Source organism: Lathyrus oleraceus, chromosome 3 (assembly GCF_024323335.1).
Source record: "Lathyrus oleraceus cultivar Zhongwan6 chromosome 3, CAAS_Psat_ZW6_1.0, whole genome shotgun sequence".
Classification (NCBI taxonomy): domain Eukaryota; kingdom Viridiplantae; phylum Streptophyta; class Magnoliopsida; order Fabales; family Fabaceae; genus Lathyrus; species Lathyrus oleraceus.
The window spans coordinates 229,466,017-229,538,105 of NC_066581.1; the positions used below are offsets into that span (position 1 = coordinate 229,466,017).

General features: G+C 37.9%; 2 protein-coding genes across 2 annotated transcripts; one reads left to right on the forward strand and one right to left on the reverse strand.

Annotated features, from left to right (window-relative positions):
- Window positions 1-14,487: 14,487 nt before the first annotated feature.
- Window positions 14,488-16,900, forward strand: LOC127126484 (cytochrome P450 98A2). The gene is made up of 3 exons (XM_051055416.1): window positions 14,488-15,092; window positions 15,369-15,766; window positions 16,096-16,900. Exons 1-3 carry the CDS (start codon window positions 14,606-14,608, stop codon window positions 16,738-16,740), a joined length of 1,530 nt encoding a protein of 509 aa, XP_050911373.1. The 5' UTR covers window positions 14,488-14,605; the 3' UTR covers window positions 16,741-16,900.
- A 56-nt stretch (window positions 16,901-16,956) lies between these two features.
- LOC127126485 (cysteine proteinase inhibitor 12) lies at window positions 16,957-19,808 on the reverse strand. Its single transcript, XM_051055417.1, has 4 exons — window positions 19,420-19,808; window positions 18,854-19,073; window positions 17,461-17,606; window positions 16,957-17,275 (listed from the first exon to the last, which is right to left on the reverse strand). The coding sequence occupies exons 1-4, from the start codon at window positions 19,618-19,620 to the stop codon at window positions 17,138-17,140; spliced, it is 705 nt and encodes a 234-aa protein (XP_050911374.1). The 5' UTR covers window positions 19,621-19,808; the 3' UTR covers window positions 16,957-17,137.
- Between the last annotated feature and the right edge of the window lie 52,281 nt (window positions 19,809-72,089).

Genomic DNA, 72,089 nt, shown 5'->3' on the forward strand with positions numbered 1-72,089 from the left:
TTAAAATACAAATAGGTTCCGATTCTAACAAAACCTAAACTTATGTAATAAATCACTACCAACATGAATTAATGATAAACTACACTAAGAAACGATTACCTAAATATACAATAACCTATGACAATTAAAATTAGAGAGAGAGAATACACCGGGATGTATAGTGGATCGACTATATCGTCCTCACAGGAGCCTACTCCACTCTCCAATGCTTTCTCATTGAAAATAGTTTTGCCACTATGTTTTGAAAAAAAATTCACGAGTTCATACTATCACATTATCCACAATAATGCTAAGAAAATAAATCTCCTATTGACTTGTATACAACCTTAATGTCAAACTCTCTGCGAAATCTTTAATTGATTCTCACTTCTTGAATCTTCCAGCTTCACCAATCTTGTAGGTGTTTAATTGGCTGCATTATATGGTAAAACACTAGCTGGTTACAAATGTCTTGCCTGATGTCATGACATAGTATGTATGCGTGACTACATTGTAGGTTACAATATCTAACTGTACTCTGATGTCTTGACTGATGTCATGACACACTTGAGTAGTTACTGCAGGATTAGCTAACACAGGATTTATTGAATGTCAAACTGGATGCTGTGACATTCATACCTGTCAATAGATACTAAGAAATAGAACAGCTGGTGTTCTGTTAGAACTTAGTATTTATTTCCAGTCTGGTTATCAAGGAAAGACCAGACCTGGCATAAGGCCTACTGACTGAATGTCAAATTGGATGTTATGACATTCATCACTGACAGCAGCTACTGAACATTAGACAGAGTGGTGTTCTGCTATACTTCAGCATGTAACTTAGTTTGTTCTTCAAGAGAATAACAGAACTAACTTAAGGCCAAATGTGTAAATGTTAAGTTGGATACTTTAACATTTATTAATGTAAGCTGTTACTGTAGTATGGTCATTTTGATCATGTACAGGTCAACAAAATTGTACAGTCTGTTTTCTAGAAAAACAGACTCAGCATATGGACCTTGATGTCAAGCTGAATGTCGTGACATTCATTCCTGACAGCATATGCTATATTGTAGGTTGTTCAGTTTTCTGTTTCAGCTTTTCTTGGGCTATTCTTCAGGAAGTCAACAGCTTAGAGAAAAACCAGGAAACCAACAACCAAGTTACATTTAATGAACCTAACAAATAGCCTATTTGTTAGTAACCTAAATGTTGAATTTATGGGAACTCGTGTGACCTTAAATTCAGGAGAATACAGGTGCAAAAGCCCAGGTACTGCAATATAAAAAGGAAGGCGTTCCTTCATTCAGTTTCGGGGATTTTGAGGCGTGAAGATTTTGTGTGTCCATCATACTTCACTGCTGTATTTTTGTGAGTCTTGTATTAGACGTATCTTGTAAGCCAAGCCATTATCAAGTAGATGATTGTTGTGGCATAGGGTGTTCATTGAGTTGTAAGTGTTGTGTCGCTCAAAGCTTTTAAGCGTGAGTGCTGTGTATCTTGATTAAAGTTGTGAAGCACAATCAAGAGTTGTTTGAAGTGTGACTTCAACTTGTCTTTAGTATTGTTTAAAGATAGTAATCACTGAGGTGATTGAGGGGGAGTGAGTAGGAACTCTGATCTTAGTGTAAGATTGAAATTGCATTGGGTAGGGATTAAGTGATAAGTTGTAAACGGGTGAGTTTAGCTTTGAATTGATACTACTAATAGTGGATTTCCTCCCTGGCTTGGTAGCCCCCAGATGTAGGTCATGTTGGACTGAACTGGGTAAACAATTACTTGTGTTATTTACTGCACTTACTTTTAAGTTCTGCATAATTCCTGTCTGTGCAGAATTGGATGTCATAACAACCCGTGTGACATCCAAAGTCTGATAACTAGAATTTCAATTGGCATCAGAGCAGGCACCCTGCCTGTGAATTTCTGGGTGAGATCTAGGGAAGTTACTTTCTAGTACCATGGACAAGGATTTAGGACACTCAAACAGACCACCCATGTTGGATGGCTCTAATAATGATGACTGGAAGCCTCGTATGATAGCCTTCTTAAGGTCTCTAGACAGCAAAGTCTGGAGAGCTGCCAACAAAGGATGGGAACATCCAATGAGGACAGGTGAAGATGGAGTCAGTGTGCAGATTCCTGAAGAAGAGTGGGACAAGGAGCAAGAGGCATTAGCTCTTGGAAATTCCAAGGCCTTGAATGCATTGTTCAATGGAATCAGTAAGAACATCTTCAGGCTGGTACACCACTGTGAACTAGCTCAGGAAGTTTGGGATACCCTCAAGGTAACTCATGAAGGTACTTCCAAGGTGAAGATGTCCAAACTTCAGATGCTGACCACCAAGTTTGAAAATATGAGGATGAAAGAGGATGAGACTATTCATGACTTTCACATGAATATTCTTGAAATTGCAAACACCTCTGGTGGACTAGGTGAGAAAATGGCTGAAGAGAAACTTGTAAGAAAGATTCTCAGGTCCTTGCCTAAGAGATTTGCTATGAAGGTCACAGCCATAGAGGAGGCACAGGACATCTGCAATATGAAGGTGGATGAGCTCATTGGTTCTCTCCAAACCTTTGAAATGGGCTTGTGTGAGAATGCTGAAAAAAAGAACAAAAGCATAGCCTTTGTATCTAATGCTGAAGAGGAGTCAGAAGCAGGACATACTAAAGGTGATGAAAGTATATCAGAAGCCTTAGCCATGCTTGGGAGACAGTTCAACAAGCTCATAAAGAAAGTTGATCAACAGGGTAGACCTAATGTCAAGAACATCCCGTCTGACATAAAGAAAAGACCTACTTTTGAAGATAAGGTCAACCAAGGCAAGGGAATCCAGTGCCATGGATGTGAAGGATATGGTCATATTAAGACTGACTGCCCTACCTTCCTCATGAGGCAAAGGAAAGGGCGATCTGTCACCTGGTCAGAAGAAGACACTGAGAGTGAATCTGAAGGAGAATCTGCAAAACATGTCACTGCTATGACCAGTATCTGTACCTCAAAAGATAACTCAAGTGGAGATGAGCTCACCTTGGATGAACTTGCTGCCTCATATAAAGAACTATGTGTTAAAAGTGCAGAAGTGTGTATCCAAGGAGAAAAACATAAGAAACTCATCAAAGAGCTAGAAGCTGAGAAACTAGAGCAGCTGAAAGTCATAGAGGGTCTGAAGGGTGAGATTTCTCTCTTGACCTCTAAGCTAGACCAAATGACCAAATCCATCAAAATGGTGAATAAGGGATCTGACACCTTGGAAGAGATCCTGAAGATAGGACAGAAGTCTGGAATCACTTCTGGTTTAGGCTTTGGGAAAAGATCCTCGGCTGAACGCAAACGCCCAAAGGGTAAAGTTCAGAAATCCAAAGGGGAGTCACATCCAATGTCTCAACATCGAGGAACCAGAATGAGCCATCATCAGAAAAAGAAGTTTAAAAGATGGAGATGTCATTACTGTGGTAGATTCGGTCACATAAAACCCTTCTGCTATAGGCTGCATGGTTACCCAAACCAGACCCCACAAGGTAGGCCTAAGAAGAAGGTGTCTATGCATAATGTCCCCATTAAGAAACAAACATGGGCGGCTAAGCAGACACCTCAGGCCAATCCTAAGCAGCAGGCATCTAAGCTTCACTTCTCTCCTGAGAATCAGCAGTGTGTTGCTAACCTTGCTCACACATATTCAAGGGCACATATCAGACAGGACTGGTACCTTGATAGTGGCTGCTCAAGGCATATGACTGGGATGAGCAACCTAGTGGTGAACCTACATCCTCCTACCACCAAGTTTGTAACATTTGGTGATGGAACTAAAAGAGAAATCATTGGTGTTGGTAAGTTGGACTGTCCTGAAGCTCCAAAATTGAGTGGTGTACTGTTAGTAAAAGGACTAACTGTGAACCTCATAAGCATAAGCCAGCTATGTGACCAAGGCTGCAAGGTGGAATTTACCAAGGGAGGATGTGTGGTGCTGAATGGATGTGATCAAGAAGTGATGAGAGGAGACAGATCCAAAGATAATTGCTATCTATGGGAATCTAAAGACTCTCCCAACCTTCCCAAGTGTCCTTTAGCCAAGGAAGATCAAGAAGGGAAGCTGGGACATGGAAGACTTGATCTCCTTCAGGTAAAAGGAATGAAGAAGAGCATCTCAAAGGGAGCTATGAGAAGAGTCTCATATCTGTCTTTAGATAAAAGGACAGACCGTGGAAAATGTCTGACAGAAAGTAATGAGCCATTGGCACCTACTGGTCATCATACAGATGATAGACAGAGGTATGTATTATTGACACCTGCTGAAACTCAATACCTAGCTTGTGGTAGCAGGTGGTCATCCCTGGTATGGGGGAACCTGATGCAGACAGAGTACAATGTCACCCGGAATGTCATGACATTGTACGCTGCTAAGTGTGACAATAGTAAGGGCAAAGAAGGAATGCGTACGTCTGAAAATTTATAGCAACTAATGAAATTAGTTAGCTTCTGTTTAGTAAAGAAAATTATTAAACAACAAATAGTGAGCTCTGAGTGGTCAAAATCTAATAGACCTCACTCTTGCGTCAAGCGTTTCACATTCCGTCGCTTCTACTCCCATCTGTGCAAACCTTCTTCCAAAGAAACGATTCAACTCTCCTCCGAGACGTTAAGCATGTCGCACAATTCCGACTCAACCATCTAAACCACCATGTCTAATTCTCTCAGCACTGAGTCTTACCACCCTACCCGGGAGGATCCGGTTGTTGACGCAGCAACTTCGTCCCATGCAAGAAGACCTAAGGAAACGGTCTCCGGATTTTCATCAGAAATCGCTCTTGATGAACAAACAAGGGAAGGCTCGAGGTATGTGCATAACTCCATTGCAACTATCGTCACTCAGATACTATCTGGTAATCGAAATGTTCCTGGGGTTTCTGTTCCCTTGAACACAATCATTCCTGATATTGCTGCATGTCAAGATAAAGTTGTAGTGTTGAGAAAGAATGTCACTGACAATGTTGAGCAACCAGATGCTCATGAGGGGTTAAAGATTGACAAACCCTCAGGCAAAGTGAGAGGTGAGAAGGCCAATGTTACTCAAGGTGTTGAGGACAACCCTAGAGCTGAAACGGTTAACGTGGAAGAGCTCTCTGACAATGAACTTTTGGCTTCAGTTGTCCCTAGGATAGCCAAGAGGGTTAGGTCTAGGAGGGAGAAAAAGACTGTGGAGCAGAAGTCCCCCTCCAAGGAAGTTGGTGAGACAAATCCTCACAAGCAACCAGAGACAGAGAGTGCACACAAGAGGAAAGGTTATGGACCTACAAAATCTTGGAGCAAAGAGGTGCCCAAGAAGTTGAAGACCAAGGCTGTGGTGGTGGAGTCTGAATTTGATGTCCCATGTGATGTCACAACATCCATGTCCAGGAAGAAGCCTTCTTCCAGCAGGCTGGCAACCAGTGTCCCAGAAGTTCCTATTGACAATGTGTCCTTCCACTTTGCCTCCAGTGTTAACAGGTGGAAGTATGTATACCACAAGAGGCTGGCATTGGAGAGAGAACTGGCTCAGAATGCATTGGAGTGTAAGGAAATTGTGGATCTCATCAAAGAGGCAGGACTGATGAGAACTGTGACTAAACTCCCTAAATGCTATGAGACCTTAGTGAAGGAGTTCATTGTTAATCTGTCTGAGGAGTGTGCTGATGGGAAATCCAGAGAATTTAGAAAGGTCTATGTGCGTGGCAAGTGCGTGACCTTTTCCCCCTCAGTGATAAATCTGTATTTGGGAAGAGCAGATGAAGTGCAACCAGAACTTGAAGTGACTGACAACACTATCTGTCAAGTCATCACAGCAAAGCAAGTCCAGAAATGGCCTCTCAAAGGGAAGCTGGTGGCCAGTCAACTAAGTGTAAAGTATGCAATGTTACACAAAGTTGGAGCAGCCAACTGGGTACCCACAAATCACAAGTCAACTGTGTCTGTGATGTTAGGAAAGTTCATCTATGCAGTGGGAACCAAGGCAAAGGTGGACTATGGGACTTACATCTTTGAGCAGACCATGAAGCATGCCGGGAGTTTTAGTGTGAAGGGACCTATTGCCTTTCCGTCTCTCATATGTGGAATAGTGCTGAATCAATTTCCACACATCCTGACAGATAATGACTTTGTGAGAAGAAGAGAAAGTCCATTGGCGTTCAGCTACAAACTGTTTCTGGGCAAGCATGTCCCTGATATTGTCTTGACATCGGAAGAAACATCCAAAACTGGCAACCAACCAGACAAAGCTGTTGTTATTGCAGTTCTCAGAGAAACCTGCAAAGAGCTGGAGGCTAGAAAGCATGCTTTGGAAAAGCTCATCTTGCAATTGGAGACTTCTGCTGAGGACACAGATGGAGCTGATAGGCAAAGTTTTGAGGATGAGGAGGTGGCCAGCTCTGAAGAGGAGGCTGATGATGAGGCTGAGGCTTAAATATTTGTCTTTGTGTTTTTTTTTCTGTCATTTGTGTAATTCTAATTACTATTTGTGGATCTGTAATTGAAAGTGTTGCTTTGGCAACATTTTTGACAAAAAGGGGGAGTGACAAGTGATACCCCAGGACAACAGAAGTTTACTGTGTTAAACTTTGTTAAAACAGGTTCTCATTCATGACAGATTGAAGTTTTCCTCTACTGCAGCTGTGTGATGAAGTGTGTATTTAGCTACTGCTTATATGCTGTTGTGTGTGAAGTTTTTATTTAACTTCCTCCCCTGCAGCTGCTGTGTGTTGAAGTTTAGATTCAACTTCTGTGTGTGCTGCTGTGTGAAGTTTTTTTTAACTTCCATGTGTGTGAGTGTGCTGCCACTCTGAGTGTATTAGCTAGTATTATTTCTTGCTAGGTGTGTGATTCCGCTGCTATGAACTCTGTTATGGGGATCAAAGTGTTTTAGCCAAAAATTTGCCAAAGGGGGAGTTTGTAGGTGTTTAATTGGCTGCATTATATGGTAAAACACTAGCTGGTTACAAATGTCTTGCCTGATGTCATGACATAGTATGTATGCGTGACTACATTGTAGGTTACAATATCTAACTGTACTCTGATGTCTTGACTGATGTCATGACACACTTGAGTAGTTACTGCAGGATTAGCTAACACAGGATTTATTGAATGTCAAACTGGATGCTGTGACATTCATACCTGTCAACAGATACTAAGAAATAGAACAGCTGGTGTTCTGTTAGAACTTAGTATTTATTTCCAGTCTGGTTATCAAGGAAAGACCAGACCTGGCATAAGGCCTACTGACTGAATGTCAAATTGGATGTTATGACATTCATCACTGACAGCAGCTACTGAACATTAGACAGAGTGGTGTTCTGCTATACTTCAGCATGTAACTTAGTTTGTTCTTCAAGAGAATAACAGAACTAACTTAAGGCCAAATGTGTAAATGTTAAGTTGGACACTTTAACATTTATTAATGTAAGCTGTTACTGTAGTATGGTCATTTTGATCATGTACAGGTCAGCAAAATTGTACAGTCTGTTTTCTGGAAAAACAGACTCAGCATATGGACCTTGATGTCAAGCTGAATGTCGTGACATTCATTCCTGACAGCATATGCTATATTGTAGGTTGTTCAGTTTTCTGTTTCAGCTTTTCTTGGGCTATTCTTCAGGAAGTCAACAGCTTAGAGAAAAACCAGGAAACCAACAACCAAGTTACATTTAATGAACCTAACAAATAACCTATTTGTTAGTAACCTAAATGTTGAATTTATGGGAACTCGTGTGACCTTAAATTCAGGAGAATACAGGTGCAAAAGCCCAGGTACTGCAATATAAAAAGGAAGGCGTTCCTTCATTCAGTTTCGGGGATTTTGAGGCGTGAAGATTTTGTGTGTCCATCATACTTCACTGCTGTATTTTTGTGAGTCTTGTATTAGACGTATCTTGTAAGCCAAGCCATTATCAAGTAGATGATTGCTGTGGCATAGGGTGTTCATTGAGTTGTAAGTGTTGTGTCGCTCAAAGCTTTTAAGCGTGAGTGCTGTGTATCTTGATTAAAGCTGTGAAGCACAATCAAGAGTTGTTTGAAGTGTGACTTCAACTTGTCTTTAATATTGTTTAAAGATAGTAATCACTGAGGTGATTGAGGGGGAGTGAGTAGGAACTCTGATCTTAGTGTAAGATTGAAATTGCATTGGGTAGGGATTAAGTGATAAGTTGTAAACGGGTGAGTTTAGCTTTGAATTGATACTACTAATAGTGGATTTCCTCCCTGGCTTGGTAGCCCCCAGATGTAGGTCATGTTGGACTGAACTGGGTAAACAATTACTTGTGTTATTTACTGCACTTACTTTTAAGTTCTGCATAATTCCTGTCTGTGCAGAATTGGATGTCATAACAACCCGTGTGACATCCAAAGTCTGATAACTAGAATTTTAAATCTGCTCCAAGTCTTCGTGTATAGAAATCACTCTCTATTCCACCAATTTCTTGAGCGATGAACTTTCCATATATTTGATAAAAACTCCTACCTTGCATGTAGGCTCCACACAACACTGCCAAGGTCATCATGGAGAGAAAAACCTCCTTCTTTTCACTGGAATTTTTCACAACCAGTCACACTACCCCAATCTTGCAAGTGTCTTAAAAATCTTTACACATCCTTCAAAAAATGTTAGTTTCAAGACATGTCTCCCTCAAGAATTACGAATATCTCAATCAAGATATGAATCCAAACTAGAGGTTCAAGGTGAAAGAAATTTGTTTTAAAGTATTCAAAGAACTTTAGAACAAGTGGTTTTAAAAATAAAAAAGAATTGAAGTGGTCACAATTCTTACTTCTGAATAACTTAAAATTTTCTATTGAAATCTATGGGATATGTGTTAAGTGTTTTTTATTTAAAGTAACAAAAGTGATTTATAGATGCTGGAGATAAAGCCCAAAATCAATATGAAAAAATATTGTTTGATTTGAGTCAAGAGCACTTGGTGATTTGAGTCAAGTGAGCAAGTAGAATGAAACACGATCAACATAAGGAAGTGACACATTTTTCATGTGATTCGAGTTAGGTTATAATTGTGATTCGAGCCATGAAGGTTCATGATTCAAGTCATGTAAAAATTTTGAATCGAATCGAATTGGACAATGGCCAATAGGAAAATGTGAGAAATCGTGTGATCTGAGTCATGTGTAAGTAGTGATTCAAATCAAACCGGGCAAAGGCTAACATGAATTGTGTGATTCGAATGAGGTACAACTTGTGATTCAGGTTACAGTTTTGCATGATTCAAATCAAGTGAAAACTGTTTCGAGTTACATATGCAAAAATCTTCATGTTTTCCTCTGTTTGAATTGATTTAAATCATGGTTTATGAGTGATTCAAGTCACACACTTGAAACCTTAATTTTTCAAGTTTTTCAAAATTGTTTGAGATTCCACTTGACACATAACTTGAACCAACACAAAATATGGTTCTTGTTCCATTGACTCAACCGTTTTACTTAAAACATAATGATCATACTAAAAATAAAACACTTGAATTAAGCATGCTAAACCGTGTGGATTCAAAAATTAATCCAAAGATGTACAATTGAAGATGAGACTCAATAAACAGTAGTAACGAAACGAAAGCTTAAGAGACAAGCAAGAAAATTGTATTGAGGGTCTCTCCCTTAATGTATTAGAGACATGCAACTTCATAAGCTGGTCCAAAGCTCACAAACTAAGTCATCAACGACCTAGATGATAAAGCATAAAGACCATGAAGAAAATTGAATAAATATATCATACATGAAGAAAACATCAAATGAAAAGGTAGTTATATAAATAACACTATTCATGAAGATATCAAGGAAATATAAGGGCATAACGCCCCGTTGACATTACAATAAAAAAAGAGAAAGAAAGTCAAGAGTTTCAACCCTAATACGCTACAACGAGGTCTTCCACCAAGGCCATATCTTGATCAACCTTGAAAAGGGCTGAGTTCAGGCGAGGAATAAAGATATCTCGACAAATTGTTTCCACCTGGTCAGCTACGTGATCAATGGAACTATACACCCTCTTGAGAGTCTGTTGGAGGGACTCGTTGACCTTCTTCCTCAGCCCAACCACCTGATCATCATAAGCATCATGATCCTTAGCTCAAGATTCCTTCTCATGTTGAAGGGCACTCAAAGCCTCATTAGTAGGAGACTTCATCTCCACCGCAACAACAATTGTATCCATTAGAGACTCTTCTCTTTATCTAGAGAGGACTCGAGCTCAGCAATCCTGGAAACTAAAGAAGAAGGGATTCGTATTTTTCCTCCTCCTCTTGAAGAGACTCATCACAACTAGCTTTCTCCTGAAGGGTTGAAATTTCTTGCTGAAGCCCATACCATTTTTTCCCATAGCTTCACACTTCTTCTTCCAGGTATCCATCTCTTTGGAAGTATTTCCCATGGAAAAGATGTCCCCTCGACCAACAATAACTAAGGAGCATAGATAAGTGGTCTGGTAAGTGTAAAAATTGGCTTTTGAAAAAAGCTCCATCTTTTTCTCTTCAGGAAGATTCTGAAGGTAGCCTAGATCCTCTTCAAACATTGCAACAACGACCTTCTGAGCAGTGCACAAAATCTAGGTAGGAAAAATAACCTACACCTTGAGAAGGCACGTGTCGAACTTTAAGTGACACCTCTGGACAATCGAGTCTATTTAGCTGAATCTTCCTGCAAGAAAAGACTTTGATCTTGGTCCTGATTCCTTTTTATATTAGCAGGAGGAGACCGAGTCTGATCCTCAACAATAACAACAACATCCTTTGAAGAAGGTTGTCCAGGGTCTGGAGTAACCGGGGAAAGAGTCTCCTGATCTCTCTTCATCATAACCTGCTCATAGCCAAGACTCCGGTAAAGAGTCTCCTGATCTCTCTTCATCATAACCTCGCCAGGGGTGAGAAAATGCAGTTGAACAATATACGAATGAGGTTTACGATGGAAATGGACCCCAAGCCTAATACTTTTGTAACCTATTTGATCAAGAATGAGAGGACCCGATAGGAACACAATAGAGCGTGGAATTTCTTCCAGAGTACAAGGATTCACCAACACGAAGCGCCCATGGAAATATCCCCACCTCTAAAAAAAGGACTAAACACGAGAACTTTTTGGCGTAGAACAATAAGTCCTTGATCCCAGAAATTATACCTATATGTGTGTATTACGTAAAAGATATGGAAGAACAGTCGACATAAAGGTTTCCAAGACCGATACCCATCCCAGAATTGGAACACCTTTATAAAAGCCCAAGCACTTGGATGAAGATGCGAGGGGGAAACCTTTAGAAAATTCGACGCCTCTACACCTCAAACTCAGATAAGGGTAATTGTAGGTTATCTGAGTGAACAAACACTTATAAAAAGGAAATGATCTCTCTTTGAAATCGCTACATATCCTCTTACTTGATTCTACAGGGAGAATCAACTAGACAGAGGGGGGGGGGGGGGGGGGGCGACTACGATGTTAGTCACGCTCACGATTGCCGGATCACTTAAGACCTAAGGGGTTCCCCATATCATGGAGTCCACACAACTATATTTGCTCACATCATCTGGTTCCACTGACATGACTCATTTCAGGGGTATCTCATCAGTCCGAAAGATCTCCAAGGATTTAAGCCATATGACACCCTCTGACTAGGATCTACGCCCCAGATGATCCTTAACCTAAGCATCACTCGAACTCCGACTGTAAGAAGCCTTGTAAGTCTTGATGAAATTTTGGGCTTCTTCCATATTCAAAGCAGCAACTTCCATCTCTTGGGTAATCAAAGTAGGGGAAGCTAAAGCCATCACAACTTTGGATGATGCAAGCATAAAGTTGATTCCACGATCATCTCCTAGATTCTCATCAGAAAAAAGAGTGTCGAAGGAAGACTCATTGAAAGAATCTCTCGTACTCAGAGAACCACTAGAAAGCCTCTCCGACTCTGAATCATCAGACACGTATATGATAATTGGAATCAATTGATCATTAACGAGGCGATGAGAATGTGAACTAGAGGACGTTTTTGCCCTAACTATAGGAGAAGAATCATTACTCCCATAATCGCTAAACAAACTTATGAGATGTTTATTCATTATGGCCATGGTAAACTAAATACTAAAAGTTATTAAACAAGCTTAAGGTAAGAAGAGTACTTGGAAGGAGTGGAGTCTGATGAAGAAGGTGAAGGTTAAATGCATAATGAAAAGCTTTATTTTGGGAAAGCCAAACACTTAAAGAAAAAGCTCATAAGAAGAGAAGGAATTACTCTTGCAAATAGAAACTAACTCTTAAGAATGGTGAAAGTTCTCTGAAAAGTCAAGAGTCTGTTATATAGAGGAGAGCGAGCAACTGGCCTGATCAATGGGAAACAGGAAGTTACATATCAAGGACCTGATTTCACCTAGGAAACAGAAATGAAATCAACTGCACTCAAATGCACTAGGAGAAACGTTATACCCTAACCTGCAAACCTAAAGCCATGCGTCTAAAAAGCTAATAATATATTTTAGTGAGGAGAGAACATTTAATGTGCTTGTTTGCCATTACTTTTCTAACTGTTCCATGATCCTTCTTGCCTCTCGCTATGGTCGGACATGATCGCCAGGGGCCGACCACGACTTTGAAAGACTTCCTGGCTAGTATATATCTGGCCAGCCTTAGGGGAAACTGTTATGGGAGGGTCAAAGTCCCTATATGAAGGCCCAATTACACATAGCCCAATATAGATGATCCAACATCTATAATCAACACATTGAAAGTCAAGTTACACTTTTCTGATCTTTATTTTTTCATATACTTATCTTGAACTCTATAACTGACTTGGGTCTAACCTTCCATGTTCACTCACCGTCACCATCTCATCATCATCGATTATAAAATTCTACATCATCAATTAATACCAATTCTGATTCTATAACGGAGCAATATCAAATATGATTTTGTTTTTTCTAGTGCATATTTAAATATGTATTAGATATAAAAATTAGAAGGAAAAAATAGATATAAAGATGTTGATAAATTTTGTAAAAAGGAAATGCAATGTATGTTTTAGTGTATAGTACTAGTATTAAATTGAATTCTTTAATTATATATAATTTTAATTATTTTTAATTTAAAAATAGTTTAACACCGGTTTGTATTTATAAATTATAAATTAATTTTATATTTTAAACTTTTAAAATTAATTTTTTTAATTTCATAATTTTTTTTAAAATTTAAGAAAAAACAGTTTCTGGGTAATTTTTTCAAAAAGAAAAATATATTTTTTAAATTTTTTTTCAAAAAAACATATTTTTTTAATTTTAAAGAATAAATAATAAAAAATAAAATTTGTTCATAAATTTTTTTTATTTTTCAGAATAAAAAACAATTTTTTCCCTACAATTTATTATTTTTATTTTTGAAAAAAAGTATATTTTATTTTCAGAAAGAAAAAAACATTTAGACAATTTTTTTTCAAAATAAGTTTTTCATTTCTTTTTTAATTTTCGGGATAATTTGTGTTTCTCTTAGTGTATAACATTATGGTGGATTCAAATTGAATTCTTTAATTATATATTATCTTAATTATTTTCAATTTTAAAAAAATCAACGATATATAGAAAAATAACATTACGGTTGGTTGATATTGCAAACCTATTTATAATTTAATTTTTTTTTTTAAAAAAGAAAAAGGAATGAGTATAGTAGTAGTTGATAAAAGCAAAAGCAAGGTTATTAGTTCCGAAATAATAATAACAAAAAAGCAGAAACTTCATTGTGTCGTTCACACTCACCAACTTTTGTAACAATCCACTAGGTAGCAAGTGTCTCTATGGGCTGTACAATGTGGAGTGGAGGGGATGGGTCTACATCCTCACCAACCTTTGATTCTTCAACAATTTAGTTATTAATTTATAAATATTAATAAATTATTTATATTAAAACATAAATAAAAACAAATATTACTGAAAAAATTAAACTTTAAATTAATTGTTTATATAGTTGAGTTACCCAATTCATCCTATTAAATAAATTTAAAAAAATATTTTTTTTTTTTAAATTAGAGAGTATTATATAACCTACTTTGCTTAAGCAATATATTTTCAACACTAAGTCAAAACTATTACAACCACTATCCTACCTCACTATTATAGGACAAAATTTCAATTTCCTCTATTCTTCATCATAGTCAAATTTAGGAGAATTATGTATATTTTACTAAATTTTAAATTTTGTTTTAATATGATTAAACCTCAATTTAGGCCACGCTTTCTCCAACTTAGTTTCTAAGTAATATTTATTGTCCTATTAAATTTTTCACTTTAATCATTATTATTTTATTTGACATAATATAATGAATTCGAAAAAAATAAAATATTAGAGACAATTATTATTTTAATATATTTTTTAGACTAATAAGAAAAATAAATAAAGTGATACCTTAATTAACTATTTACTTTTAAAATCTTTCCTAAAATATAATTTATATAAAAAAAGTGATATATAATCCTTTTATTTTATGTAGAAAAAGATATACGTTTGGTTACACATAATAAATCCAATTCTCACCAACTCCCATTTTTTTTTCCTTCAACATATATCCAACATAAACCTGTCTCCAACCTTCTCTGTTCAAACACACAATTCATTACGATCACAATGACTCTGTTTCTCACCATACCTCTTTCACTGATCACCCTTTTCATCTTCTATACACTCTTCCAAAAACTCAGATTCAAGCTTCCACCCGGTCCACGTCCCTGGCCGGTCGTCGGAAACCTCTACGACATTAAGCCGGTCCGGTTCCGGTGTTTTGCGGAATGGGCCCAATTCTACGGGCCAATTATATCGGTTTGGTTCGGTTCGACTCTAAACGTGGTTGTTTCGAATACGGAATTGGCGAAAGAGGTTTTGAAAGAGAATGATCAGCAGTTGGCGGACCGGCATAGGAGTCGGTCTGCCGCGAAGTTTAGTAGAGATGGGAAGGATTTGATTTGGGCTGATTATGGTCCTCATTATGTGAAGGTGAGGAAGGTTTGTACTTTGGAGCTTTTTTCACCTAAGAGAATTGAAGCTTTGAGGCCTATTAGAGAAGATGAAGTTACTGCTATGGTTGAATCTATTTTCAATGATTCTACCAATCCTGGTATTTTTCTCTTTTCATTTTGGTTTTCTTTCATGAATGTTACTAGTACCACTAGATTATTAATGAGTTTATACGTGGATCAGATGATAAGGCATCTCTTTCAGTTTAATAAGAGGTCTCGGTTTCGTACTGAGACCTGAGTAGACTAGTGTTTAATTTTCTTGAGGGAGAGCTTTGGTGCCCATTGTAATTAACATGCAACAATTTTGTAGATAAAAAGTTTGGATAGTGTTGATGACCAAATGTAAATTTGTATAATTTTTGTTTTTTCTGCAGAAAATTTGGGAAAAGCTATATTGATGAGGAAGTATATAGGGGCAGTTGCATTCAACAACATCACAAGGCTGGCATTTGGGAAAAGATTTGTGAACGCAGAAGGTGTAATGGATGAGCAAGGTGTAGAATTCAAGGCTATTGTGGCAAATGGGTTAAAGCTAGGAGCATCTCTAGCTATGGCAGAGCACATCCCTTGGTTGCGCTGGATGTTCCCACTAGAAGAGGAGGCTTTTGCCAAGCACGGTGCTCGCCGAGACCGACTTACTCGAGCCATCATGGATGAGCATACACAGGCACGCCAGAAATCCGGCGGTGCTAAGCAACATTTTGTAGACGCCCTTCTCACTTTGCAAGACAAATATGATCTTAGTGAAGACACCATCATTGGTCTCCTTTGGGTATGTTATTTAAAGTTGTTAGCTTCTTTACGGTGTTAAACAACTCTTTTAGTTTATTTTTCACATTGTCGTGGATAAAATATTATGACAAAAGTTGATCTAGGTAGTTGAACCCACAATTGATAAATTAGTATAGTTAGATCAAAATAGAATGACTCAATGCAAATTGTTGTAAGTTTAGTTTAGAAATATGAGTGGTATAAATCTTGATCTAATAGCATTGATTTGTGTAGGGCAACAACTGCATCTTTTTTCAACAGTAGATAATCTAGATCTCTCTGTTTCACCAACTTAAAGCATAGCTCATGTTTTTTTTCATTATTTGATAGGACATGATTACAGCTGGGATGGACACAACTGCAATATCAGTTGAGTGGGCCATGGCTGAGTTAATAAAGAATCCAAGAGTGCAACAGAAGGCACAAGAGGAGCTAGACAAGGTCATTGGTTTTGAAAGGGTCATGACAGAAACTGACTTCTCAAGCCTCCCTTATCTACAAAGTGTAGCCAAGGAGGCTCTAAGGCTTCACCCCCCAACACCATTAATGCTCCCACATCGGGCCAATGCGAATGTTAAAATTGGTGGCTATGATATTCCCAAGGGGTCCAATGTCCATGTCAATGTATGGGCTGTAGCTCGTGACCCGGCTGTATGGAAAAACCCATTGGAGTTTAGGCCCGAGAGGTTTCTTGAAGAGGATGTAGACATGAAGGGCCATGACTTTAGGCTACTTCCATTTGGAGCAGGTCGTCGAGTATGCCCGGGTGCACAACTTGGAATCAATATGGTGACATCCATGTTGGGTCATCTATTGCACCATTTCTGTTGGGCGCCACCCGAGGGAGTGAACCCTGAGGAGATTGATATGGCAGAGAACCCTGGAATGGTGACATATATGAGGACTCCATTACAGGTTGTGGCGTCTCCTAGGCTTCCCTCAGACTTATACAAACATGTGCCAGCTGATATCTAATTTTTTTTTCATACTGCATTGTTGCTGTTTTTCGAACTGTTGAGTAAATTTTCTTGTGGGATTTATTTCTACCATTGTGTCATATGTAACTATGATTGAAATACAATGTAAGAAACTATGGAAGACTCATGACAAATTTGACATTGTCCCCTTCAGATTTTGGATTGATGTTTTCTGTAGTGTATGCATAATTTTATCAGATTCTGCTATATGATATTGACTATAGATTAATATCTAATTATTGATAACATATGAAAGGCAAGTTACATTATTACATATGCATCTCAATTTGTCCGTATACGTATTATATTGTAATCATTTACATCTATACAATTATGCACAGAACACATGAACATCACTCCACTTACATCAATTAATCTAAAGATGACCAATTCATTCAAGAGTGATCTTGTTCCATCCAGTTCATATAAAACCTTCCTCCTTGTTTTTTATCTACCTCAACCCTTAACCTTTCTTCTTTGACTCCCCTGCTTACCTTCAGAAGCAAGTCGAACTTGACATGGTCTTCAATGACCTGCAATTTTAGCAGAAAAATGTCGACCGAGTAAGGTCAATACATCAAAAAGAATATAAACAGGTCTGTTGAAGGAAGAGAAGTAACGAAAGAAAGGGACAGGGGTGTGCAACCACAAGAGATTCAACCAAATCTTCAGTACAGAGGCCAGCAATTCATAAAAGTTAACAAATATAACTGCTCACCTTGGTTTTGGCTTGAACAATGTCCTGGAGTTTATACGGAGACAGAGAGTTGGACCTCCGTGTAATGGATTTCACAGCATAATTAGCAGCATCTTTGACATTGGGATCGTGATTTGGAACTTCATACCATCCTAATTTGTGTCCCTCTGAAATAAAATTGGTACAATTTCTCATAAACAACCATTGAAATTTAAAAGAAAATAAAGAGAATACCCTTTTGGAGTAACAACTAGGGTAGCAAAATCAGTATAAGCAAGTAAAAACCCAGTGTGGTTCAACTTGGATATTACACAGACATCAGAGAGCCCTTTTTGTTAAATAACCTGTGCGGTTCAGCTTGAAAATTTTGGAAGGGGGAGGGAGTATCGGCTCCTAAGAATATTACAGTTTCATCACCAAGTATTGCAAAATAATGGTTATTAAGATGAAGAATGAAAACAAACAAATATCACTAGATAGATAACCATCTATGAACACCCATATCAACATAAGGTACAAACCAACAACCTTTGGCTTGTTATATAGCCAAACAGCCACATATATCTTGATCCATACTGCATCGAAAGTGCAAGAAAGATAACAGGGAGAAATTATGGTACTCCATAGTTTCTTATCTACAATCAATAAGAGCTATGGTTACTTTGATGAGTTAAGGGAATAACAAGAGTCATAACATGCTTGAACATTTTCCAAGTCATTTGATAATGACGTCAGAAACGTTGGAGTTGAAAAATTAGCAAAACTAATCAATTTAATAATATGCACCTCTAGACTTATAAATTATGACCAAATTCATATCCACTGCCATTTGCTAATTAAAAGCTATGTTATCAATCTCGGATAGCGGCACGGCGCGGCCATCTCTAAAAATGGAACAGAACGGGAGCGGGAAGCAGAACGGCCGATATTTAAGTGTGGCGGATACTAATATCACTAATGTTAATAAACACATAATTGTCAAAAACTAAAATAAATTCATCAAAATTCATGAAGTATTCATATTTAGAAATAAAAGTCAGAAGTGTTGAGCAAAACATATTTGCAAATGCCAATAAAATAACCTTGCTATCTTTAAAAATTTAAGGGTAATATCATTTACGACTGACGCGGCCGGAGCAGCCACTTTGACACGGCATCGTTCTGAATTGAATCCCATTATTACGCTCGTTCCAGCCGAATCACCCATATGTGACGGAACGGCACGACCTGACGTGGTTTTTTTGATTTTTCTGTTCCGTACCGATATAACAGCCGGAAGGCCGAGTTTATAACAGAGATTAAAAGGACTTATAAATTCAACTCTGAATTGAGGAGACAGGGCGCAACAAAGGGATGAGGAAATAAATTCTAAAAATGGAAATTCACGGGTAGGTAGATATAAGCAGAAAATCACCTTGCTTAACACCGAGATCAGAACTCATAAAGGGAGAGATGACACGAGCAAGTTTGAATTCTTGCAACTGCTTGAAATTCATCCATGGCTTCACCCAAATTTTGGCTTCATATATCCTCCTCTTTCCTGCATCAACTGCTTCCAGGGTAAGAGAATATACTTTACCTGCTACAACCTGTTCTTTGGCTTTCAACACCGTAACATATTCAAGAAACGCATTCTGCATAGAAAAAATACAATATATAAATAAACTTTGTTAACCCTCAGAGATTGGTCTTGTGGTGAAGGATTGGGTCCTGAGAAGTGCATGCCCGGATACCAAGATTTCAAATAAATAAATAAACTTTGATTAATAATTTCTTGCATTTCAATCTCTTCTGAACCGAAAAGGGAATTTAATCTATTTTCGAATGCTCTATTAAATTAACAAAACCTAATTTACAAAATCCAAATCAACGAATCATTATCAAACCCAAAAGTCGCATATTTCAACAATCTAATATAGTAATAAATTGAAATCAAGGATTAAAACCAGTCAAAAAGGGAAAAAAAGAAAGAAAAAAAACCTCTTTGTTGTTATGTTGTTGTACAGCGAAACGAGCGAGGCTTTCGATTTCTGCAAAATCATTGGGAGATTTCTCGCCTGCTCCCATTTTGTTGATCCTGATGTTGTTGATATCATGTTGCGTGCACAAAACTAAGTCATAAAGACAAAAAAGTGTAAGAAAAATGGCAACGAAGATCACGTGGAACTTCATCGTCTTCATTCACTATTCTCACTCTGAAACAAGGAATCGCTTGTTATTTTGGCTTTGTGATTTGAATGTTAGTTTTTATTTGTTGTGTTTTCTAGTTCTTTTTTGTTTGGGATGTTGGTTTGGTTTCTTAATTGGAAGTAACTGTAAATTTGTTAACCTGTTGTTAAAGAAGGAAATCCAGCCCACAAACAAATCTACAATCAATATAACAAAACTAACTACCACCAAAAATTACTACATAATCCTAATTAGAACTAATTAAACAGGTTTTTTTTCATGTTCTTAATTGTCATTTTGATGTGATAATTACTGTATTAATATTTATAATTATTATTTTTAATACCTAATTATTAAGTTAAGTGTATATTTCAAAATAAAACCATATATTTTTCTTTCTCTTACCCTCTAATCATTATTATAAATAAATTTGTTTTTTTTTACAAATGATAGTTAATGTATCTGGATCATATATAGATTGGATACACTAATTATATAAAAAGAATCATATTTATTTATAATAATAATAATCGGAGAGTGTAATCTCCAAATTAAAGAAGTCTATGTTTCAAATTCAATCATCTCTTTCTCTCAAAATCATTACATAACTCATTCATATAAGATCTTTCCGCTCTCCTTCTTAGTCATTTTCGCTTTTTCATCCAACAAATTTGAGCGCTCAAGGTTGTTTTCTCTTCCCTTTCTCCTAATTTTTACATTGCTCAACTCAACTTGCAATGTCGTTTTAATTTCCAATTTCAATCTCCCCAATTTCATCATTTACGTTTTGCTTTTATCCATTAGTGAAGATGTGTGACATTATCAAAGTTTCAATTTCAAAACTAAAAATGTATGATATTTAATTTATTCATCTATGTATAACTTTTATTTTTTCAAAATTGGAAATGGATTTTGATTTTATGTATTAAAAAATACACAAATTTGTTTTCGGTAATGTGACTTTCTGAATCTGTGTTGCTTTCGGTTTCAGTTTCGATTTGCAAATCAATAAGTAAATTTATAGTTTTATGTTATTACTAATCATTTTGTATTTTTAAAATCAACGTTTCGTTTATGTAACTTTCTGAATCTGTATTGCTTTTGGTTTTCTGATTTGCGAATCAATAGGTAAATTTATTGTTTTATATTATTATGAATTATTTCATATCAATTTGAAAATCAACCGTATACGGATCTACTTTCGAAGGATGCGTTGCAAACTTAGAAAGAGTTCTAGAAAGGTGCGTAAAGGTCACCCTAGGACTAAATTGGGAAAAAAACCACTTCATGGTGAAGGAAGACATAGTCTTAGGACATATAGTGTCCGAAAGAGGAATTAAGGTTAATAGAGCTAAGATACAAATCATAGAGAACCTACATCCACCTAAAACGGTTAGAGAGGTCAGTAGTTTTATTGGACACGCCGGTTTCTACCTACTAGGAGCCAAAATAATCATCTAGACATACCACATTGTTATAAGATATTTACTAAACAAAAAAGATGCAAAACCAAGATTACTTCGGTGGATCCTATTGTTACCGGAATTCCATTTGGAAACCCGAGACAAGAAAGGAACCAAAAACATGGTAGATGACAACCTATAAAGGCTAGAGGATCTAAAACAAGACCATGTACCTATAAATGATGATTTTACTTATGACAGACTAGTTGCGTCAATTGACATCGAAGGAATGAGTTATGATCACTACCATGAATATATTAAAGCACAATACACAAATGTTGAGAACATGATAGAAGAGGAAGCTTCCTTAGTGCACAAGACTGTACTTTGGTATGCTGACTATGTAAACTACCTTGTAGACAAAGTTCTACCTCCTGATATGACCTACCAACATAAGAAGAGATTCTTCCATGACCTAATTTTTTTTATTGGGACAAACCACTCCTTTTCAAAAGAGGGTCAGTGGCCTTTTTCGTCGTTGCGTTTTTGAGGAGGAAATCGAAAGCATTATAAACCACTATCATTCCTCTCATTATGGAGGACATGCAAGCACGTCGAAGACATGCACTAAGATTCTTCAAGTTGGGCTTTATTAGCCCATCATATGGCACGAAGTTCATAAATGGTCGTGAACTGTGACGGTTGCCAATGCACCGGAAACATTTCCAGACGTGACGAAATACCCTTAAATAACATATTAGAAGTTGAGATTTTTTATGTGTGGGGTATAGATTTCATGGGTCCGTTCCCATCTTCAATGGGAAATAAATATATACTTGTAGTGGTTGATTATGTATCCAAGTGGATAAAGGCCATCGCCTCTCTAGCAAGCGATGCACGGGTAGTTATCAAAATGTTTAAAAACAACATTTCCCCCTAGATTTGAAGTGCTTAGGTTGGTAATAATGATAGAGGATCACATTTTATCTCTAAGATATTCGAGAAGCTCCTACACAAGTATGTGGTAAGACATCGAGTAGCCACACCTTACCACCCACATACAAGTGGACAAGTAGAGGTTTCCAACAGAGAGATCAAACAAACTCTAGAAAAGACTGTTACAACCTATAGAAAGGATTGATCGGCTAAACTAAATGAAGCATTATATGCATATCAGACAACCTATAAGATGCCCATAGGGACTACACCTTTTAAGATTTTGTATGGAAAGTCATGTCACCTACCGATCGAGCTGGAACATAAAGCATATTGAGTCGTAAAGACCCTAAACATGAATTACAAAGTCGCTAGTGGAAAAAGGATAGTAGATATCCATGAACTAGAAAAACTTAGGTTAAACGCCTATGAAAGTGCATATATACATATAAAGAGAGAACTAAAAGGTGGCACGATAAGCACATCACTAGACGAGATTTCTCAATAGGAGAGTTAGTACTCCTTTTCAACTCCAGATTAAGGTTATTTCCAGGAAAATTACGTTCCTGGTGGTTGGAACCGTTTGAGGTAGTAAAAGTTATGCAATCTGAAGTAGTCGAAATGTAGAGTAAGTCAATATGACTGTTTAGAGTAAATGGGCAGAGGCTAAAGCGTTATAGCAGTGATGAAGAAATAGATCACTATACAAGTTAGAAATTGAATGAGCCTCCTACTAGTTCACCTGAAGGGAGATCTTATAAGAATGTCGAGCTAACGACGTAAAACAAGAGCGTCGTGTGGGAAGCAATCCACTGATTTCTTTTAATTTTTCCGTATCCAAAATAAATAAACGACAAAAATAAAACCTTGTTGATTATTCACTAACTTTGTTTATGTTTCTTATTTTTCAGGTCACCTACATTGTCCTTAAAAACAATATTTCCTCTAACACTTTATTTGAGAATGCACCACGTGGACAACATGAGGATCATTTTCAAGAACGATGCCCAGAGAAGGCACTATGAAGTCTTAGCCAAAAGAATCATCTCACCAACCTGATACCCAGACTTCATGTGCCTAATAACCTTAAGACTCAGAGATAGTGTAAGGTGCATGTTTAATCAGATCAGTTGGGATCGATTCTCAGTTCCATAGCATCCAACTTACCAGAACCTTACATTTGAGTTCCTAAGTTCTTTTTGTTACCAGGACCAGGACAAAACAGAGGTTTGGCTACCTTTAGGATTTTTGGACATGACTATCGACTCACGAGTGTTCAGACAAATCATTTACATAAATTGCTTTGGAGATTTTTCGAGTTAATATTACAAACTTTCAAACTCGTGATTGTTTACCAAAAACATAGGTAAACAATGGGTAGGGTTTAGTAAAGGGGTATATTTTTCTGAAAATTATTTGGCTAAGGAAAAGGATTAAGAGAGAGAGAGAGAGAGAGAGAGAGAGAGAGAGAGAGGTATTTTGGACTATGACATCATGACATATATCAAGCTTAAGCCAATAATGAAATAATTTAATATTTCTTCAGGAGAGAGGCCTTTGTTGCAATTAGCAAGGGTAGTGAATATGAAGTAGTATTCATTGATTGTTGAGGTCCGAGTTAAATTGAAAAGGGTATGTTATGGAGATTCATATGGGGAAGGAGCATATTCCATTTCCAGAGCTAGCGTGAAAGCAACCCAATATCAAAAAAGGTTGTTACGTGTAATTATTTGATACAATGGTGCAATGCCTTTATCGAGATTCACCAAAATTATGGTAAGGCAATGATTTTTCGATGTAGAGTAATAGTAAAAAAATTGCCTTACCTTAAAAATCCAGTTCAATACCTCAGTACTGTCGAGTCGAGGAAAATCAAGCTTCAAGTTGCACACCTGAAATGGCTGCCTTGAGGGTCCTTCTGAGTTCACTGTACCATTTAAGGCAAAAGAGAGTTATAAAAATCTCAATTGTACTTCAACCCTGTACGTGACACACCATATTAGTGTGCCGGTGTTGCACGTAGTCGTTATGGCATGCGCCACCGCCTTCCATCATCTTTTGCATTATTATGTTGATGCCATTGATGACAGTTTCCGAACCTTTCATATTTTCCATAGTGGTAATTGTAGCAGGGTATTCGTTACCTTTAGATTTATTGACTAAATCAAAATCAAATCATACAATTCGAGTCGCCACCGCACTTATATTTTTCTAAATGAAAGGTTAGAAAGCGAACAAAAACCGAGAAGTTTTATCAAATCAAAAACTAATAAAAATGTCAGAGATATGGGTAAGCGGGTTGGTTATGCAGTGGGAAGGTTTTAAGCATCCAAAACATCCTTAGTACTCTAAGGGAGCCCTTTTTGCAAAGTTGTATGGTAGGTTGGTATTTGTGAAAATATTTGTGCAAACATGATTGGGGAGATGAGAGAAGAATATACATTATTTACAAATTTGTTGTTTGAATGGATGAACCCATTGCCTACGTACCATCACAAAGGTAGGATCAAAACCTCGTAGTTCGGGGTAAAAATCTAAAAATAAGTTGGTGAATTGATTTGATCAAAAGCCTTAAGGTCTTTTGTTATCAAAGTGAGAAAACTCAACCTAAACCAACAATCCACCATGTGAGGAGGGCTTCAACATACTAGTGAGGGGTTAACCCTATAATAAGTATGGAAGACTTATAGTCCAACCACTAAGGATAAGGCGAGGTTTACATCAACCACTATGATAACTCAAACCTATAACTAATGTTTCTGAAAAGTTTTAACAAAGGTGGCCATTGGAACCACAAAAAACAACTTGAAGTGAGTTGTACTTACAAGTTAGATTATTTACAAAATAAAGTCAAAGTTGGATTAAGATTCATTCACAATGAGTATTTGTAGCGGTGTATTCGTCGCTATATGATTTATTGATTAAACCATAAGCAAAGTATACAAAGAATCGAGTCGCCACCGCACTTTTATTTATCCTAAGGAATGGCTAAAAAGCGAACAAAGGCCTAAGAAGTTTTACACGTAGAAAACCAATAAAAGATCAGAGAGTCTAGGTAAGGGGTAAATTACGCAATGGGAAGGTGTTAGGCACCCACCACGTCCTAGGTACTCCTAGGGAGCCCTTTTCACACTTGTTGTATAAAAATGTTTATTTGTTTATGACATATTGTGCAAACATGAATGGGATGATGAGAAAAGAATGTGCAAGTTAGTTATTTTTGTGTTTGAACGGATGAACCCGTTGCCTACGTACCTTCCATCAAAGGTAAGGATCAAAACGCCGTAGTTCGGCTAAAAGATTTCCAAAAATTTGTGAGTTCATTTTAAACACAAGCATTAAGGCTTTTCATTACCAATGGGAGAAAACTCAACCTGAATCGACAATCCACCATGCGAGGACGGCTTCGACGTACTAGAGGGGTTAACCCTGTTTTCAGTACGGAAGTCTTACAATCGACTCACTAAGGATAAGGTAAGATTTACATCAACCGCTATGGTAATTGAAACCTATGGCTAATGTGTGAAAACATGTTAACAATGGACAAAGCCACAAAACAATTGAGTGTGTGAAGTTAATTGATTATGAGTATTCACAAAAACATGGTCAAGGTATGATTAAGATTGATTCAAAGAAGTGTTATGAAATGGAGTTTGAAAAGTCAAGGACTTATGGTCCAAGTTTCTAATTTGGAAAGACATGAAGATGTTTGCACAACAAGTCAAAGTTTTTGAAAGCAAAGTGTGAAAAGGTTTAGGACAAAGAGGGTATGGAGAATGGAATGTAAAACTTCTCAGAAAGGTTCACCTCTTGAGATCATATAGAAGATGATTCAAGCGTGTCCTTAGGAATGAGGCAACAAAACAAGCAAGCAAGCAAATGAAAGCAAGGTGATACCGGATGCCATCAATGGACTTATACCAATCTCACAAGCAAAAGCGGATACCGGATACCAATAAATGGGTTTACACCAATCTCCTAAAACAAGACAATGATACCGGATGCCAATAAATGGTCTTACTCCAATCTCACAAAGCAAAAGCGGATATCGGACACCAATAAATGGGTTTACACCAATCTCCTAAGGTAAACAAAACTTGGATGTCGGATGCCAATCTATCTGGACTTATACCAACCTCCAAAGGATGATCATGGGAGTAAAATGCCAACAACATGGTCTTACAATTGCATCCTCACATACAACAAACAAACAATGCACTAAGCAATGGACATGAGTGACCAAGTGAGATGGTCTTACACTCTATCCCTTCCAAATCATAGGAACAATGGCCAAAGAACATGGTCTTACAATTGTCTTCAATGGGTAAACCAAACATGGATCACAAGAGTATGAAATGATGATCATGCACTAATGAACAATTTATGATGATAAATGCACCAAGGCATGCAAGCAAACATGTACATATGCAACAAACAATCAATCAAACAAAGTCATTTAGCACCCACTATAACCAAACAATTAGGCTCAATCAAAGGGTTAGACTTAAAAGTCAACTGGAATAGGGTGAATGGTGCTCTTAACCTTGACATTGAGAGCCAAGGTGAAGCAGATGAAAGGATATGAGGGGTGTGCCTCATCACTCTTATCCCTGGTCAAGGAGAGCATTGAATATCAGAAGGTGTGGGAGTTCAGAAAGATGGAACTCTCTCCACAAGTTAAAGACTCGATAGATCTTGGGTTTTTACTCACTATGCATCAACACATGTGGTGCGAGCAAGGTGAGTGACTCACAGAATAGTAGGAGATAGGCTACATATCTCTTTTGTCTACCAATTGCCTCACATGAGGTCTTTACCTGCTTGGGGACAAAGTTAAACAATCACAAACATCGCCTCTTAAGGAGGACTTCAGACAGGTGTCTGGCTAAATAACAAGCCAGGTCTTCCAGACTACATGGAGACAAGAGAGTCTACCTTAATGCTCAAGCAAAGCAAAGCAATAGCAAGTTCTCAAAGGAACTAAAGCGACTATGGTACCTGAAATCAATCAAATATAATCAGTATACCAATCACAAAGTCAAAACAGACAAGTTATGAACCAATAGTCAACACAATCAAACACATGTGCAAAGCATAAGCTCAAAGAAAGTGAGCTAAACATCCTACAAAATAAACCAAGTTAGTCCATAACAATCAACTAAACCAAACTCAATCAATCTTGAATTAATCTCCTTAAAGCAATTGCTTCTTTAACCTGAAAACAAATTCAAATGTGAGAAGTAAACCCTTAGGCCAAAGCCTAGGGTCAAAAGAGGAGAAAAAATTTAAAACAGCAAGTGAAAATTGATCAAAATCAAGATTTATCAAACAAGAGTAGAATCCAATTGGTCTCACATCAAAAGCATTCATCAATTGCATTTCATAAGCAAATCATGTCAAACTATGCATTTTGGAATTACATTGGAGCAAACAGAATGATCACAATCAAACCAATACCAAAATAGCTCAATAAATTCCCAGAAAATTCAAGCTTAAACAGAACACATTCAATGAGCAACATATCAAATTTCATGCTATTTGGATCAGAGGAAGTATGGAAATTAAATTCATGAAGTCATGGTATGCAAGAACAAACTCAAACCAGGCCACAAATGATGTATCAACTTTAGGCAAGTGTAAAACAGAAATGGCATAAGATAAATGAACCACACCAAAGCCAAAATAAATTTAAACATGTTAAGAATAAATCCACAAAATTTCAGCTTCATATGATAAGGCATGAGAATTTCACAAGTCAATAAAGTTGAACACTCCACAAAAGTTCAAAAATGACTAAACAGCAAATAAAATCCCAATCAAATAGGAAATGAATCTAAAAAATCTACAAAAAATCATGCTCAAACTAGACCTACAGAAGTAATCACATGCAAAAATTCAGAGCAATTGGCATAGCATAAGCATCGAAACAAAATTCAAGAAGTTGGACAAAACTTAGTGTGACATACATTGTCACACTCATGAAGATCACATCATATCTCTCTATCCAGAAATGCAAAATTAGCAAACCATATACCAAAATCACCAGGAATGAGTCTAGATCATGCATATAAAATTTCAAGCATTTTGGAGCAAGCATCATTATTTCATGAATGAAATGGCAAAACATATGCAAAAAACATACATGAACAAAGACACTAGACCAAAACAAAAACCAGCCGTGCACAACTTGTGTTATCATACCTATAAAAAACTAGATGAAAAATGGAGATGGATGCAAAAATCCGGATGATGAAGAAACTTCAAGATGCCATGGATGCTCAAGATGCTAACAGTTGCGATTCAGCCAAGTTCTTCGTGGTTTCTCCTTCAACAGATGATCGATAGTACCTGCCAATGATGAACAATGCCAGAACAAGCACGAAGCACAGTGAAATTTGATGAATCAAAGTAAAAAAGTGTGAGAAAAGTTGAGAGAATTTTGGAAATTTTTGCTTTGGATCTGAGAAAATGATTGTGGATCTGGAATTTCTGTTACAATTAAGCTCTTATAGTCTTGTTAATCCACCTTCTTAATCATGATTAGCACAATTGGAATGGATTAGTGGATGAAGCTTGTTATGTAATTTGGCAAAATTGCCCTTTCTCAATTTGAACCAATGGAACAGTGCACAACCAGTTTAAGCAAGTCACAACTCATGTTTAGAAGCAATTTGAATTGGCTTGGCATGAAAATTCCATGTATTTTTGAAAATCACTATTTTTCCCACCAAAATTTAATTGGTTCACTTGAAAAATGACCTTTTTATGTGATGCTTTTTGATGAAATGTAATGATGCATTATGATAGTACATGTCAAATGGGATTTGCTCAAAAAAGAATCACCCAAATTGGCCAAATGGTTTGAAAGTTATGCCTCCTTGAAATTCCAAAATTCTTGAAAATGATTTGATCATAACTTGCCAACCATAAATGAGAAATGGGTGTTCTTGGACTTTTTGGAAAGGCAAGAGCAAGATCTTCAACTTTCATGTTGGACAAAATTTGATTTGAAGCTTGCTTGGACATGTAAATTTGAGGAGAAGGACTTTCCATTTTGGGCAGTTGAAAATTACAGGTCCTTACTATTTTGGGAAACTTTTTATCTGACCTCCAATTCCTCAATGATGATGTTTAACATGTTATATGAGGCTTGTATGGACATGAATGAGACCTTTCCAACCATCTCACACCTTCAAATCCCTAATTAAATGCACAGTTGACCACAGTTGACTTTGATAGGGTTTTGGTTGACTGAGCCATGCTCTGATGAATTTCAAGCCTTTTTCTTTTGAGATATTGATACCAAATGATACCATAACTCATATGAATCTCTTATGAATGATCATGGTGCCCCAATTCTTCAAGAATGGCCACCATCCATTGCTCAATGAATGATTTGACTGATTGACTGATGATTGCTTCATCTGCAAGTAACAATGTTAGATGACAATATTTTTGTACTATTGGGTTAGTAAACGAATGAAAAGCAATGATATACAAATGCAATACATGCTTGGTGATCAAGAAACACACTCACAAGATGACCCACCCACTAGGAGGGAAGCCAGGTGTATAATGATCCTTGAGGCAATGATATGATATGATATGATGCCATGAGGGATCTTAGGGACAAAAATTGGGGTCTTACAGTATTAATGAAAAGATTTTGAAAAGTCAAAGGCATAAGGCCTAGGTTTCTAGTTTTGAAAACAATGTCAATGTTTGCACAAAATGAGTTTGGCTTGGGTTAGAGTGGAGAGAAGAAGAGAAGGGCTAGTCCTAAACATGCAAAGATGAGAGAAGAGATAAAACCCTTGGAGTTCCTTTCTTGAGATCATAAAGATGATTCAAGATGCTCCTTTCCTTTGGACTTAGCAAGAAACAAGTAATCAAAACAATTAAACATTCAAGCTCCTAGGATCTCCAATTGGCTTGTCTTTCTTAACTTGGCTATTCATGACAATGGTCCTTCTTACTATCTCAAGTTTGGATTCCCTATCACACAAGAACAAACAATCAAAAAGTTCACAATGCAATAAGAGGAATGGACAAAGAAAGAGTTTTGGATTAGGGGTCCTTTGAAGACAACTTCAAGATTTAGCATTCTAAAGGCATGATGCCTAGTTGCTCTTCAACAAAATTAGCATTCTAAAGGAATGAGGCCTAGTTGCTCTTGAACTTCATTAATCATAGGTAAGGTCGTAATTCTAAGTCCTTTCTCCTTTTTGCATTAGGTTCACACAAACAAAGACAAAAACAAGCACAAGGCAATAATATATTTACACAATAATGTGCTCAAGTGAGCAAAAGGAAAATGGCATAAGCATAAACATGAGCTCAAATGAGCAAAGGGAAAAGACAATATGAATAAATGAGTAAGAAATTAAATTGCATTAAAGTAAATTGCAAGAATTAAATGCTTGAATTAAAAGTTAGTAATTAGTAGTTAGTGTTAGTGTGCCATAAGGTAATTTAGCGCTATGTTAAGCAATCGTAAGTGGACTAATGTAGTAGTCACACCTATCTGAGCCCGATCAATAAAACTATAGGCAACATGACTAGTAAGCCAAGCTCCTACAACTTGACATGCCAAAAGAAAAGAGTGAAAGACCTTGTATGGATTTTAGGTTTTTTCCTTGACCAAGAAGCAACCTATCTTGGACACAAAGCAATTCACTTGATCTTTGATCAAGTTGAATTTGATTTGGATCGAAGAAGGTTAAGCCTCTCATATGTCTAGGCTAACCACAAATCATTAACTCATTGGCCAAAAGAAAAAGAAGAAGACGAAGATGAAATGAAATGAACAAAAAGAAGAATTCAAATGACATAATCAAAACACAATGTCCAAATGTGAATGAAATCAACATCAATCAATGGTAAACATAAGTGAAATGAAGATTAGAAGTCAAGAAAGGTCCAACATATTTTTGGTATTTTTTTGGAATTAAAATAATACATAAAATAAAATGAATAAAGCATGGTCAAACTTCAAATTCAATTCAAATCAACTTGGATAAGTCCAATTGAATCATCATGAGTCTAACATGGTCAAACAATGTTTGACAAATTTTCTCAACATTTTTTAAAATCAGAAACTATTTTAAAATTAATTAAAAGCATTAAAATATAACACAAATAGATTAAAATCTCAAATAAATCTCAAATCAATTAAGAAATTGATGAGAATATTTTCATAGACTTATCATGATCCAAAAATGTTAAGAAAATATTTTTGGAATTTTTGGATATCAAAAAGTATTTAAAATGAATTAAAAAAAACTATTAAAAACAAAATAATTCACAAAAAATATTAAATGGAATCACAAAAATAATTAAAAATCAGATTATGAAACTAGATTTTAAAAGAATTTTTTTGCAATTGGTCCCATATTTTTGTGATTCCAAATAAAAGAGTTATGAATTTTTGAAAATAGAAGAATTAAAGAAAATAAAACAGAAATTAAGAAAATCTGGAAAATCCACAGCGCTTGGATCAACATTCATTAATTGACGTGGACAATTCAAAGGCCATGAGGCGCGCGCGCATGGTGATCATTAGTCAACAGCATCACACGTTGGATTAAAAATAGTAAACACAATGCATGGCCACGATTAGAACGGAGAAGTGAGATCCAAAGGCTAGAACTCATCCACGTGGGGACGGTGGTGGAAACCACCGCCTTCTCCGGTGAGCCAACAGAAACCGGCCACCAGTTGCAGGTTTTGCAACCTCAACCAAACTATACGTGCCTTATATCAAATTAAAGTTGGGGTGATGTACATCACCCCTATAACCTTGGATTATACTCAAGATCCCTATGGAAGGAGAAATCTGAGATGGAAAATTCAGGTGTTCAATCTGAAATGCATCAATTCATGAAATTAAAGCCACCATTGACTTGCCTCTCACACGAGGACTTCAGAGAACCAATCAAACACAAGAAAATCACAAAATATGATGAGATATGGATCAAAACAGTTGAGATGTAAACCTTTGAAGTGCAACTTTGATGAGCACGATCCAACCAAATTCTTGCTTGCAGTTTGTTCTTGAAGTTTGGTATGAGTGCAAGGCTAAGGAATAAGTGTTGAAGATCAACTGATTTTGTTGAAATTCAAACTTGAAAAGAGAAATGAAAATTCAAAATTCCTTTGGTAAGGTTGGGTTTCCAATTCTGTAGAGCTTCAAGTTTATTCAAGGATGAGAAATGAATGAAGTGAGCATGCTATTTATAGATGGAATGCAAGCAAATGGAGTGCCAAAATCGTGTGCATGAAGCTTTGGGTCCTCCATGCATGGGCCTGTACAGGCGCATGTGAGGCCCAAAAGCAATTAGAAATGAATGCTGAGCTCATTTGAAGCAAGTTTGGATGTGCAATTTGAAATGTGATTGCTTGTGTATGAAGATTTCCTGTGAAATGCATAAATGGTCACAAATGTTCCCCTCTTCGAAAGTCCCATATGGAAAATCCAAACATAGGCATGTGAGTAATGGTTGGAAAGGTCTTGACATAAGGAACAAAAGCTATTTTGGACAAAAATCCATTTGGAGTTTGGAAATTTGTGAAATCTGGCCATGAAGTTTGATGTACAAAACATGTCTTTGAAATTTTTTCCAAAAGTGACCAACTTCAAGCCCTTCTATTTCAATGATACAGGCGTCAAATGGAAAAACCTCCAACATCAAAGTTGTACATATTTTCAAGATGATAACTTTAAACTTAAGGTTTGCATCATTTGGTTTTTTAATGAGAAAGTTATGGGCACTTAAAGTTGGACTTTTTCAAGATTCAATGGCTTTGATCCAAAATGACCTATAATGTTTTGTATTATCACATGTGTTTATTTTATGATTATGAAATTTTGTCCAACATAACATTTGAAGTAGACATCTTAAAATTTCAAATGTAATTGGTCTCACCTAAAAATCATAAAAAATGAAGGAGTTAGGTTCTTGGGAAGTTGACCTAAAATTAGGGTTTCAGTCAAAATGACCTATAATGTTTTGAAATGAATGATGACCTTCCAAGTTTCAAATGAATTTTTGATGAACATGAAAGTTGTTAATGTGGTTCTTAAGAACATTTTTTATCTTGGGGTCATCTTCATTTGACAAACACATCAAATGTTAGGTCTCAGTGGATTTCAATTTAGTCAGATGAGTTGACTGGTCAACTTCTCAAGTCCACACTTCAAATCTTGATGAATGAATGATTGAGGATACTCATATAGGCTCATATATGCATAAAATAATTAATGAAAGAATTTCCCTTGATTGTATTTGATCATAGGTTGAGGTTGCTTCATGAGCAAGGCACGGTCAATGCACAGTTGAATTATGGTTTCCTTGGGAAACAATTCTCAAGCCCTTTGGTTTATCTTGATCGAATTGACAAATTGAGATACTTGGGAGACATATATGATGATTGAGAGATTTGGGAACCATTGTCATGCTTTCTTTCATCTTCATCTGGCCATTTCATTGAGCATAGGAGCCTCCTAGAAGCAAGGGATCTCATGATTGCTTAAGCTTAAAAACAAAACAAGTTAGTGACATATTTTTGTGCTTTTGGTTAGTAATAAAAAAAAGAAAAGCAATAATGTACAATTCAAGCATGCTTGGTGGTCTCAAACCAACTCACACAAGTCTCGCCCCTAGGGTAAGGAACCAAGATGTTGTGATCCTTGAGGCAAATGCAATGAGCAATGATATGATGCCATGAGGGATCTTAGGGTCAAAATTAGGGTCTTACAGTAATTCAATGAAATCACCAAATGTAATGGTACTAAAGTTGGAAATGAAAAGGATTCACAAAGATACTTTAATTATAATACGAACAGTACAAATGAAATATCTAAGCACTATTGGAATGAAAAGAAACAATTTATTGTAATAGAAAAGGTAAGAAAATCATTCTAAAGGAATGGCATGAGAGAGAGAGAGAGAGAGAGAGAGAGAGAGAGAGAGAGAGACGTGTGTCAAATCCTACATACCCAATGATTGCATTAATCCTTGTTATTTGTACTAGTCCAAGGAATATTTTCTGTTAGGGGCCCTTACTCTCATACTGTTTCTTAGCTCCATGATGTAAGGATCACTCACCATGTGTCCTTGATTGCCTTCCTTTTATCCATTTTCCTCAACAGTGTTATCTTGCCAGCTCATTGTATTATCCTTGATCATGAAAAACATTAACATTGTTCATGGATCTAGCCATTAATAAGGATGGTGAAATTCACTTGATCTCAAATTAAATATCTCAAAAGTGAGATAAATTATATAAAGTCAGTATGCTCTACCTTATTATCATAATTATGATATTCTAGATATATTATTTTTTTGAGTTAATACCTATTATCCCCCTGCCGTATGGGTCATTTTCGAAAAACCCCCTTGTAAATAAAAGTTTGATGAAATCCCCCAACATTTGAAGATTCTCTCACTTTTAACCTTCGCCAGACTAACTCATCAAAAAAGATGATGTGGCATTATTATTTTTAATTTTTTTTATTTAATCTAATTTCCACTTGTGTATTTCAGTGCGTAAGATGAAACAAATATTCTCAAGTAAAAACAAAACCTTTAGAGCTGAGAGAGATGGATTCATTGAAAGGAAAAAACCTAAGCGTAGCCTTATACTTTCTTCATTGTTGTTCCCTTCTTCTGTTGAGTTTCTTGCAGTCGTCTTAGACATATTATTCATCATTCCTTCGTTTTCGATGTTCCCTTCTTCTTCGATGTTCCCATCTTAGTCTCCCTATTAATTCAAAGAAAATGAAAATTTAAAATGTTCTAACTCTAGAATGTCTTATAATGTAAGAATCACTCCCAAATATGGACATAACCTCTATATGAAGATGTTTATTTCAAAGCTGAATGCAAATTCTGGGAGAAAATACTGGAAGTGCAAGTATATGTTTAAAGAGGATGACTGTCACTTATTTTGTTGGGAAGATGAATTTTTTGGTGAAAGATAAATGACTCTAACTGAAGGAGAAATCATAGAACTGGTGAGGAAAATGGGGAAAGAGTTTGGGAAAGAGATTGGTATTGAGTTGTGTTCAGGAGAGATGGAAGATTTGAAGAAAAATGTTGACCGCATATGTAAGAAGACGAGTTTTGTAATAGTTGTAGTTATTTATTTATGAGTTTTCTTCTTCTAGGTTTATGATCATGTAATAGAAATTGATGCAAATGTGTAGTAAGATATTATATGTAATATTTTTTGATGTAATTGTTTAGTAAGGTATTATTTGTAACTTGTTTTGAATGAATGAAATGCTATTATATGGTTGCATAGTTGGTGTAGTATAAATGGTTCACATATGTTATGACATTAGTGCATAATTGGCACATATAATATAACTGAGTAATTAGTGCATCCTTGTGAGTATCTGTTATGACATAAAATTGGAATCTATTTTTCAACACAATTATGCACAAAATTGTAACCTATTTTCAACATAAATGTGCATAAAATTGTAACATGTTTTTCAACACAAATGTACAAAAAATTGGAACCTATTTTTTCAACACAAATGAGCATAAAATAAAATAATAGTATATGAACACAAATGTGCATCAAATCATATAGCAGTAGAAAATATTAAATAGATGACCATTTAACAATAGAAATTTTTTAATTGTCATTACATGGTGATCCAAAATGCGCACCTAATGTGTATTACAAAGATATTCCTAAAAGTAGCACATATTGTGCATAACATAGAAGTTACAAAATAGATGTTTCTTAGATTAAAATACAAACTATCTAATAATAAGCATTATTGAGTCATTCTTCTTGAAATTTCCTCCCATGACCTCATTTTCTTCACAGAAGATTGCTCATCAACTACCAATGATGCAACTGAAGTTGAACCAGACCCAACATTATTTTTAGATCTCTAAACATATTTCAACCTATCACTACTCGTCTTAGGTGCCTGTGTATTCTTCTTATCAACTTTTTTCTTCTTCTCAACTGCTTTGGTAACTTGTTTCTTCTTCTCAACTGTTTTGACAACTTGTTTCTTCTTCTCAATTGTTTGACTACTTGTTTCTTCTTCTCAACTGCTTTGGCAACTTGTTTCTTCTTCTCACTAGGCCTCCTCATACTAGACCCATATTCATCATGCTCTATAAACCTCAATTTCTTAGGCATGCCTGGCCCTTCTTATACTGAGGTGGTAACATGTCCTCAATAGTCACATTTGACCACATATCCATACCATTGATTGGACAAACATTATTTTGATAGCATGTTTTATAAGCCTCCCTCATGTAACATAAGTCAACATATGATTATGTGTTCTAATTTTGATACTGCATAGAAGACACAACATGTCTACAAGGTATCCCCATTAGGTCCCAAAAGCAATAGGTATAATTTTTTTCCAAGTCAATTACAAACTAAAGTCCATTATATGGATGATGAACTTGCTGTAACTCACCCTTACTCCATGTCGGCAGTCATTGACCCAGCCTTTAACTAAGCTAATTCTCGAAAAAAATCGACTTATTAGAGTATTGCTCTTCTACAATGGTTTCACTCCCTCTTCTATAAAACATGTGCTTGTCATGAACAAAATTTCCCCCATGGTGTCAAAAAAGGATTGACAGTAAAGAGAAACTCTATTTATTATTATTTTTTTAATTTTGAACCTACATGAGATGAGATGAATGTTAAGATTGTATTTCTTGATGGAAATATTAATCAAATTATATGGGTTTGAAATGAATATCATGATATTCCATGGAGATATGAACGAGTTAATAAAGTTATCTCTTTAGAGACACCACATAATCTGTAAGTTAATTGTCTCGTTTGATTTTGACATGAATATTATGCTAATAATTGTCTTATTTTGTTTTGAGACAAGTATTCTAAAATTAGTTGTCTCATTCAATTTTGAGATGAATATAAGAGAAAGTTATAGGTATTACAAAGTCAATGAAGGTAACTTTATATTCCTAATATAATCTATCAATTTTATTGTATTAAGTGAAAAATTAATGATATAAATTTATTGTGTGGAACCGAGAGATCTCTAATAAAAATTTAGCGATGAAATATACTTAGGATAATTAGAGTTTATTCTCAAGAAATATTTCAAATATTACAAAAGAGTTTTGTCAATAAGGTTGAAAATAAACTCGACATGAAACAAAGTAAACTGTGTAATATATTTATTTTACTAAGGGAGATTATTAAGTCTCAATTAAATTATATTAACATTGGGCTAAGAGCAACAAACAAGTGAGAGAGGCACCATATGTTCCTCAAAAACCTTAAGATGATAGGTGTGTGGGTTCTTCAACTTATAAATGTTCAAGTCTCCATATTTATAACTGAAGCTAGCTGAAATATGTCCACCGAACACATAGTACGCTCAAAGGTACAACAGAATCGCCACCAAACATTATTTATCCTAAAAGAGGAAAGGAAAAATATTGATAAAACCCAAGGCGAAAGAGACAGAGAAATGGGTAAGGGAATCAGTTATGCAAGGGGAAGGTATTAGCACCTCTCACATCCATGATACTCAATGGGAACAATTTTGAATTTTCTTGCTTGGATGGGTGTTATAATCTTCATGTGCCTACGCAAAAGAAAGGGGGTTAAGAAAAGGGAGTACTCAAGGAGGATTATTGCCCTCATACATACGTATTCTCATGGTGCAATTAGAAAGTTAGAGTCTCGTAGTTCGTGGAACTGGGGAGAACAAAGAAAAGAAAATAAGGTGCTCGCCAAGGATTTGTATCCTCGTCCGTACGTATCCTTATAGTGAAATAAGGAAGTTAGAGCTCCATGGTTCGGAGGACAAAGACTGAGAAAAAAAATATGATTAGGGGTGGTGTTTAAACCAGAAAGAAAAGGGTAAAGGTGGTGTCATAACCAAGAAATGGGGGTTAACCAAAGAGGTGTGTCCAAAAAAGAAAGTGGTGTCATAACTAAGAAATGAAATGTAAAGTTGGTGTCAAAACCAAGATCAAAAATATAAAGGTGGTGTCAAAACCAATAGTCAATTGTAAAGGTGGTGTCAAAACCAAGAGCAGAAATATAAAGGTGGTGTCAAAACCAAGAACATAAACGTAAATGTGGTGTCAAAACAAAAAGCAGAAGTGTAAAGGTGGTGTCAAAACCAAGATAAGAAATGTAAAGGTGGTGTCAAAACCAAGAGCATAAATGTAAAGGTGATGTTAAAACCAAGAGCAGCAATGTAAAGGTGGTGTCAAAACCAAGAGAGGGGGTTAACCATGTAGGTGTATCCCGGAATTGAGTTGTCATAACCAAGAACAAAAATAAAAGTGGTGTTAAAACTAAGAAGGGAGTTAACCAAGAAGGTGTGTCCCTGAATTATGGTGTCATAACCAAGAATTGTAATAAAAGTGGTCTCAAAACCAAGAAGGGGGTTAACCATGAAGGTGTGTCCCTGAATTATAGTGTCATAACCAAGAACTAAAATAAAAGTGGTTTCAAAATCAAGAAGAGGGTTAACCAGGAAGGTGTGTCCCTAAATAATGGTGTCATAACCAAGAACTGAAATAAAAGTGGTGCAAAAATCAAGAAGGGGGTTAACCATGAAGAAGTGTCCCTGAATTGTGGTGTCATAACCAAGAACTAAAACAAAAGTGTTGTCAAAACTAAGAAGGGGTTTAACCATGAAGGTGTGTCCCTGAATTGTGCTGTCATAACCAATAACTGAAATAAAAGTGGTGTCTAAACTAAGAATGGGGTTAACCATGAAGGTGTGTCCCTGATTTATGGTGTCATAACCCAGATTTGAAATAAAAGTGGTGTCAAATCAAGAAGGGGGTTAACCATGAAGGTGTGTCCCTAAATTATGGTGTCATAACCAAGAATTGAAATAAACGTAGTGTCAAAACCAAGAAGGGGGTTAACCATGAAGGTGTGTCCCTGAATTGTGGTGTCATAACCAAGAAGGTGAGAATGACCAAGAGGTGTATCTCAAAAGAAAATTGTGTCAAAACCAAGAAAGTTAGAATGACCAAGAGGTGTATCTAAAAATAAAATGGTGTCAAAACCAATAAGGGGAATGACCATGAAGGTGTATCCCAAAATATAGAGATATTACAATGGTGTTTAAACCAAAAGGATCTGAAAAGGGGAGCCACAAGGGGTTAGTTGTAGACTTGATAGTGAGTTGACTAGAATTGCACTAAAGTCTAGGAATAGAGACAAATATTCTGAGCAACTGGGTCATTCATCCCGTACCTAGAGATATTCTAGACATGTGTAGGGAAGATCCTATCTCATCATTCTCTATTTCTTAAGGCTCATAGCATGCAAGTTGTAAGACCCCAATTTTTTCCCTAAGATCCCTCATGGCCTCATGGCATCATATCATATCAATCATTGCCTCAAGGATCATTGTGCACCTTTGCTTGCCTCCTAGTGGGTGGGTATCTTCTGAGTGTGATTCTTGATCACCAAGCATGTATTGTGTAACACCCTTCTAAATACCCCAATTATTTAATTAAGACAACAACAATTAAATCATACATATCAGAGTAAATATTGCAACTCAGGGTGTCACATAACAACTTCTTCACAAAATTCAACATAAATCAGTCATGCTCAATTTTATTCAACATAAAAACTTCTTTAACAATACGCAGCGGATAAAATATTTCAACATCTGTAATTCCTCAAAATTAACATTTATTCAACAATTCAACATCCCGTCCCGATGTTACATCTATCAGAGCATGACCCTCTAACCACACTAGACTTCAAGCACTAGCTTCTATTCGACTCACTGCTCGTTACCTGAAAAATATAACTGTAAGGGTGAGTTCCTCAATCGATATAACAAATATTATAAATCATCATGTTACGTTAAGTAACTTTACACGTTAATCACCCACATCATATCATGCATTCGGTAGCAGCATATTCAACTCAACATCATATTCAAACACAACGTAAATGCAACTCAAATGAGACTCGACTCTTCATGCATGTGGTACCATTTGGAGTAAAACTCCCAACTTAAAATCATTGCCAGTTTGGTGGGCATCAAGGCATAAGCCTTCAACTTTCAACTTAGAAATTTGCCAATCCAGGCCAACGTGGTGTGAGCAAAAGCCCCATAATTTTGCCAATCCAGGCCAACGTGGTGTGAGCAAAAGCCCCATAATTTTGCCAATCCAGGCCAACGTGGTGTGAGACAAAGCTCCGACTTAATGCATATGAATGTATATGTCATGTACGACTTGAAAGTTCAACAACATAATAATAACAGCCACACAACAGCTTGTCAACAAACAACTCATAATCAACTTTGGCTCATCAGCCTACAACTTAATATTTTCAACAAGCAACTTAAAATCAACTTTGGCTCATCAGCCTACAACTCAGTATTTTTCAACAAAGCAACTTAAAATCAACTTTGGCTCATCAGCCTACAACTCAGTATTTTTCAACACAACTTAAAATCAACTTTGGCTCATCAGCCTACAACTCAGTATTTTTCAACACAACTTAAAATTTAACTTTTCAACATAATTGCATCAACATTTCACAACACAAACCCAATAATTTTTATTCATCAATTTAACTGCAATAAGGCAACTACCAATTGCATTTACAACATAAAAATCAACTATTTTCCACACTGCAACAGTGTTATCAAGTTTCGCTGCTGACAAAAAACCATCATGCACGTCTACGAACAAAATTGAAGGCTTTGAGTCGACCGTAGGGGTCAGCTCAAAGTTCGCGGTCGGCGCAAAGGCTCTGCTCAACTGGAGGGAGTCGGCGCAAAGACCCCTTGCGTCGACGCATGGGGTCGACGCTTAACTCACGGGTCGGCGCCAAAATGCCTTGCGTCGACGCATGCAGTCGGCGCATGCCCCACGGGTCAGCGCACGCCGACCCTATGGTCGACCGCTCGCGCGCAGACTCAGATTTTTCTGAGTTATTCCAAGATCCGTCAGCTTCACGCAGATCAGGTTTTCCGGCCGCTTCCGCATCTAAAACCCTTTCTAAGAAAACCTAATTTGTCTTTAATTTAGTAGTGCCGAATCAAGTTTTTAATTGTGATCCGTGCTATAGTCTAACATTTACGACTCACACAACTATCAATTCAATTTGCAGTTTTTAACACGGTTTATCCAACGTCAATTTCAGCATACACAGTCCCAATTAGGGTTAAATCAACGGCTTATCACTACCCATGACATGTTAATCTATAATACCCATTAACCGACGATAAACCCCCCTTACCTGAGATAATCCGGCAAATCTCTAAGCTTTAGCTTTTCCGTTCTTCAACCGTGCTCTTCAGTTTTTCTCTTGCCCTTTTCCTCTTCTCTGCAGCTTCTCAACTTTTCACGTGAAAACTCTTCTGTTCCAAAAAATGAGACTCTTCTCTTAATTCCAACTTATATATTTTCCCATAATAATTATTATTCCAAATAATAATAATAATAATAATCCAATAATTCAACTTTATTTAATTAAATTAATAAAATAATATTAACTCAATTAAATAATTCTCTTATTTTAATCGGGGTGTTACATATTGCATTTGTATATCATTGCTTTTCATTTGTTATCTAACCAAAAGTACAAAAATATTGTCCTCTAACCTTGTTTCTTGCAGATGAAGCAAACTAGGTCAAAATAGTCAAATCAGCCATTGAGCAATGGATGGTGGCCATTCTTGAAGAATTTGGGCACCATGATCATTCATCAAGAGTTCATATGAGTTATGGTATCATTTGGTATCAAGATCTCAAGAGGGAAAGGCTTAAAATTCATCAAAGCATGGCTCAGTCAACCAAAACCCTAGCAAAGTCAACTGTGGTCAACTGTGCATTTAATCAGGGATTTGAGGGTGTGAGATGGTTGGAAATGTCTCATTCATGTCCATACAAGCTTCAATTAACATTTCAAACATCCACAGTGAAGAATTTGAGGTCAGACAAAAAGTTTCCCAAAATGGAAATGACCTGTAATTTTCACCTGCCCAAAATGGAAAGTCATTCTCCTCAAAATTACATCATGAACCAAGCTTCAAATCAAAATTTGTCCAACATGAAAGTTGAAGATCTTGCTCTTGCATTTCCAAAAAGTCCAAGAAAACTCATTTCTCATTTATGGTTGGCAAGTTATGATCAAATCATTTTCAAGAATTTTGGAATTTCAAAGTGGCATATCTTTCAAACCATTAAGCCAAATTGGGTGATTCTTTTTTGAGCAAATCACATTTGATGTGTACTATCCAAATCCATCATTACATTTCATCAAAAACTTTCACATGAAAAGGTCATTTTTGAAGTGAACCATTTAATTTTTGGTGGGAAGAAAAGTCAAATTTCAAAATACAAAGGATTTCCATGCCAAACCAATTCAGTTCACTTTTAAATGTGATTTGTGATGTGCTGCAAGCAAAAATTCACTATTCCATTGGTTCTAAATGAGAAAGGGCAAATTGGCCAAAGTGCATAATGTGTGCAATTCACTAATCACTTCAATTGAGCTAAACATGATTAAGGCATGAATTAAGAGGAACTATAAAGGCCTAATCCTAACAGAATGCTCAGAATCAACAATCATTTTTCAGATCAAACTCCAAAATCTCACAAATTCTCTCAATTTCTCACAATTTGCACACACACTTATTTCACTCATTCATCAAATTTCTTCACTCTTTGTGCTGTATCTTGCTTCGATCTTCATCTGCAGGTGATTTAGAAGGTCTGTTTGAAGCAAGAATTGGAAGAACTGTGCAAATTCGCAGCTGTTGAAGATCTTGAGCTTCCATGGCAGTTGGAGAATTCATCATCCTCGTGCATTGTTGAGCTGAGCATTCATCACCATACACCTCCTACATCATTCTAGGCCATCTGTTTTCACCATTAGAGCCTTGAGGAGCTCGATTTCAACAGCTGCACATCAAGAAGGTAAAATTTCAACTCCTTCGATTCTTGCGATTAATATGTGGTTTAGGTAGAGCGTGCAACGTAGAGTATTCTGAAATTCGAATCGTGCTAATTCATTGAATATTCATGGAGAAATCTTGATTGGAAGTTTGGATGACAAAACTTCTTTTGATCGATCCTTTCGATATGTTGAGAGTTAGATTAGATCATGTTGATATTATTGATGTGCATGATGAGACGATCGCAACGATATATAGTTTGCTCGTTTTGGTGACAAAAAGTCACGATGATGATGAACGCGATGAACACGAAGTTGTGTTCTGATTTTCTCGTTCCAGCTCGCGTTTGATCCGTGTTGGCCTGACTTCGTTTCAAATTTCATGTTTCCCGCCTCCGCTAGCCAATTGCGCGCTGCCAGCTCCGTTAATGAAACGGGCGCGTTTCGCCCCTAGCGCTCAGTATTTACAAGTTTGCCACTCGTTTCACATTAATTCATTTAAATCTTAAATAATTATTTCATTTTTTCATTAAACTTCTAAAAATCATAATTAATTCATTTTTAATCCAAATTGAGTGAGGATTTTTGTGTTGATCTCCAAATTTTCTCTAGTTTTTTTTAGGTATGATAGTCAAAGTTGTGCCTGGTTGATTTTTTATTTTGCCTAGAGACTTTGGACATGTATGCTTTTGATGTATGTTTTGCCATTTCACTCACAAAATAATGATGCTTGTTCAAAAATGCATGAAATTTTATAGGCATGATCTTGACTCTTTCCTGGTGATTTTGATGTATAGTTTGCTATTTCTGAGTTCCTGGTTAGAGATATACGATGTGATCTTTTTGAGTGTGACAATGTGTGTCACACTATGTTATGCCAACTTCATGAATTTTGTTTCCATGCTTATTGAATGCGATTTGCCCTGGATTTTTGCATGTGATTACATCTATATGTCTAGTTTAACCATGATTTTTTGTAGGATTTGTTGATCCATTTCCTATTTGATTGGTATTTTTGTTTGCTGTTTACCATTTTGTGAACTTTTCTTGAGTGATTTACTTCCTTAGCTTGTGAAATTCTCATACCTTACCATATGAAGCTGAAATTTTACGGATTGGCTCTTAACATGTTTAATTCCATTTTTGCTTTGGAGTGACTCATTTATCTTATGTCATTTCTGTTTCACACTTGATTGAAGTTGATGCTCAATTTGATACCATGTATGAGCTTGTTTCTATATGCCTTGATTTGTTGATTTTCATTGACTTGGTTCCCATTATCCAAATAGCATGAAATTTTATATGTTGCTCATTGAATATGTCCTGTTTGAGCTGGAATTTTTATGGAATTTATTGAGCTGTTTTGATATTGGTTTGAGTGTGATCATTCTGTTAGCTCCAATGTGATTCCAAAATGCATAGTTTGGCATGTTATGTGTATAAAATTGATTTGGTGTATAGTTTTGACATGAGACCAATTATACTTTGTTCTTGTTGGATAAATCTTGGTTTTGATCAATTTTTACTTGATGTTTTGAATTTTTTACCTCCTTTTGACCCTAGGCTTGTCCTAGTGGTCTTACTTCTCACATTTGAGTTGTTTTTTCAGGTTACAGAAGCAAATGCTTTAAGGAATTTAATTCAAGTCGATTGATGTTGATTTATTTGATTGTGATGAACTAACTTGTTTCATTTTGTAGGATGCTAACTCATTTCATTTGAGTTTGTGCTTTGCACACATGATTGATTGTGTTGTCTGTTGGTTCATAATTTGTCTGTTTTGATTTTGTGATTGGGATACTGATTATATTTGATTGATTTCAGGTACCATAGTCGCTTTAGTTCCTTGAGAACTTGTATTGCTTTGCTTTGCTTAAGCATTGAGGTAGATTCTCTTGTCTCCATGTAGTCTGGAAGACCTGGCTTGTTATTTAGCCAGGCAACTGTCTGAAGTCCTCCTTAAGAGGCAATGTTTGTGCTTGTTTATTTTTGTCCCCAAGCAGGTGAAGACCTCATGTGAGGCAATTGGTAGACAAAAGAGATATGTAGCCTATCTCCTACTATTCTGTGAGTCTCTCACATTGCTCACACTACTTGTGTTTGATGCATGTTGAGTAAAACCCAAGATCTATTGAGTCTATACTTTGGGGAGAGAGTTCCATCTTTCTGAACTCCCCCACCTTCTTATATTCAATGCTCTCCCTGACCAGGGATAAGAGTGATGAGGCACACCCCTCATATCCTTTCATCTGCTTCACCTTGGCTCTCAATGTCAAGGTTAAGAGCGCCACTTACCCTATTCCAGTTGACTTTTAAGTCTAACCCTTTGATTGAGCCTAATTGTTTGGTTATAGTGAGTGCTAAATGACTTTGTCTGATTGATTGCTTATTGCATTTGTACATGTTTGCTTGCTTGCCTTTGTGCACTTATCATCATTGATTGTTCATTATTGCATGATCATCATTGCATATCTTTGTGATCCATGTCTGAGCTTACCCATTGAGGACAATTGTAAGACCATGTTCTTTGGCCTTTGTTCCTATGATTTGGAAGGGATAGAGTGTAAGACCATTTCACTTGGTCACTCGTGTCCATTGCTTAAGTGCATTGATTGATTGTTGTATGTGAGGATGCAAGTGTAAGACCATGTTGTTGGCTCTTGTATTCCTATGATCATCCTTTGGAGGTTGGTATAAGTCCAGATAGATTGGCATCTGACATCCAAATTTTGTTTTACTTTAGGAGATTGGTGTAAATCCATTTATTGATATCCGATATCCGCTTTTGCTTTGTGAGATTGGAGTAAGACCATTTATTGGCTTCCGGTATCATTGTTTTGTTTTAGGAGATTGGTGTAAATCCATTTATTGGTATCCGATATCCGCTTTTCCTTTGTGAGATTGGTATAAGACCATTGATGGCATCCGGTATCACCTTGCTTTTATTTTTTACTTGCTTTGTTTCCTCATTCCTAAGGACACACTTGAGTCATCTTCTATATGATTTCAAGAGGTGAACCTTTCTAAGAAGTTTTACATTCCATCATCCATACCCACCTTGTCCTAAACTTTTTCACACTTTGCTCTCAAAAAACTTTTGACTTGTTGTGCAAACATCTTCACGTCTTGTCCAATTAGAAACCTGGACCTTAAGTCCTTGATTTTTTGAACTTCACTTTTCATAACACTTCTTTGAATCAATCTTAATCATACCTTGATCATATTTTGTGAATAATCATAATCAATTAACTTCACCCATTCAATTGTTTTGGCTTTGTCCGTTGTTAATATGTTTTCATACATTAGCCTTAGGTTTTAATTACCATAGTGGTTGATGTAAATCTTACCTTATCCTTAGTGAGTTGATTGTAAGTCTTCCATACTTATTATAGGGTTAACCCCTCACTAGTATGTTGAAGCCGTCCTCGCGTGGTGGATTGTTGAATTCGGGTTGAGTTTTCTCCCATTGGTAATGAAAAGCCTTAATGCTCTTGTGTTTTAAAATTGAACTCACTAATTTTTGGAAATCTTTTAGCCGAACTACGGCGTTTTGATCCTTACCTTTGATGGAAGGTACGTAGGCAACGGGTTCATCCGTTCGAACACAAAAATAATTAACTTGTACATTCTTTTCTCATCTTCCCCTTCATGTTTGCACAATATGTCAAAACAAATAAACATTTTCTTATACAACAAGTGTGAAAAGGGCTCCCTAGGAGTACCTAGGACGTGATGGGTGCCTAACACCTTCCCATTGCGTAATTTACCCCTTACCCGGATTCTCTAATCTTTTCATTAGTTTTCTACGTGTAAAACTTCTTAGGTTTTTGTTCGCTTTTTAACCAGTCCTTAGGATAAATAAAAGTGCGGTGGCGACTCGATTCATTGTATACTTTGCTTATGGTTTAATCAATAAATCATATAGCGACGAATACACCGCTACAGAAAAATGGCGACTCTGCTGGGGAGAACATTAGACCTTCCCTGGTGGTATTGCCTACTTTTCACCCTTGTTGTATGATATTTGTTTATGTGTTATTTGACATATTTTTGTAGAATTTGGGATAACTGTATTGATTGTAATGTTTGAATTGCTTGATATACAATTGTTGTTTGCTTTGGTGATCTCTGTGAGATGAGTTCTATACCCGAACTCGAGTGCACTCTAGGATGGGAGAATGGCGTAGTCTTGTTGACTGGTGTGGAGTATTCCTTAGCCAGTTGACTTGCGAGTCCATTCACTTGGTGGAGGTCATGTTGGATTAATAATGTCACACAAGTCATTTGTGGTTAGGCATTATTCGTTCAATCATGTGCCTTAGAAGCCAAGGACCTTAGTTTACCAAACCCATCTTGGCCTATTTTAGGACGTAGTGCGGAGGTCGTTCAGATGTAAGTTCTGATGCGATTGTAACGCGATACTACACTCATAAGAGTCTCTCTTGAGAATATTCTTGGAATACGAGTATTCGTTCCTCCGATAATATCCGAGAGATGGGACGATGATTATGGGAACCTCTGGTAGAACATGTCTGGCAGGTTTAAACCCTAGTACATTCCCATTGGATGGTTCTTAACCGAGACTCCATGCTCGTGACTCTCAGCAAACCCGTGATTCGTGGTTGAGTCGTTCAAACATCGTTAATATCAATGGAACTTGGGTATTGATAAGGTGTGAAACCTAAATCTACCAAAATGGATGATTGATATTAAGGATGCTAGAGCCGGTTCATGTACCGTTAATATCAATGGAACTTGGGTGTTGATAAGGTGAAAACCTAAATCCACCAAAATGGATGATTGATATTAGGGGATACAATGAGCTTTCCCACGACCTTTGTTTGGTGTGCTTTGCTTGATCCTTGAGTGTGATTGTTGCATTCATGCATTCATCTGCACTTCATGTCATCAGAAAAAAAAGAAAATTTTCAAGGAACTTAAAGGGTTTATTTGCAAAATTTTCAGACATGGAAAGACCAAAAAGGCATACAAAGAAGTACAGCTTTAAACAGCCTGATGTGAAGGAGTTAAGGAATCTGACATCTTATGTATTAGATCCCTTGGGTTTCAAAGCTCGCTATGGGAAGCTTCTGCCTCTGTTGACTACTCAGGTTGACGAAGGGCTGATGAGTACTCTAGCTCAGTTTTATGATCCTCTGTATCACTGCTTCTCATTCCCGGACTTCCAGCTGTTGCCTACCTTGGAGGAGTATTCTCACCTTATTGGGATCCCGATTCTGGATCAGGTGTCGTTCAGTGGCTTAGAGAGTATTCCGACCGCTCGAGAGATTGCTGATTTGTTGCACATAGATGAAGCTTTGATTAAAGCTAACCTGACTACCAAAGGTGGAATTCAGGGTCTTCCTTCCGAGTTCCTCGTCGCTCAAGCTACCATCTATGGGAAGGCCGTGAGTGAGGATGCCTTTGAGGCTTTATTTGTGCTACTCATCTATGGGTTGGTCTTATTCCCCAACTTCGACAAGTTTGTGGACATGAATGCCATTAGGATCTTCTCGGTTCTTAATCCTGTTCTGACTTTGTTGGGTGACGCTTATGTCTCTTTGCACCTGAGGAATGCAAAGGGCGGAGGAGTTATTGTCTGCTCTCTACCTCTGCTGTACAAGTGGTTTATTTCGCACTTGCCGCAGACTCTTGCCTTCAAGGAGAACAAGGGATGTCTACGGTGGTCTCAGAGACTTATGTCTCTCACTAATGACGATATCTCTTGGTATGATCGCGTGTACGATACCGTCCAGATCATTGATTATTGTGGTGAATTCCCTAATGTGCCTCTTCTCGGTACATGTGGTGGGATCAGCTACAATCCCATTCTCGCACGACGTCAGCTTGGGTTCCCCCTAAAGGATAAACCTCATAACATTTTGTTAGAAGGTGTGTTCTTTCAGGAGGGTAAAGATCCCAAAGGCCTGAAAGCCAGATTCGTCCGCGCTTGGCGCAAGATATGTAAGAAGAGTAGAAATGAATTGGGTCCGAAGAATTGCATTGCTTTGGAGCCCTATACTTCTTGGGTCAGACAGAGAGCTGCCACTTACTTGATGCCATATGATCATCCGAGACCTACACCGTTGGATGTGGCTGGGCCTTCAACCCTCCCTACCCAACGTGTAGAGGAGTTGAGAGAAGAAGACCTTTCGCGTGCTTGGATCCGTGAAAGAGAGGAATTGCTTCAGCAGCTTAAGGATAAGGATGCTCTGATTGAGTTTCTCGAGCATCGAGTGATCGACGATCCGAACGACACTTGGACTTCCTTGCTTCCTCAGTCTTCCAAGTTTTGGAAGAGGAGGTATGATTAGCTTGCTAAGGAGAAAGCAGATATGGAAGCCGCCTATGAGAGAGAGATCAAGAAGCTGTGTGTTTCTCGTCTTCCAGCATCCCGAGCTACTAGGGATCCATAGGATGTTATTTTCCTTTTCTCCTTGTAATTGAATCAAAAATGCTGTACTTCTTTGTCTCAATATATTGAATGAGATATTTTCCATAATGATAACAAATGCTTAAAAATTCAAAAATTGCAAATAATACCCTAAGGGTTCCTTGAAAATAAAACAAAGCATATGCACAAGCACTTCATGCATCATTTTGCATAAGCGGGTACCTTGTTTCTGGTCTTCTTGTGCTGACTCTGTGTTCTTCATTTATTTTGAAGACAAGCTGACTCACCGGTACTATACCAGAGCCAATTCTGCCAGAGTTATGGATCAGCTAGAGCAAGAGAACAAAGAACTGAAGGAAGAGGTCGCCAAACTTGGCGCTTTGATGGAGCAACTTCTTGCTGCTCAGAATCAACCTGCTCAACCGCCTGCAACTCCTGTTCAGAGGACTGTCGTCTCAGAAATTGTGGTTCCGTCTGTGCCAGCCAGTGCTCATTTTGGGTCTCACGCAATGCCAGCCGGGTTCCCTTGGGGTATGCCTCCGGGTTTCATGTCGGATATTCCTGCTCCAACCTTTGCTCACATGCCGGCATCTAGCCCGGTCCCTGTTGCTGCTCCTCCTGTCGTGCATACTATGCCGAGGGTTGACGACACCATCTATCATTCCGAGCCGTCTGAGGGCCCGGATGTCAATGAGAAGATGGACGCCATGAATGACCAATTCCTTGAGCTGAGGAAGGAATTGAAGACCCTCAGAGGTAAAGATCTTTTCGGCAAGTCTGCTGCCGAATTATGTCTTGTTCCCGGTGTGAAAATACCGATCAAATTCAAAGTGCCTGACTTTGAAAAGTACAAGGGGAACACCTGTCCACTTGCCCACCTGGTCATGTACGCCAGGAAGATGTCTACCCAGACTGATAATGATCAGCTTCTGATTCATTATTTTCAAGACAGCCTGTCTAGCGCTGCGCTCAGATGGTATATCAGCTTGGATAGTGCTAATATCAGATCCTTCAACGACCTTGGCGAAGCCTTCGTCAAACAATACAAATATAACGTCGATATGGCGCCTGACCGAGATCAACTCAGGTCCATGTCGCAGAAGGACAAAGAAACTTTCAAGGAGTACGCCCAGAGATGGCGAGAGCTGGCTGCTCAAATTACTCCACCGCTGGAAGAGAAAGAGATGACTAAGATCTTCTTGAAGACTCTTAGTTCTTTTAATTATGAGCGGATGGTCGCTAGTGCTCCCTCTGATTTCACCGAGATGGTGAATATGGGGATGAGGTTGGAAGAAGGTGTCCGTGAAGGATGTTTGGCGAAAGATGAAGGCTCTTCTAGCAAGCGGTATGGAGCATTTGCTAAGAAGAAGGATGGGGAAGCACATGCTGTGCAATCCCATGGCAAATCAAGAAAACCTCCTGTTCAGAGGAAACCCGCACGCCGTGCCGGTCATCAGCACCAGGTGGCTCATATAGCACTTGTATTCAGAGATAATCAGCAGGCTCAGCATCAGCAACAATATCAACAACCTCAATATCAGCAACAGCAACGCCCACAGCAACAGGCTTACCAGCCTCGTGGAAGCACAACCAATCAGGCCAACTTGAACTATGATAGGAAGAAGATCAGCTTCGATCCGATTCCGATGTCATACGCAGAGCTTTATCCGTCCTTGGTGGAAAGGAAATTGGTTTCTCCCAGGGATCCTCCTGCTATTCCTGCAAACCCACAATGGTGGTATAAACCAGATCAGCATTGTGTGTATCACTCCGGAGCTCCGGGCCATAATATTGAAAACTGTTACCCACTCAAGACTAAGGTTCAAGACCTTATGAGATGTGGAATCTTGAGTTTTGAAGATTCAGGCCCAAATGTCACCAAGAACCCATTGCCTTCGCATGGGAAATCTGTGAACATGGTCCAGGGATGCCCTGGGAAATACAAGGTCAAATATGTAAGTCATATTCGACAGTCGTTGGTGGAATTACATCGTTTGCTGTGTCAGTACAGCCACATGGAGCATGACCACGACAAGTGCCGCATCTGTTCGGTGAACCGCTTGGGTTGCAACCAGGTCCGCAGAGAATTGCAAGAGTTATTAGACGAAGGAACCATTGAGATTCTGCAGAATCGCAATGTCGATGAGGACAGACCGGAGGTTAATGTTATATCCCCCGTGTTCAAGTTACCCGAGCCTGTTGTTATTCGCTATGATAGCAGCAAGCCGAAGACTTCTCCCTCCTTGGTGATTAAACCTGCAGGCCCCGTGCCTTATTCTTCTGACCGAGCTGTGCCGTTCAGATATAACCCTGTTGCTGTGCAAGATGGGGTAGAAGTGCCTTTGCCTTCAACTGCTGTAACCAACATCGCTGATGTAAGCGGGCTGACCCGGAGTGGTCGTGTTTTCTCTGCACCTGCCAAAGCCCCTGTTACTTCTGAATCTGCCGAGCGTCCGGTTGGGACCGCTGTTAATATTCAGAATTCGACACTTGATGTTGCCAAACCCTCCTCCTCTGTACAAAAGACTCCCGCTTCTTCAGGTGGCCCGAGTGGCATTATGAGGGAAGAATCTGATGAGATGCTGAGGCTCATCAAGAAGAGCGAGTACAACGTTGTAGACCAGCTTCTACAAACGCCATCCAAGATTTCCATTCTATCCTTGCTGTTGCATTCAGAACCCCATAGGGAGGCTCTGCAGAAGGTATTGGATCTGGCGTATGTTGATCACGACGTCACGATCGAGCAGTTCGATAGTATTGCTGCAAACATTACTGCTTACAACACTTTGAGTTTTAGTGACGCTGATCTCCCTGAGGAGGGAAGAGACCACAACATGGCTTTACACATATCTCTAAACTGCAAATCTGATGCCATGTCCAACGTGCTGGTGGACACTGGATCATCATTAAATGTATTGCCAAAATCCACACTCTCTAGATTGTCATATCAGGGTCCTCCTATGAGGCAGAGTGGTGTTGTTGTGAAAGCATTCGATGGGTCGCGCAAGACCGTGATTGGGGAAGTTGATCTCCCTATCAAAATCGGACCAAGTGATTTCCAGGTTACATTCCAGGTAATGGATATCCACCCATCTTATAGCTGTCTCTTAGGCAGACCATGGATTCACGAGGCTGGCGCCGTGACATCCACCCTACACCAGAAGCTGAAATTTGTCAAGAACAAGAAACTGGTTGTGGTAGGGGGAGAAAAGGCTCTCCTGGTTAGCCATCTGTCTTCTTTCTCATATATTGACGCAGAGGATGAAGTTGGAACTCCGTTCCAAGCTTTATCTATTGATGAACCGATTGAGAAGAAGTCTCCTTCATTCGCTTCCTACCGTGATGCAAAGCTGGCCATTGAATGTGGTACAGTTGCTGGTTTAGGGAAGGTGATCGAGCTGGAAGATAATAGATCCCGGGATGGCATTGGCTACTGTTCTGGGGCATTTAATGAGCAAGGGTTGTTCACAAGTGGAGGTTTCATCCATGACGATCAACCTGAGGAAGAAACTGCTGCTATCTTGGAAGAGGACGCAGAAGATTTGGACAATTTCGTCATACCTGGTGGTGTCTGCCGCAATTGGGTCGCTGTAGATGTTCCTACAGTCATCCATAGATCAGAGTAATTGTTCACCTTGTTTAAAACCCTTCTCCCATGCCAAAAGGAGAAGTGATGACATTGTTGGCAGCATATATACAATGATGTTTTCATTCAATTAATGCATTGTTAAACATTTGTTTTTCCATTTGTTTTCACTTTTTGCTCTTTTGCATGAAATCAGTGATCACAAAAAACCCATAAAGAAAAAACAAGAATAAAAGCAAACATTTTTCATCTGCATAATGATTTGCTTGTTTAAATTCTAAAGTTTTTCATTAACCAAAATCATTATGCAGGTTGATTCTAAAACCCATTGAACATAATGATCCAACGCCATCTCCCCAATTTTGAATCCCCTGTATTCGAGGCAGAGGAAGATGATGTTGAAGGAATTCCTGATGAGATTTCCCGTCTCCTTGAGCATGAGAAGAAGATCATTCAGCCACACCTTGAAGATTTGGAAACAGTCAACTTGGGGTCTGAGGATTGTGTTCGTATGGTGAAGATTGGGGCACTTCTTGAAGAGTCTGTCAAGAAGGGTTTGATCAGTTTGCTACGAGAATATTCAGATATCTTCGCTTGGTCATATGAAGACATGCCGGGTCTAGATACAGATATTGTGCAACATTTCCTGCCTTTGAAGCCTGAGTGCGTGCCTGTGAAGCAAAAGCTCAGAAGAACTCATCCAGATATGGCAGTGAAGATCAAAGAGGAAGTTCAGAAGCAAATTGATGCAGGGTTTTTGGTGACTTCTACATATCCTCAATGGGTGGCCAATATTGTGCCTGTTCCTAAGAAGGACGGAAAGGTCCGTATGTGCGTTGATTACAGAGATTTGAATAAAGCTAGTCCGAAAGATGATTTTCCTCTACCACATATTGATATGTTGGTAGATAATACAGCTAAATTCAAAGTCTTTTCCTTTATGGACGGATTTTCCGGATATAATCAAATTAAAATGGCACCCGAAGATATGGAGAAGACAACATTCATCACACCTTGGGGAACATTCTGTTATCGAGTGATTCCCTTCGGTCTGAAGAACGCCGAAGCCACGTATCAACGGGCTATGACTACCTTGTTCCATGATATGATGCAATAGGAGATAGAGGGCTATGTTGATGATATGATTGCTAAGTCCCGAACGGAAGTTGAGCACGTTGAGCATTTGTTGAAGCTTTTTCAGCGTCTGAGGAAGTTTAGACTTCGCCTGAATCCGAACAAATGTACATTTGGAGTCCGTTCTGGTAAGTTGTTGGGTTTCATGGTAAGCGAAAGAGGTATTGAGGTTGATCCTGCGAAGGTCAAAGCAATACAAGAGATGCCTACACCCAAAACTGAGAAGCAAGTCCGAGGTTTTCTTGGCCGCTTGAATTACATTTCCAGATTTATATCCCACATGACTGTCACATGTGAGCCGATATTCAAGCTCCTCCGGAAAGATCAGTCTCATGATTGGACCGAGGATTGCCAGAAAGCTTTCGACAGTATCAAGGAATATCTGTCTGAACCTCCGATTTTGTCTCCGCCTGTAGAAGGAAGACCTCTAATCATGTATTTGACTGTGCTTGAAGACTCGATGGGTTGTGTCCTCGGTCAACAAGATGAATCAGGGAAGAAGGAATCTGCTATATACTACCTCAGTAAGAAGTTTACTGATTGTGAGTCTCGGTACTCTATGCTTGAGAAGACGTGCTGTGCTTTGGCTTGGGCTGCTAAGCGTTTACGCCAGTACATGATAAATCATACAACTTGGTTGATATCCAGAATGGATCCAATCAAGTATATCTTCGAAAAGCCCGCTTTAACTGGGAGGATTGCCCGTTGGCAGATGTTGTTATCTGAGTATGATATTGAGTATCGAGCTCGGAAAGCTATCAAAGGTAGTATCTTGGCTGACCATTTAGCGCACCAGCCGATTGAAGATCATCAGTCTGTTCAGTATGACTTCCCAGATGAGGAGATTCTGTATTTGAAAATGAAAGATTGTGATGAGCCTACACTTGATGAAGGTCCGGAACCTGGTTCCAGATGGACGATGGTGTTTGATGGCGCTGTAAATCAATACGGAAATGGAATTGGGGCAGTAATCATTACTCCTCATGGCACACATATTCCGCTTACAGCAAGGCTAACTTTCAAATGCACGAATAATATGGCAGAGTACGAGGCCTGTATTATGGGACTTGAAGAATGTATTGATTTGAGAATCAAGCATCTTGATGTGTATGGTGATTCGGCCCTAGTTGTTAATCAGATCAAGGGTGAATGGGAGACGAATCAGCCAAGTCTCATTCCGTACAGATATTATGCAAGAAGGATTTCAACTTTCTTTACAGAAGTTGACTTTCATCATATTCCTCGAGAGGATAATCGGATGGCAGATGCTCTTGCTACGCTTGCTTCAATGATTATTGTCAAGTATTGGAATGAAGTTCCCAATATTGCCGTGATGCGCTTAGATAGACCAGCTCACGTATTTGCAGTTGAAGAAGTGAATGATGACAAGCCTTGGTATTTTGATATCAAGAATTTCCTCCAGAACCAGGTCTACCCGCCTGGGGCATATGTGAAAGATAGGAAAACCCTGAGAAGGTTGTCAGGCAGTTTCTACCTCAGTGGTGAAGTGATGTATAAAAGGAATTTTGACATGGTCTTGCTCAGATGCGTGGATAGACACGAAGCAAACCTGTTGATGACTGAGGTCCATGAGGGTTCATTTGGTACTCATTCCAATGGACATGCCATGGCTAGAAAGATGCTGAGAGCAGGCTACTATTGGCTGACAATGGAGTCTGACTGCTGCAAGTATGTGAAGAAATGCCACAAGTGTCAGATTTATGCGGATAAGATTCATATTCCTCTGACACTTCTGAATGTGATTTCATCACCTTGGCCTTTCTCTATGTGGGGAATCGACATGATCGGCATGATTGAACCGAAAGCGTCCAACGGACACAGGTTTATTCTCGTAGCAATTGACTACTTCACCAAATGGGTTGAGGCCGCTTCGTATGCGAATGTGACCAGACAGGTGGTTGTGAAGTTTATCAAGAACCAGCTGATTTGCCGTTATGGTGTGCCAGATAAGATCATTACTGATAATGGATCTAATCTGAATAATAAGATGATGGAAGATTTGTGCGCTGAATTCAAGATTGCACACCATAATTCCTCTCCCTACAGACCTAAGATGAATGGGGCTGTTGAAGCTGCTAATAAGAATATCAAGATGATTATCCAGAAGATGACAATCACGTACAAAGATTGGCATGAGATGCTGCCATTTGCTTTGCATGGATATCGTACATCTGTCCGCACTTCAATAGGGGCAACCCCTTTCTCTCTTGTTTACGGCATGGAAGCTGTTCTCCCAGTAGAGGTGGAGATCCCATCGATGCGAGTCTTGATGGAAGCCAAGTTGACTGATGCTGAATGGATTCAAAGTCGTTATGACCAGTTGAATCTGATTGAAGAGAAGCGATTAACTGCCATGTGCCATGGTCAGTTATATCAGCAGAGAATGAAGAAAGCATTCGATAAGAAGGTCAAACCTCGAGTGTTCCGGGAAGGTGACCTCGTGCTCAAGAAAGTCTTGTCTTTCGTGCCCGATTCCAGGGGCAAGTGGACTCCAAACTACGAGGGTCCATATGTTGTTAAAAGAGCCTTTTCAGACGGTGCTTTGATGCTTACAACAATGGATGGGGAGGATTTCACTCGTCCTGTGAATTCAGATGCAGTCAAGAAATACTTTGCCTAAAAAAAAGTATATGCAAATGAAAAACAGAATAGCTCGCTAAGTTGAAAACCCGAAAGGGCGGCTTAGGCAAAAAATGAGCGTCTCGGTGGAGAACCCGCAAGGGTAATCCAGGCAAAAATTAGAGACTTGAAAAAAAAAGTATATTTGCATCCCGCTAAATTGAGTACCTCACCCTGGGGCAATCTAGGCAAAAATTAGGGATTTGGCAAGTAACTGCATCCTGACAAGACTTTCTGTTCCGCAGCCGTCTTTTCGTCAGAGGATTCTCGATTCGTCGTCCACTGAAGCTTCGCATACATCGAGATTCAAATTGGTAGAGAAAGGATCATTATGTTCAATGTAGCCCTCTTCCAATATATATCACTGATTTCAAATTTGTATAGATCTATGGAGTCTTGCCATTTGCAGGCTACCATTCCATCAAATAAATTTGAGCTTTTATCCAATTATTTGCACTCTTATTTGTTTCAATTCAACAAATGTTTTGCATGTTTTAATTGATAAAATGTCATTGTTTTAAACCAATAAAATTTTCAAAATCATTGTTTTAAACAAAGTGAATATTCACAATGATGAAAGGATACTCAGGAATGTCTCAGTGCTCTCCCGAGGGTGGTATAATTCCCAACAGGTAAGACAGTTATTCATATTCCTGGCATTTGATTGTATCCTCTTTCTCCCGCTTTGCTGTTGAGGTTGTTCCCCAAGCAGAAATGTTGTTGAAGACTCAGTTTCTTCTCCAGCAGTAATCTCCCTAACATGGTTGTTCTCATTGTGGTAGATTCAGTGGTTGGTGGATTGATATCCCGGTGCCTTACCGCTTTCCTCAGCATTTGTCGCAAGCAGAGCTGTTGGTGGGGTTGTTCCCCAGTACAGTCGCAAGCAGAGATGTTGTTGAAGACTTCGTTTTCTTCTCCAGCAGTAGTCTTTCCCTAGAGCAGTCGCCAGCGGAGTTGTTGTGTGTCTCCTCAGCATGGTTGCTTTCCATTTTTCCCAACTTAGTCTGCAGAATGGTTGTTGTGGCAGTTTCTACCTATTGAAAGCTATCTCAATACCCAGTAGGGTCGGTCGGTGGCCTAGCATCCCAAAGATTGGAATGATTTCCTGATTTACTTTTGATCCTCAGTAGAGTGGCTATTTGCAGAATCTACTTGTATGATCCGTCAGATGTATGTTCTCCCCAAGTAGAGTGGCTTGTTGCAGAATCTACTTGTGTGGTGCTTTCTCCTTCAGTGGTTTGTGCTCTGAAAGGATAGCTAATAGCTTTTCCCCAGTAGAGTTGCTTGTGCAGTTAGAATCTACTCGGATGATTCTCCTTCAGTGGGTTGTTCCCCAGAGTTGTTTGGAGTTGCTTTGGCAGCAGTTCTTGGTTGAGCCATGAACTTTTGTTTCTCAGTTGATGCTGGGATCCCCTGCAGATATCCTCAGGACTCTCCTGATCCCCTGCAGTACCCGTAGATCTTTGCTTTACAGCACGTGGATCTCTAGCAGATTGGCTTTCCAGTTGGTTTTCCCCTGGAAGTATAGTACCGGGCGTTTGATTCCTGGACCTGTTGGTGTTAGATATGTCTGTTTTGTCAGCATTCATCACACATAAGTACGCATATTCATGCATAATCATAGAACATTCAGATATTCATAGTGCATTGTTCGCCATGTATCTTTTGTTTGTTGTCTCCTGCTATGGGTGATATAGATCTCTTTATAGATCTTCCCAAGCAGATGTCGGGTGTTTAAATCTCTCCATATAGAGTCAGCCCCGTAAGCAGAAAGTGTCTGTCTCTCTTTCTGCAGTTCCCCACTGAGATTGTCCTCGTGGATGACGGTTTCTTCCGTTTCCTCCCAACATATATATTGGGATGAATTTTCCTATTGAGTTATATCCTCATAGGACGTGTTTTGATTCAGTCTGTCTTTTCGGATCAATCCCGGATTGGCATTTTTGTCAGCTGTTTCTTGTGCTTCCCTGTGGAAGAAATGAATGATTTGCCCAGTAACCGGCATCAATTCATTTATCCTCAGCGGAGTTTTGTTGGGCCTCTACCCAGTAACCGGTAGTTGTAAGTCCTATGTTCCTTGCTTCTTGGCGGAATTGGTGGTTATATACCTTTTATTCCTCAACAAGAGTTATTGGTCTTCTATCCAGTAGTCGGTAGTCGTAAATCCTATTTGCCTGCTCTCCAGCAGTGTGTGGTTTGTTATGAACCCTGTTTTTGTTTCCCGTGCGGATTTGTGATTCATTCCATCCCCACGCGGAGTTGTTGGTTTTCTACCCAGTATTCGGTAGATGTAAACCCTAATTTGTGGTTATTCCCACCAGAGTATGGCTACTACCCCGTATTCGGTAGTTGTAAGTCCTATCTTTTTTCCCCTAGCAGAGGTAACCTTGGTGGTTCGTTCTGGTTGATGGTGGATTCTCTGTTGTTGTGGTTTTTATCTCCAACAGAGTTTGCGTTTCCCTGTGGAATAAGTTGAATAAGTGCTCAGTATTTGGCCTTCATTCATCATATCCCCAGTGGAGTTTGTGGTCTTCTACCCCGTATTCGGTAGTTGTAAATCCCATGTTGTGGTTGTTCTCCCCATCGGAGTTTGTGCCTTATGGTACGAGCGGATAATTGCCGGATGCTTGCAATTTTATCCCAGTTGAGTCTTTGGTTCTACCCAGTAGTCGGTAGTGTTAACCTCTTGTTTCCTCAGCCATATTTTTGGTATTCTACCCCGTATTCGGTAGTTGTAAACCCTAATTTCTCCGTTGCAGAGTTAACCTTGTTGTTCATCCTAACCGATGATGGTTACTCTTTGTGGTTATCTTCATTCAATATTTGATGTTGATATTCCTCCCTTGGCTTGTGGATAATTGCCGGATGCTAGCAATTTATCCTCAGCAAGTTGTCTTCTGGATCATTGTCGTATGCTCGCAATGTTATCCCTTTTGAAGTCGCCAGTGGGTCTTTTCACCGGTTGCTAGTGATTTTGTTCCCCGGATTATTGATTGTTTATCGATGTATCCCCAGCTAGTCTTTGTGGATAATTGCTGTTTATGCAATTCATCCCCGGATCATTGATTTTTGTACCAATGCATCCTCAGCAGATCGCCTTTCATTTACCCGTTTGCTCGATAATGATTGTTGCTTCTTTGATTGGTCATCATTATATACCTGTTTGGTGTCCCGATGCCTTTCGTTTCGGTCGATTTATCCTTTGTTAACCCAGTAACCGGTTGTGGATAATCTTCCATGCGAGTGTGTTATCCACGTTCTGACGGTAATGGATAATATATCTCATGCACTCTTCTGTCGAAGCCTTTTGTGTTTCCTTGGTCGAGTAAGGTTCGTTATTTCCCTTTGCGGAGTCGAATATTTCTTTGTCGGATATTTGCCGGATGCTTGCAAGTTATCCCTTTGAGTTGTCTTTCGTTTACCCGGATGCTTGGTATCGATGGTCTATCCTTTGGTTAGTCACCTATTATATACTTCGGTATCTCTGGTGTCTTTTCCTTTTCGAGTATATTATTCACGGTCTGCCGGTAATGAATAATATGTCTCTTGCGCTCTTTGGTTGGAATCCTTTGTTGATCTTCCCTAGCTGAGTAAGATTCGTATTCTTTGTAGAGTCGAATACCCATCCTTTAACCAGTTTGTGTTTTGGATGATGAGTGTTTTGGCATATATACCAATCCACGTTTTCGGTAGATCACCTATTATATACTTCGGTATCCCTGGTGTTTCTTACCATGCGAGTGTATTATCTACGGTCTGTCGGTAATAGATAATATATCTCATGCGAGTATTCTATCCACGTTCTGACGGTAATGGATATTATATCTCATGCACTCTTTGGGTTTGTGTCCCCATTTGAGTAAGATTCGTTTTTCCTGTTGTGGATTCGAACGTCCATCCTGTAAGTCGATTTGCTTTTTAAGCCCTCCTTTCGGATGATGAGTGTCTTGGCATATATACCAATTCACGCTTTTGGTAGGTCACCTATTATATACCCCGGTATCCCTGGTGTTCCCTCCTTTCTGCTCCCTATTATGACCTTGGTCCCCTGTGGAGTCAGATTTCCCTGAGTTTATGTACCTTTTTCAGGTCTTTCTCAGATGTTTGGATTGATTGATATCTCTCACCCTTATACCGGTCTTAGATATTCATTCTTCCTGAGTTTGTTGCCCTTATACCGGTAACATCTCATCCTTCTGTTTCCCCTGGAAAGTCTTTTCTAGATTTCCCCAATGGAGTTGTATTGCTATTTGTGTTGCTGTATTGGTGTTATCCCCAGTACATGCGTTTTGTGGGTCAGCTTGAGTCTTTCCAATGGAAGTGTTTTCCTTTGGAATTTCCTTCTCTCCCCAGTTTGAGTCCTTTACTTTCCCTAGTGAGGTCTCCAATCTGATTTCTGATATCCCCTAATCAGAGTCGTGTCTTGCACACGCTGCGTCAGTTTTGTTTTCCCCAACTCGGAGTCGTGTCCTGCTCACGCATTCCTTTTCTTTTGTTATCCCCAATAAGAATCCCCATGAGAGTCCTGTTAGAGTCTCTGTGCCTGGTGAGTGTACTACTCCGATGGATCGTCTTTTCTTCTGTGTGAACCATATTCCCCACAGAGTTTGTGTCTTTTACATGCATACATCTGCATCCTGAGGTCTCTTAGGGACCAAAATTTGTCTCATTACTGTTATTTAAGCCCATTCTACCACGTCGAGATGAAGATTTCTAAACTTCACTTCTCCGGCTAGAATGACCTTAAATAGGGGCATCTGTAAGACCCCAATTTTTGCCCTAAGATCCCTCATGGCCTCATGGCATCATATCATATCAATCATTGCCTCAAGGATCATTGTGCACCTTTGCTTGCCTCCTAGTGGGTGGGTATCTTCTGAGTGTGATTCTTGATCACCAAGCATGTATTGCATTTGTATATCATTGCTTTTCATTTGTTATCTAACCAAAAGTACAAAAATATTGTCCTCTAACCTTGTTTCTTGCAGATGAAGCAAACTAGGTCAAAATAGTCAAATCAGCCATTGAGCAATGGATGGTGGCCATTCTTGAAGAATTTGGGCACCATGATAATTCATCAAGAGTTCATATGAGTTATGGTATCATTTGGTATCAAGATCTCAAGAGGGAAAGGCTTAAAATTCATCAAAGCATGGCTCAGTCAACCAAAACCCTAGCAAAGTCAACTGTGGTCAACTATGCATTTAATCAGGGATTTGAGGGTGTGAGATGGTTGGAAATGTCTCATTCATGTCCATACAAGCTTCAATTAACATTTCAAACATCCACAGTGAAGAATTTGAGGTCAGACAAAAAGTTTCCCAAAATGGAAATGACCTGTAATTTTCACCTGCCCAAAATGGAAAGTCATTCTCCTCAAAATTACATCATGAACCAAGCTTCAAATCAAAATTTGTCCAACATGAAAGTTGAAGATCTTGCTCTTGCCTTTCCAAAAAGTCCAAGAACACTTATTTCTCGTTTATGGTTGGCAAGTTATGATCAAATTATTTTCAAGAATTTTGGAATTTCAAAGTGGCATATCTTTCAAACCATTAAGCCAAATTGGGTGATTCTTTTTTGAGCAAATCACATTTGATGTGTACTATCCAAATCCATCATTACATTTCATCAAAAACTTTCACATAAAAAGGTCATTTTTGAAGTGAACCATTTAATTTTTGGTGGGAAGAAAAGTCAAATTTCAAAATACAAAGGATTTCCATGCCAAACCAATTCAGTTCACTTTTAAATGTGATTTGTGATGTGCTGCAAGCAGAAATTCACTATTCCATTGGTTCTAAATGAGAAAGGGCAAATTGGCCAAAGTGCATAATGTGTGCAATTCACTAATCACTTCAATTGAGCTAAACATGATTAAGGCATGGATTAACAGGAACTATAAAGGCCTAATCCTAACAGAATGCTCAGAATCAACAATCATTTTTCAGATCAAACTCCAAAATCTCACAAATTCTCTCAATTTCTCACAATTTGCACACACACTTTTTTCACTCATTCATCAAATTTCTTCACTCTTTGTGCTGTATCTTGCTTCGATCTTCATCTGCAGGTGATTTAGAAGGTCTGTTTGAAGCAAGAATTGGAAGAACTGTGCAAATTCGCAGCTGTTGAAGATCTTGAGCTTCCATGGCAGTTGGAGAATTCATCATCCTCGTGCATTGTTGAGCTGAGCATTCATCACCATACACCTCCTACATCATTCTAGGCCATCTGTTTTCACCATTAGAGCCTTGAGGAGCTCGATTTCAACAGCTGCACATCAAGAAGGTCAAATTTCAACTCCTTCGATTCTTGCGATTAATATGTGGTTTAGGTAGAGCGTGCAACGTAGAGTATTCTGAAATTCGAATCGTGCTAATTCATTGAATATTCATGGAGAAATCTTGATTGGAAGTTTGGATGACAAAACTTCTTTTGATCGATCCTTTCGATATGTTGAGAGTTAGATTAGATCATGTTGATATTATTGATGTGCATGATGAGACGATCGCAATGATATATGGTTTGCTCGTTTTGGTGACAAAAAGTCACGATGATGATGAACGCGATGAACACGAAGTTGTGTTCTGATTTTCTCGTTCCAGCTCGCGTTTGATCCGTGTTGGCCTGGCTTTGTTTCAAATTTCATGTTTCCCGCCTCCGCTAGCCAATTGCGCGCTGCCAGCTCCGTTAATGAAACTTCTAAAATAATTATTTCAATCTTAAATAATTATTTCATTTTTTCATTAAACTTCTAAAAATCATAATTAATTCATTTTTAATCCAAATTGAGTGAGGATTTTTGTGTTGATCTCCAAATTTGCTCTAGTTTTTTTTAGGTATGATAGTCAAAGTTGTGCCTGGTTGATTTTTTATTTTGCCTAGAGACTTTGGACATGTATGCTTTTGATGTATGTTTTGCCATTTCACTCACAAAATAATGATGCTTGTTCAAAAATGCATGAAATTTTATAGGCATGATCTTGACTCTTTCCTGGTGATTTTGATGTATAGTTTGCTATTTCTGAGTTCCTGGTTAGAGATATACGATGTGATCTTTTTGAGTGTGACAATGTGTGTCACACTATGTTATGCCAACTTCATGAATTTTGTTTCCATGCTTATTGAATGCGATTTGCCCTGGATTTTTGCATGTGATTACATCTATATGTCTAGTTTAACCATGATTTTTTGTAGGATTTGTTGATCCATTTCCTATTTGATTGGTATTTTTGTTTGCTGTTTACCATTTTGTGAACTTTTCTTGAGTGATTTACTTCCTTAGCTTGTGAAATTCTCATACCTTACCATATGAAGCTGAAATTTTACGGATTGGCTCTTAACATGTTTAATTCCATTTTTGCTTTGGAGTGACTCATTTATCTTATGTCATTTCTGTTTTACACTTGATTGAAGTTGATGCTCAATTTGATACCATGTATGAGCTTGTTTCTATATGCCTTGATTTGTTGATTTTCATTGACTTGGTTCCCATTATCCAAATAACATGAAATTTTATATGTTGCTCATTGAATATGTCCTGTTTGAGCTGGAATTTTTGTGGAATTTATTGAGCTGTTTTGATATTGGTTTGAGTGTGATCATTCTGTTAGCTCCAATGTGATTCCAAAATGCATAGTTTGGCATGTTATGTGCATAAAATTGATTTGGTGTATAGTTTTGACATGAGACCAATTAGACTTTGTTCTTATTGGATAAATATTGGTTTTGATCAATTTTTACTTGATGTTTTGAATTTTTTACCTCCTTTTGACCCTAGGCTTGTCCTAGTGGTCTTACTTCTCACATTTGAGTTGTTTTTTCAGGTTACAGAAGCAAATGCTTTAAGGAATTTAATTCAAGTCGATTGATGTTGATTTATTTGATTGTGATGAAATAACTTGTTTCATTTTGTAGGATGCTAACTCATTTCATTTGAGTTTGTGCTTTGCACACATGATTGATTGTGTTGTCTGTTGGTTCATAATTTATCTGTTTTGATTTTGTGATTGGGATACTGATTATATTTGATTGATTTCAGGTACCATAGTCGCTTTAGTTCCTTGAGAACTTGTATTGCTTTGCTTTGCTTAAGCATTGAGGTAGACTCTCTTGTCTCCATGTAGTCTGGAAGACCTGGCTTGTTATTTAGCCAGGCAACTGTCTGAAGTCCTCCTTAAGAGGCAATGTTTGTGCTTGTTTATTTTTGTCCCCAAGCAGGTGAAGACCTCATGTGAGGCAATTGGTAGACAAAAGAGATATGTAGCCTATCTCCTACTATTCTGTGAGTCTCTCACATTGCTCACACTACTTGTGTTTGATGCATGTTGAGTAAAACCCAAGATCTATTGAGTCTATACTTTGGGGAGAGAGTTCCATCTTTCTGAACTCCCCCACCTTCTTATATTCAATGCTCTCCCTGACCAGGGATAAGAGTGATGAGGCACACCCCTCATATCCTTTCATCTGCTTCACCTTGGCTCTCAATGTCAAGGTTAAGAGCGCCACTTACCCTATTCCACTTGACTTTTAAGTCTAACCCTTTGATTGAGCCTAATTGTTTGGTTATAGTGAGTGCTAAATGACTTTGTCTGATTGATTGCTTGTTGCATTTGTACATGTTTGCTTGCTTGCCTTTGTGCACTTATCATCATTGATTGTTCATTATTGCATGATCATCATTGCATATCTTTGTGATCCATGTCTGAGCTTACCCATTGAGGACAATTGTTAGACCATGTTCTTTGGCCTTTGTTCCTATGATTTGGAAGGGATAGAGTGTAAGACCATTTCACTTGGTCACTCGTGTCCATTGCTTAAGTGCATTGATTGTTTGTTGTATGTGAGGATGCAAGTGTAAGACCATGTTGTTGGCTCTTGTATTCCTATGATCATCCTTTGGAGGTTGGTATAAGTCCAGATAGATTGGCATCTGACATCCAAATTTTGTTTTACTTTAGGAGATTGGTGTAAATCCATTTATTGGTATCCGATATCCGTTTTTGCTTTGTGAGATTGGAGTAAGACCATTTATTGGCTTCCGGTATCATTGTTTTGTTTTGGGAGATTGGTGTAAATCCATTTATTGGTATCCGATATCCGCTTTTCCTTTGTGAGATTGGTATAAGACCATTGATGGCATCCGGTATCACCTTGCTTTTATTTTTTACTTGCTTTGTTGCCTCATTCCTAAGGACACACTTAAGTCATCTTCTATATGATTTCAAGAGGTGAACCTTTCTAAGAAGTTTTACATTCCATCATCCATACCCACCTTGTCCTAAACTTTTTCACACTTTGCTCTCAAAAAACTTTTGACTTGTTGTGCAAACATCTTCACGTCTTGTCCAATTAGAAACCTGGACCTTAAGTCCTTGATTTTTCGAACTTCACTTTTCATAACACTTCTTTGAATCAATCTTAATCATACCTTGATCATATTTTGTGAATAATCATAATCAATTAACTTCACCCATTCAATTGTTTTGGCTTTGTCCGTTGTTAATATGTTTTCATACATTAGCCTTAGGTTTTAATTACCATAGTGGTTGATGTAAATCTTACCTTATCCTTAGTGAGTTGATTGTAAGTCTTCCATACTTATTATAGGGTTAACCCCTCACTAGTATGTTGAAGCCGTCCTCGCGTGGTGGATTGTTGAATTCGGGTTGAGTTTTCTCCCATTGGTAATGAAAAGCCTTAATGCTCTTGTGTTTTAAAATTGAACTCACTAATTTTTGGAAATCTTTTAGCCGAACTATGGGGTTTTGATCCTTACCTTTGATGGAAGGTACGTAGGCAACGGGTTCATCCGTTCGAACACAAAAATAATTAACTTGTACATTCTTTTCTCATCTTCCCCTTCATGTTTGCACAATATGTCAAAACAAATAAACATTTTCTTATACAACAAGTGTGAAAAGGGCTCCCTAGGAGTACCTAGGACGTGATGGGTGCCTAACACCTTCCCATTGCGTAATTTACCCCTTACCCGGATTCTCTGATCTTTTCATTAGTTTTCTACGTGTAAAACTTCTTAGGTTTTTGTTCGCTTTTTAACCAGTCCTTAGGATAAATAAAAGTGCAGTGGCGACTCGATTCATTGTATACTTTGCTTATGATTTAATCAATAAATCATATAGCGACGAATACACCGCTACACAAGTCTAGTCAAAGACTGACAAGTTGTTGAAGCCAGTTCCTAATGATGTTGTATGGGGATGAGTCAGATGATTGATTGTTGAGGGAAGATGTAATACACTAAGGGTCTTAATCTTATTGGGGAGGCTGAAGCTCCAAGGTGACCAAGGAAAGTCTCTTCAAGTGACCAATGGAATTATGGTCACTTGACAAAGACAAAGGGGAGATGGGATTTAGTAGATCCAATATAAAATGGATCAAGCCAAATCAAGGGAAAGGATTGATGAACAAATAATGATGCATGACCATACAAAACTAGCCGAGGGTATAATTGTTAGGTAGCTCAAGAGAAAGCCATGTGGGTGCAAAGTGTATTGTCCTAAGTCGCATTGTTAGGTAACCCAAGAGAAAGCCATGTGTGTATAAGAGTGTACTAAACCTTAACAGATGCATGCAAAAGTTATAAAATAGATGAAATAACACACATGCTCCAAAATCTCAATAGGGACAAGGGCAAGTCAGAGTGTCCACAAGGTCTTAGGGTCAATGTCACTCCAAGTCAAGAAAATGGGCATAAATTCTAACTCTAAGTTCAAAGTCCAAAAGGTCTTCAATACTCCATATCAAGCATATCATTGGGATTAGATCCAAGTTACTTTATCATGTTTTGATTCATTAAGTTTTAACAAGCCAAAAGTCAAACAAGATAAGAGCAATAGATGAATATAGATGGATAAAGTATGTAATGATGTGATGATAAATGGGACATAAAATAAAAGTGAATTAAGTAAATGAAATAAAATTAAATGACATAAACTTTAATGAATTGAATTAAATTAAATAATTTAAAGAGCAATGATTAATGTTAGAAGTTAATGGTTAGTCAATGATGTCGGGACAATTTAGCGCTATGTTAAGCAATCGTAATTAGGCTTATGTAGAAGCCATACCTATCTATCATACCCTAATTTTTAACCCTAAGATCCCACATGCCAATGGCATCCTTTCACACAAACAAGGTCACATCTTGGTCCTTCCTCCTATCCATCTTTGGGTTTACTTCTTGCAGGGATCAACAAGCACCCTTTTTGTTGGTTTGTTTCACCTTTGTGTTCATATGATTAATTGATTATCTAACCAATAATAAAAATAGAAAAAATATGTTTTTATTTTCCTTAAGTTTATGTTGCAAGATATGGCTTTTCAATCAATAACATCTCAAAGTTTTCTGACTTATTTCTCAAGGAAAGTCAAAGGTTCGTGCGTTTATTTCCATGTCTTCTTCAAACAAGAAAATTCAAGCTTTAAGCAATTTAATCAAGAGGAAATCAAGGAAACATTATTTTGAGTTCATATGATCACCCATGTGCTTTGAAATGTAAGGTAAGTCCAAGTACACAAGCTTGTTCCAAGTGGTTTGACCAAAAAGTTAACATTTTGTAGTCAAAGTTCCAAGAATCATAACTCATTCAACTCTCAAAATTTTTTATTGATTCTTTTCGAATATGACTCTTCTCAACATCCTCAACAACTTCTATTTGCATGACAATAGCCAATTGTTCTTGTAGAATCATCAAATGTTTTGAGACATTATAGATCATTTGTAAACTTAGTGAAATTTGACCAATTTTCAAGTGACTTTTGCCCAACTTTCAAAGATAATAACTTCTTCAATTTTAAACATATGAGGCTTATTCTTTTTGCACAATGTCATTTATGATTCCCCCTTCAAGTTTTCTTCAATGATCAAGGTCAAATTATGCTTGGAGGCCATGGAATTCATTGAAACATCATAGGTCATTTTCAGCCATTGGACACTTGAATTTTTCTAAGTTATGTGATCAGTTTTTCATGACCACTTCAACATGACATAACTTTGTGCTCAAACATCCAAATGCAATCTTTCTTGGTACATTATAATCTGTTTGTTCTAAGTGTTGGCAGCAATTTTGGTAAAACCTAGAGTGTTCACAAGTTGTCACATGTGTTGTCTTGACCTAAGATAACATGTACCTGCAGGATGTTTATAATGTGATTATGCAAGATTTTACTGAGATGTCAGACCCGATGTCATGACATCTGTATACAGAACATTCAGTCTGAATGTTATGTATTATGTGATTGCGTTTTTAATGCTAATCTGTGTATGATTGATGAGATGATTGAACACACTATCAATCAGTAATTACAACTAGATTGACTTATTTTCCAAAGAGATATAGTTAATTGTCATGAGAAGATTTGAATGGAAAATAGTTTTAGGGTTTTATGATGTCCAAGCCTAGCCAATTGCTTCTATATAAAAGACATGGAAAACCTGATTTTATACACAAGAAATAACGAACGAAATATTGAGATAGAATAAGGGTTTTAGTATTGTGTGGTCGTGTGAATTGTAAGCCATTCAATTCATCCATAGATGATTGAATTGGTCTGATTTTTGAGTTGTAATTTGTCCACTCTAAGCTTTGAAGCATGAGTGCGTGTTTACTTGATTGAAGCTTTTAAGTAAGATCAAGTATGTGTCTTTGAAGAGTGTCTTCTTTTCATTGTAATTCTTGTTTTATATCACTACTGTGATTGAGGGGGAGTGAGTAGGATCTCATATCTAAGAGTTCTTATGTAGAAGTCACACGGGTAGAGATTAGGTGAAAAGACTGTAACTTGAAGTTGTTTACTGAGAGTCTTTGAACTGATTCTGTTTAGTGGATTTCCTTCCTGGCTTGGTAGCCCCCAGACGTAGGTGAGTTTGCACCGAACTCGATTAACAATTGCTTGTGTCTCTTACATTACTGTTCTTTATCTTTTATCCTATTTGTATTGTTCAGATATTAGTGCCGTGATATTACCTTCGACATCTCATATCTAATACCAGAATTTCAATTGGTATCAGAGCAGACATCCTTCTCTGGTTTTGGGTGAGATCTATGGACGTTACTTTCTGGTACTATGGATAGAGACGAAGGATTTGTTCACAGACCACCTATTCTGGATGGATCCAACTATGACTACTAGAAACCTCGACTGGTAGCCTTCCTAAAATCTCTGGATAATAAGGCTTGGAAGGCTGTTTTAACAGGCTGGGAACATCCAGTTATTACTAAGGATGGAGAAGCTACAACTGATAAGAAGGCTGAGGAACAATGGACCAAGGAGGAGGATGATTTAGCCCTTAGGAACTCTAAAGCATTGAATGCTATATTCAATGGAGTAGATAAGAATATCTTCAGATTGGTAAACAACTGTGAGCTGGCTAAAGATGCTTGGAACATTCTCAAAACCACTCATGAAGGCACCTCTAGAGTGAAGATGTCTAGACTGCAGCTGCTCACTACCAAGTTTGAAAATTTAAGGATGAAAGAAGATGAAAATATTCATGAATTTCATATGAATATCTTTGAAATTACTAATGCCTCAAGAGCCCTGGGTGAGAAGATGTCAGATGAAAAACTAGTGAGGAAAATACTCAGGTCACTTCCTAAGAAATTTGCCATGAAAGTGACAACCATAGAAGAGTCTCAAGACATTTCCAATATGAGAGTTGATGAGCTAATTGGATCCCTCCAAACATTTGAGATGGGAATGTGTGATGGATCTGAAAAGAAAGTCAAAAGCATAGCCTTCATGTCAAACACTGAGGAGAAAGAGGAGGAAAGTGGTCAAGATATTGATGAAGATCTGGCAAATGATGTAGCATTGTTGGGAATACAGTTCAACAGACTTCTGAAAAAGATGGATGTAAGGTCTAAGGTTAATGTCAAGGACATCTCATCTGACATCAATATATCCAACAATGCTGGAAGAAGAACAAGATCAGATGAAAAGCCCAAGGAAGGGAAAGGAGTTCAGTGCCATGAATGTGATGGGTATGAACATATTACAACTGAATTTGGAACCTACCTCAAGAAACAGAAGAAGAGTCTTGCTGCTACTTGGTCTGATGAAAGTGAAACAGAAGAGTCTGTAAATCTTGTGACTACCATGACTAGAAGATGGGGTTCTGATGAAGACTCAAGTGATGATGAAGTGACCTTTGATGAGTTAGCCACTACCTACAGAAAGTTGTGTCATAGAAGTGAAGAAGTGTGTCAACAAGTTGAAAGTCAGAAGAAAGTGATAGCACAGCCGGAGAATGAGAAGGCAAAACATTTGGAAACCATCTCTAAGTTAAAAACTGAAGCAGTATTCTTGAATTCTAAACTGGATGAGATAACAAAGTATGTCAGAATGCTAAACAATGGAACTGACACCTTAGACAAAATTCTCCAGACTGGACAAATGGCAGGAGACAAGTCTGGCATTGGGTTCAATGAATCTAAACTTGAGTGCAGTCACACTGGTAGCAAACCTAAATCTAAACCTAAATGCAGCCACACTGGTAGCAAACCAGAGATGTCACATCATATGTCACAACATCATAAAGGAAGACAGCAGAAAGGGAAACATCAAAGATGGAGATGTCATTACTGTGGAAAATTTGGCCACATAAAACCATTCTGCTATAAGTTGTATGGCTATCCTAGTCCTTATCATCATTAACCTAGACCCAAACATCACATACCTGTCAACAGAAAACAATGGGTTCCTAGGACTGGTGTTACAAACCTGATAGCTCACACTTCCTTCAGAGTTTCAGCCAAAGAAGACTGGTATTTTGACAGTGGGTGCTCCAGACACATGACTGGAAACAAAAACCTGCTAACTGGCCTTCATCCTCATGCCACCAGCTATGTAACCTTTGGTGATGGAGCAAAGGGTGAAATCAAGGGAATTGGTAAGCTTAACTGCCATGGAGTTCCTAATCTTGATAATGTCCTACTTGTTATGGGACTGACTGCAAACCTAATAAGCATCAGTCAACTATGTGACCAAGGTCTAACTGTAAACTTCACAAAAACTGAATGTCTGATTACTAATAAAGAAAATGAAGTGATCATGAAAGGAGTTAGGTCTAAGGACAACTGCTATATGTGGAGTTCTCAAGAAACTGGTTATTCTTCAATGTGTACTCTAGCCAAAGAAGAAGAAGTGAATACATGGCATCAAAGATTGGGTCATCTGCATCTTAAAGGAATAAAGAGGATTATATCTGTTGAAGCTGTTAGAGGAATTCCCAACTTGAAGATTGATGAAGGAAGAGTTTATGGGGAATGTCAGATTGGAAAAGAGACAAGGATGTCACACCAGAAGCTCAGACATGACACCACTTCCAGAGTGTTGGAACTCCTCCATATGGATTTGATGGGACCCATGCAGGTGGAAAGTCTTGGTGGGAAGAAGTATGCTTATGTAGTGGTAGATGACTTCTCCAAATACATCTGGGTCAACTTTA

What these genes read in the sequence shown, in the direction of transcription:
- LOC127126484 (XM_051055416.1), top strand. Translation starts at nt 14,606, where the DNA reads ATGACTCTGTTTCTCACCATACCTCTTTCACTGATCACCCTTTTCATC. An exon ending in CAATGATTCTACCAATCCTG is followed by an intron (nt 15,093 to 15,368) that starts GTATTTTTCTCT and finishes TTTTTTCTGCAG; the next exon opens with AAAATTTGGGAAAAGCTATA. An exon ending in CCATCATTGGTCTCCTTTGG is followed by an intron (nt 15,767 to 16,095) that starts GTATGTTATTTA and finishes ATTATTTGATAG; the next exon opens with GACATGATTACAGCTGGGAT.
- LOC127126485 (XM_051055417.1), bottom strand. Translation starts at nt 19,620, where the DNA reads ATGAAGACGATGAAGTTCCACGTGATCTTCGTTGCCATTTTTCTTACA. An exon ending in AACAACATAACAACAAAGAG is followed by an intron (nt 19,074 to 19,419) that starts GTTTTTTTTCTT and finishes TTTTCTATGCAG; the next exon opens with AATGCGTTTCTTGAATATGT. An exon ending in TGATCTCGGTGTTAAGCAAG is followed by an intron (nt 17,607 to 18,853) that starts GTGATTTTCTGC and finishes ATTTTATTTCAG; the next exon opens with AGGGACACAAATTAGGATGG.